Source organism: Lottia gigantea, assembly GCF_000327385.1.
Source record: "Lottia gigantea unplaced genomic scaffold LOTGIsca_2, whole genome shotgun sequence".
NCBI classification, from domain to species: Eukaryota; Metazoa; Mollusca; class Gastropoda; family Lottiidae; genus Lottia; species Lottia gigantea.
Window position 1 is genome coordinate 5,726,319 of NW_008708400.1, and position 72,089 is coordinate 5,798,407.

At 31.4% G+C, this 72,089-nt stretch overlaps 7 protein-coding genes across 7 annotated transcripts in view; 2 read left to right on the top strand and 5 right to left on the bottom strand.

The window, feature by feature from the left end:
- Nucleotides 1–50: 50 nt before the first annotated feature.
- Nucleotides 51–248, bottom strand: LOTGIDRAFT_103856 (hypothetical protein; the record flags this gene model as incomplete). The annotated part of the gene is made up of 1 exon (XM_009053483.1): nt 51–248. The coding sequence occupies one exon, from the start codon at nt 246–248 to the stop codon at nt 51–53; it is 198 nt and encodes a 65-aa protein (XP_009051731.1).
- Nucleotides 249–4,390: 4,142 nt separating this feature from the next.
- Nucleotides 4,391–17,401, bottom strand: LOTGIDRAFT_209088 (hypothetical protein). Its single transcript, XM_009053484.1, has 14 exons — nt 17,336–17,401; nt 16,068–16,224; nt 15,549–15,769; nt 15,149–15,228; nt 14,942–15,018; nt 14,620–14,717; nt 14,465–14,501; nt 13,980–14,135; nt 13,439–13,574; nt 7,525–7,571; nt 7,034–7,236; nt 6,542–6,701; nt 5,844–5,914; nt 4,391–5,706 (listed from the first exon to the last, which is right to left on the bottom strand). The coding sequence occupies exons 1-14, from the start codon at nt 17,338–17,340 to the stop codon at nt 5,694–5,696; spliced, it is 1,461 nt and encodes a 486-aa protein (XP_009051732.1). The 5' UTR covers nt 17,341–17,401; the 3' UTR covers nt 4,391–5,693.
- An 86-nt stretch (nt 17,402–17,487) lies between these two features.
- LOTGIDRAFT_228420 (hypothetical protein) lies at nt 17,488–22,463 on the top strand. Its single transcript, XM_009053485.1, has 6 exons — nt 17,488–17,847; nt 18,189–18,222; nt 18,405–18,591; nt 18,850–18,990; nt 19,285–21,447; nt 21,646–22,463. The coding sequence occupies exons 1-6, from the start codon at nt 17,587–17,589 to the stop codon at nt 22,418–22,420; spliced, it is 3,561 nt and encodes a 1,186-aa protein (XP_009051733.1). The 5' UTR covers nt 17,488–17,586; the 3' UTR covers nt 22,421–22,463.
- A 727-nt stretch (nt 22,464–23,190) lies between these two features.
- On the bottom strand, nt 23,191–35,486 carry LOTGIDRAFT_209091 (hypothetical protein). The gene is made up of 10 exons (XM_009053486.1): nt 35,393–35,486; nt 31,109–31,139; nt 29,886–30,085; nt 28,300–28,399; nt 27,969–28,046; nt 27,672–27,749; nt 27,286–27,366; nt 26,696–26,791; nt 26,252–26,374; nt 23,191–26,030 (listed from the first exon to the last, which is right to left on the bottom strand). Exons 1-10 carry the CDS (start codon nt 35,407–35,409, stop codon nt 25,986–25,988), a joined length of 849 nt encoding a protein of 282 aa, XP_009051734.1. The 5' UTR covers nt 35,410–35,486; the 3' UTR covers nt 23,191–25,985.
- A 1,664-nt stretch (nt 35,487–37,150) lies between these two features.
- Nucleotides 37,151–43,346, top strand: LOTGIDRAFT_209094 (hypothetical protein). Its single transcript, XM_009053487.1, has 12 exons — nt 37,151–37,250; nt 37,782–37,932; nt 38,144–38,268; nt 38,725–38,847; nt 39,108–39,211; nt 39,361–39,433; nt 39,662–39,723; nt 39,931–39,981; nt 40,611–42,027; nt 42,448–42,561; nt 42,742–42,845; nt 43,230–43,346. Exons 1-9 carry the CDS (start codon nt 37,172–37,174, stop codon nt 40,701–40,703), a joined length of 861 nt encoding a protein of 286 aa, XP_009051735.1. The 5' UTR covers nt 37,151–37,171; the 3' UTR covers nt 40,704–42,027; nt 42,448–42,561; nt 42,742–42,845; nt 43,230–43,346.
- A 7,334-nt stretch (nt 43,347–50,680) lies between these two features.
- On the bottom strand, nt 50,681–51,130 carry LOTGIDRAFT_104260 (hypothetical protein; the record flags this gene model as incomplete). Its single annotated transcript, XM_009053488.1, has 1 exon — nt 50,681–51,130. The coding sequence occupies one exon, from the start codon at nt 51,128–51,130 to the stop codon at nt 50,681–50,683; it is 450 nt and encodes a 149-aa protein (XP_009051736.1).
- A 6,055-nt stretch (nt 51,131–57,185) lies between these two features.
- Nucleotides 57,186–72,089, bottom strand: part of LOTGIDRAFT_228425 (hypothetical protein) — a gene marked incomplete at its 5' end in the record, with an annotated part of 22,783 nt that continues 7,879 nt past the window's right edge. The window contains 35 exons of the mRNA XM_009053489.1: nt 57,186–58,060; nt 58,358–58,465; nt 58,787–58,927; nt 59,138–59,209; nt 59,415–59,551; nt 59,807–59,938; nt 60,530–60,708; nt 61,080–61,194; nt 61,559–61,704; nt 62,079–62,263; nt 62,395–62,460; nt 62,779–62,868; nt 63,050–63,163; nt 63,528–63,701; nt 64,048–64,214; nt 64,547–64,625; nt 64,878–65,033; nt 65,314–65,487; nt 65,661–65,724; nt 65,878–65,933; nt 66,177–66,432; nt 66,593–66,684; nt 67,003–67,146; nt 67,389–67,482; nt 67,880–67,976; nt 68,158–68,424; nt 68,700–68,971; nt 69,308–69,518; nt 69,853–69,946; nt 70,171–70,230; nt 70,389–70,490; nt 70,772–70,841; nt 71,098–71,186; nt 71,397–71,508; nt 71,889–72,009. Of these exons, the coding sequence (XP_009051737.1) occupies nt 58,004–58,060; nt 58,358–58,465; nt 58,787–58,927; nt 59,138–59,209; nt 59,415–59,551; nt 59,807–59,938; nt 60,530–60,708; nt 61,080–61,194; nt 61,559–61,704; nt 62,079–62,263; nt 62,395–62,460; nt 62,779–62,868; nt 63,050–63,163; nt 63,528–63,701; nt 64,048–64,214; nt 64,547–64,625; nt 64,878–65,033; nt 65,314–65,487; nt 65,661–65,724; nt 65,878–65,933; nt 66,177–66,432; nt 66,593–66,684; nt 67,003–67,146; nt 67,389–67,482; nt 67,880–67,976; nt 68,158–68,424; nt 68,700–68,971; nt 69,308–69,518; nt 69,853–69,946; nt 70,171–70,230; nt 70,389–70,490; nt 70,772–70,841; nt 71,098–71,186; nt 71,397–71,508; nt 71,889–72,009 (4,493 nt within the window). The 3' untranslated portion in view covers nt 57,186–58,003. The remainder of the gene's footprint in view (nt 58,061–58,357; nt 58,466–58,786; nt 58,928–59,137; nt 59,210–59,414; nt 59,552–59,806; nt 59,939–60,529; nt 60,709–61,079; nt 61,195–61,558; nt 61,705–62,078; nt 62,264–62,394; nt 62,461–62,778; nt 62,869–63,049; nt 63,164–63,527; nt 63,702–64,047; nt 64,215–64,546; nt 64,626–64,877; nt 65,034–65,313; nt 65,488–65,660; nt 65,725–65,877; nt 65,934–66,176; nt 66,433–66,592; nt 66,685–67,002; nt 67,147–67,388; nt 67,483–67,879; nt 67,977–68,157; nt 68,425–68,699; nt 68,972–69,307; nt 69,519–69,852; nt 69,947–70,170; nt 70,231–70,388; nt 70,491–70,771; nt 70,842–71,097; nt 71,187–71,396; nt 71,509–71,888; nt 72,010–72,089) is intronic.

Sequence of the window (72,089 nt, forward strand, 5' to 3'; positions counted from 1 at the left end):
ACACTTGTCTTGGGCAGTATAACGTGTATATACACTGCTAAATAAACAGTTTATTGTCCTACCTGCATGATACGACCTTCGGCTCCAACAAGGGTTCCAGCCGGTGAAAAATAGCCGTACAACTGTTGGGAATTCGTCTTATAACCGCCATTCTCTGTCGTTTCATACAAAACGATCTCCAAAATAGCCGTATTCTTGCCCATAACAGAAAACAGGAGAGTACATACACCTATTAGAACAATTATCATCTTGTTACATTGTCTTTCCTTAGTCGAGGCATTATTCCCGATTTATTCCATGCGTTTCACAATACAAGTAATTTCCACACAACAAGAGAACAACATACGTGCCCCCTTAACACGGTTTAATACAAATGTGGCATGCATCAAAAGCTGAAAGCAGGTCACGTGTATTGAGGTTTCCCCGCCTACAATAACTAACCAATGAATAATGTATACAGACTTCTCATTCATTCTAACGGTATACCTCCAGTACTTGATATATGTCCAGTCGACAACAGAAGCAATGGCCGTGTTACATCACATCATGAGCAATACATTGATAATCATGTACTTTAAATAACTGTTGTTTGGTGCTCAAAGAAAATTATTCAATTTTTCATGTTGGATATATATGGAAATAAAATGCATTTACCGGTACCGGAGGAACAAAGTATATCAATAAAGCTCACAAATTCCTTACAGAATAAAATTTAAAAAATGAACAGAAAGAATGAATGGAATGAATGAACGAACGAACGCCCAAAGAATGAATGAAAATTGACAAAAAGTAAAAATATCTAGCAGTCAGATTGAATTATTTTGTTGAATTTTTTGTGATGGTTCGAACTTTTAAAATATCCGCAAAATTTTGTTTGGTTGTTTGAAAGAGGAAGGGATTGTAGAAGGTGTAGGAAGGGTACTGGTTTATTTTTACGTGTTTGTCCAAGCTTGCGTGGGAGCCTTTGGTCAATAATATAACTATGTGGTATTTACTAACCGTTCAAACCATGTACAGTACTCACAAATACAAATTTTAAATTTCCGTGAAATTGTTCGAACATCATCGTTGTTTTATATTAGCCAGATAGTTACAAGTTCATAAAAAGCCATAACTTAGAAAAAAAATCTTCTATTATAGACATGTGCTTAGAGCAATTTATAATAATTATATGAATTTCAATTAATTTCACTATGATTATATTGGGTTTAATGAAATTTTCAAAAGATTTGAAAGATCTTTTTATGAAAAATGATGAAGTGGAACGGGCTTATAAGGACGGGTAATACAACATTTTGTATGCTGGTCTCTTACTTGAAATACTGCAAGTAACATATTGGTATAAATTGTATCTATACAATAATTGACGTCGTGTCCCTTTAAATAACTCTAACTTGGAATCAGTGCAATATCAATATTAGAAGTATGAATTATAACTGATATACGCCTAGTCTCAATAGTATTAATATATCACTTCTCTTGTCATATATACAACTTAATCATCGCAGTTACAAAACAACGTATTCTTTATCAATAAGGACCATTTAAAGGGATTATAACATTTATCTTTTATGGCTTCTTGAAGTTTCTTTGTCAATCTTGGCAATTTATAACGTGTTCTCTTTGACTTGAGAATAGGCGAAATTCTCTTACAGTGAAAAGACTAAGGTATTTGTCAATAGATTTTTACCAAGACATTTTATATTAATACGGAGGAGGATTCCTGTACTGTATGTATGTGTGTCCGTGGCAGTTCAACACTTAAATAATCTTATTGCGTCATTCCAATTTTCTGTGGATCTTGTAAATTCAGAAAGACCTGACCATATGAAAACGTCACATCCGCAAGGCGAAGTTGTCTGTTGATATGGGGCCCCTTTCTGTCATCAAATGAGATCTGCAATCTACATAATTCGATTATTAGGTAATCTATCGAAATATTATGACAATTTGATAGGACTAATAGAGATTTAACAGCAGGGGCTTCCTTGGATTTATAGTGTTCATTAAGCACCATATCTACGAATCCAGTGATATAAATTGAAACGGGGCAGTTATTCCTGCCGATTAGAAATAATTTATAGCTCGGATGTCTTCCTGGTCAACCTTTTAGTAAAGAGAAAAACAGGCCCGTAGCCAGACTTGATTGTTTGGAGGGGCAAGAAACATATCCAATGTTGTATGGTACTGCAGTAATGTAATTGGTTGGTGATCGGTATTTTTTTTTTGCCCTCCTTAGGGCTACGGACCTGAGAACAATATACAGAATTTCATTCTTTTTTTTCTTTTTTTTTTTTTTTTTTTTTTTAATAATCTTGAAATGAGTTGGAATATAAAAATTCATGGACAATAACTCAAACCACTTCTTTCAATATCAAAGTTATGATTCATCTATTTGAACTCGTGACCGTCAAATCAAAAGAAACGGTTTATCAAATTCTGATCAAAGCTTGAATAAGTTGTTAAATTCAAAAATACAGTCCAAAAATATTGATACAGACAGGACAAAGGCATAGGATATTTTAGCTCAAGATGTTTGCATGTTTTAAATGTAAATCACCATTGTTACTCAATATTCTGACACACGGTAAAAATATCATGTGATGAAAGATTTATAGGAAAATGTGATTTACTGTCAAAATACCGAACATTCAAAATACTTAGATCGACTAGTAATATCTATAACAGATGACTTACTTTGATTCGAAAAATATCCATCCACACATCCAACGAGAATGTCCGTTGAAATCATCACGATTGGACTTTATATCGCAGAAAATATTACTTTTCAATATCAGGAAGAAGTGGGAACTTTACTTGCTAAAGGTTGTTTAGGGTTTTACTTTGGTTTGCAAGAAGTTTGATGCAAGGTTACGGTTATACTTGCTGACTCAACATAGCTTAAAAATCTCTGAACGGTTGACATTCGAGAAATTATGTGCATTTTGAAGGACCTTAATTTATATAACTTTAAACATTACGGGGATGACGTTTATTAAGAACAAAGCATAAAGCTTTTCTTCCGTCAAGGCTTTCGGAAGGTGTGAAAACCACATGTGGTACGTATAGGAGAATAATTTTGGATGATAAGGTTTTCCATAATAGATCTTAAAGGCTCTAATATTACCATGAATTCGAGAAGAGAAATATTACAGATGAAAGAATACCCCTATATATACCAATAATAGACAGGGTCATTGTTGACTCAGGTCAGTCTACGACGAAGAATAGGTATGTAATTATTGGCGGTGAGATCAAAGACTAATGCAAATATAGGTAAGTTTATTGGTGAATAGAGGGATTGTGCTTGAGTAAGTTTCACGCTAAATTAACTATGTTCTAACGGTAGATTGTCGACTATTTATCCACGGTTCTCACGAACATTCTAAATCATAGTTCAATATGAAAATAATATAAGGGATTTAATTTAGAGATAGTAATTTGAAAACTATATGAAGATATATCCTTCGACCTTCAATGAAGGTAATTGAATAGATAATAATATCATATAAATTTTGAGAAAACTGATCAGAAAACTCCAAAAAAATTTCACAATATCTCACGTAATCGTCCACAGAGGCAACACAATCATGGTTTTACAGACCTAAAACCTGTGAAAATGATCTCAAACGACGACACACAGTGATAAAAATCTCTAGATCAAACAGAGATACAGATCTCTAACAAGGTCAAACAGAGAAACAAATTTCAGCAAAGTCAAACAGAGAAACAGATCTCTTACAAGGTCTAACAGAGATACAGATGTCTAACAAGTTCAGAGATAAAAATCTCAAGCAAAGTCAAACAGAGATATAGATCTCTGACAAGGTCAAACAGAGATACAGATCGCTAAGAAGGTCAGACAGAAATACAGATCTTTAAGAAGGTCAAATAGAGATACAAACTCTAAGAAGGACAAAAAGAGATATAGATCTCTAACGAGGTCAAACAGAGAAACAGATCTCTAACAAGGACAAAAAGAGATACAGATCTCTTAACAAGACAAAACAGAGATACAGTCCGCTGACAAGGTCAAACAGAGAAACAGATCTCTAACAAGGTCAAACAGGGATACAGATTTCTAACAGTCACACAGTGAGATATAGATCTCTAACGAGGTCAAACAGAGAAACAGGTCTCTAACAAGGTCAAACAGAGATATAGATCTCAAACAAGATCAAACAGTGATACAGATCTCCAACAAGATCAAACTGGTATAGATCTCTAACAAGATCAAACAGAAAGAGCTCTGAGATAAAGTCAAACAGAGAAATAGATCATTCACAAAGTTTAAACAGATCTCTTACAAGGTCAATAGAGATATAGATCTTTAACAAAGTCAAACAGAGCTGCAAATCTTTAGAAATGTTCATAAGAAAAATTTGTTTTTATTAATGTATATTTCAAATAGATAAACAGGTGGATAAATATACAGGCTGTGGGAATTAGGCAAAAACATAACCACAAAGGTTGCATATGAATATATCAAAAAACCTTCTTCCAAAAAGAATTGGAACAGATGCATCATGTCCTTTTGCATTTCATGTTTTGAATAATGAACTGTGTAAATAAGGTAGGACAAAAAATACGGAATCAGACTAGAACTAATGGAAGTTTGTTCTTCAAAAAATTTGGTCTATATCAAATGCTGTTTGAAAGTTTTTGTTCCAAAACTTTAAAATTTCTTGAGAAACAAAAAAGGAAACAGGTGTTTTCCACTGAAAAATTGGATTCATTTTCAATTTGTATTCTGAATAAATAACTGTGTTGATAAAGTCAGACATGTAGACTAAGTAAAGTTAGAAAGAGACCCAGTGTGAGAACCAATGTTTGTAATCTCATCTCTTATTATCATATCACTTCTATCATAACATCATAACAATTTCTTTGTTGTCCAATTATTACTCTCACCTTTCTCAGATAAAGATATTCCCCTTGATCTTTATAAATAGATAAAGCAGGTTTATCAGATAATAAAATCTTTTTAAATTATTTTAATATTTCACTTATTTTAATTATTCTCTTGACTCATCATGTTTTCCTCATTATGTTTCTTATTACAAAGAAAAGGTTCATTAATATTTTTGGCTTTCCTGCTTTCATGTCTGCTTTTTTAACTCCTTTGTGAATTAGTCAAAATGTGTGAAAAATATACAAAATAAGCCATGAGCAATGGAGACTCTCTGTGATGGATGCTTAATTGACTTAACTCATTAACAGAGTATCAGGTCATTTCTAATAATACCAGCCAGAGGACTATTTCAGTAGAATTCAAATTTAATCATATCACAAAACATGAGAGTTCTTGACATTGACTCATTACACAAAATGGTTATTTGTACCCAAAATTTCCCACAATATGATCTAAAATGGTTCCATTTGATATTTAATATTCTTTGCTATGAAATGTACAGTCTTAAAGCTCACATTATCATTAATAAATCCTTATCTTTGACAAATTTAAGGCAACAGTCACAAGAAAAGTGAATATTATGACAAGGGAGGTAAATCTTGTTATCTACTTCAGACAACAATTACTATTACATTTTAACTTTATAATTTATTTCAGTGCTAGTTCATTAACAATAACAATGACTTTTCGACTTCATAGTTCTGTATAAAATTTATATATTCCACAGTACAATGTGTTCTTTAAAAACCTTTCAACCATAGCTTTTCTTTAAGTTGAGGAATTAAGATCGCCATCTACAATAATTAATAAACAGTTTATAAATTTTAGATTATCTATACATAGGAGCAAAATTATTGCATAAGGGGGTGAAATCAACCAAAATTGATGACTTTTTGGTGGGACAATTCACTACACTGTAGGCCCTACTTACATTTTAAGAACTTTATCTTTTCCACCACTGGCAACTCTTTGACCATCTGGACTCCAATCTACAGCATAAACCTACAATAAAATCAAACAATCAATGATATTAGAGAAATATTACTCTTAGAATGAACAGGAAAATTTAAGACTCAAACCTGGTCAATTTAAGTATACATTCATCAGTTTCAGCCTTCAAAATTACTTAAAATTTACTTATTGAAATTTTACTTAGTTTTATGGATTCGTGGGATTATAAAGGGATTCTGTAACACAAATTCTGTTGTGCAGCAGTGGCAGAGCCAAAGGGGCCCAAGAAAGAGTTTTTTGGAAAAAAAGTATGATAGAAATTCGGGCAATCTGATATTTCGCTCCCCTTCAGACGTAAACCTGGCTCCGCCACTGTTGTGTCGTTAATACACAAGGTAAGTCCACTGATAAAACAAACATTTAATTTGACTAAGTATAAAAATTTCAATTATTTGGTCATTCCCACAGGCAATATACCTTTTAAGGAATATAATAGTCAAATCATTCAAATCCTGATCATATTGGACCATCTTTTTAAAATGTTTTCGTTTCATATTTTTTGAGTGCCTCCGCTTGCCATCTATGATCTGATGAAATTATTATGTATATTATGTTCTGGGTCATATAATATTAATTCAATCAAATGGTCAGTGTGATTCTGGAACAATGTGAACATACCTCATCAGCATGGCCTGGTAAATCAAATAATAATTTCTTCTCTAAGATGTCCCAGACTTTCAGTGTAGAATCAGAACTTCCACTACATAATAATCTACTGTCAGCTGACCATGCTACTTGATAGACTCGATTAACATGACCTCTTAAACTGGCTAGAAATCTGGAAAAATAGATTCATGGAAAATCTCACTGAAAACTATTTTGCACAATATTTTGCATTAATCGCTTTTTCAAATACATATCTCTGCTTTTTTTACCTTCTTTTAAACAGTATTATAGAAACATCTAACAATGAATAGATAGACGGTGTTATTTTGATCAAATATCAAACTTAATCTTGAGATTGAGAATTCTCAAATTTGAAGACTAATGGGAGATAACTCAAGAAAAATGTGGAAAACTTAAAAACTGTTCTCTTCAAAATATCTTTTAAAAAAGGATTTTAAATTCTTTTACTTAGAAATTAGAGAAATAAAATCGACAACTACTTACTTTCCTGATCTTCCTTCCCATAATTTAACAGATTTATCAAAGGAAGCACTAGCTATAAGTCTGGTATCTGGTGAAAACTGAACTTCATTAATTAACTGTTGATGACCTGTCATCCTAGCAACAGATTTCTTCTCTGTTTCTGGTGTCCATAGAAACAAGGTAAAGTCATCAGAGCCTGATACCAACCGTTCCGGTTCGCTTCCCTGAAATAATAGTTACAGGTTAATATTTCTGCAATGGACATAAATAAACATAAGTTATAACTACAAAACAGAATCAACAAAATAGAATATTGAGAGTTCAATATGGCGATACACAAAGATGAAATCATTTCGTTTATAAAATTTGATTGAGAAACATTGTGGAAAAATAATTATCTTATTAAAACATGAAGTAGGCCTACAAGGTCTTTCTTTGGCACCTGACAAGTGACATGGATTGGAGAAGATTGTATAATATTCATGAGCTATCCTTATAAAAATAGTGTATACCTTGGCAGCATCATATCTGGCTTGAGCTTTCTTCCCTAACTCTTCAGCTGAAATTCAAAGTAAAATATTAATGATTGTTGATATCACAAGATTGTCATCTGTTTAGTAGGTTTTAACCCTAAATTCAATTGTATTCTGTATCAGGTAACAGGTTTAAAATCTATAATTTCAAGCTGATGGAAACCTTTTGCGATATATTCCATGTCATATATTATAATTGAAAGTGAAATAATTTGCTCAAATCTGCTATTCCGTAAAAATCATACTAATCTTTATACCCCTTGGACACATGCAGTGTGATGAATGAAAAGATATTTCTCTCAAAAAGATTATTTTATTTCAAATTCTATTTACTGGCAATACAATCAGAACAACATCCCTCCTTCATTCAAACCTTAATACAGTATACACTAAGGGCAAACAATTCACATCCTACTTCAAAATTTCAATAGGTTTGGTTGTCCAGTAAATAGATAAGGTCAATCTAGTCCTATATATTGAACTAAGCAAAAAGTAAATATAATCGCGAGGGATGTGTTTTGAAAAAACCATGTCAACGCAATCAGTATTTTTAGATTATAACACAGTATGATATATTGTACAATTGAAATTTAGGTAAACAGTCAACCATTTTGAAAATTTTGAGGGTTGTCATTGCAATTTAGTGTTTTGTTAAAGGATTTAAGGATATTTTGAAGTATACGAAAGGTAATATACATAATTTGTTGGTAACTTAGAGTAAAATTTGTTTATAACAGCAGCTTTAGACCTCTTAGATTTTAATTTCATAGGTTAAGGAGTCTAGCCTGCATATTATATGTTTCATTAAACAAGAAGACACTTTTTCCAATCAGACCTTTTAATTAATTTAATTTCCGAAGGTCTCATAAATAGGTTACCTTATGCTAGAGTCAAATCCTGAACCATACACCAAGTGCATGAAAACCTGAATTCCATCCATCTCATCTCCTGCCACGGTCAAATCCTAGACTTCTTATAGTTCTCAGTAAGTGAGAAAGTTTCAAAATAACTAAAAAATAGCGGCTCAAAAACATTGTCAGCAATATCACAAGTATGGTTAACAGACATTTTTTGGTACAATAGAAACATAAAAATGTTTGATAATTTCAAATCTGATATGACATATTGATCAACCTTGGTTTAAAGATTTGTGGTCTATATTCAAGATAAGGACAAGCTATAGGTTGTGTTTGAACTTCAGGGTGGAGCTTTATCTATTATCTCTATTCAGACCAATGACCTATATTTCATTTTTCTATAGTAAGTGCAAAATGTTGTCATTGAATAAGGGCTTTAGTACAAGTGTCTTCTCTATTCAATTGCTGTAAAAATCTAAAGAAAGTTAACAAGGACCTATCCAAGAAAGATTTGTGCATCTTGTGGTCTGTAGTAAGTATGATTGGGCAGGTCATCATTACACTTACTGATCACTGGTGATTTTCTTTAACATACACTATTTCTATTGTTTATTAAAGAGGTAAGACACAATTAATATAAGCGTTGAAAATAAATGTCTGATTAGATTGATCGCTATTAATATCTTTTTGTATCTAAATAGGAGATTTCATTTTTTTCCAGTATAGGTTTATGATTTACACACTGTCAGTACTGAAGTGTAACATTGACAACTTTTTAACCATTTTATAAAATATATCAACCAATTTGATTACATGAAATTGGGCTCGTCATATTTCTGATATACCAATTATCAAATGAATAGATTATTATTGAAATATCAGTTCAAAAGTTGATGTTGATAATGATGTTTAAAATAGTACATAATGTCATCATTTTGTTTACGAAATCAGCTATATAAATAAACAATTAGCGTTAACACAAACACCAACAAACTGAAACAATAATATAATAATATAAACAATAAGGATTTATAAGGGAGAACATTGTTATGTATGTATAGAGATTTTGGAGTATTTTCTCTACCAAATCGGCTAAATTATAAGGTAAGATCAGGAAAGGTGTCAAGTATGTAATAAATAAAGAGATTATCTATTATTTTTTTAAACCAAATCCACCAAATTTCATCCAATCCAAGCATGGACTTCCAACATTAATATTTCATATAAATTAGTCCTTAATCAGATTTCAACATACTTTTATGAAAAGATATATGATTACATATATTGGTGCTACAAAACCTGACAAAATATATCGTAAACTATTCAAAATATATATATCAATTGCTGTTTTGTCTGGATAAGCCCACCATAAAAAGAATTTCCATGTCATAACCATATTAACCTATATATGTGGACATAAAGGTATAATTTATACAGAAAACAAAGTTTAAGACAAGATTTGTAACAAGTAACAAGATTTCAAACAAGTATTTAACTACAAGTAAGTTTTCACTACTCATTATCATTTCTCCATTTTACAATAGCTATTACAATGGTCCTAATGTAAAGTACATATAGTAGAAATAAGTCTTATGGCAAAAAAAATATCAATGGTTAAACTAGGGGCCCCATTTCATGTCCTTATCATAATGCTGCTGTCCTGACAAAATTTCCCATTGCACAATGCATGGTATTGGCGTTCCTCGTAAACCCAATCAGGTGCAGAAAAGTAGTAATAAAACCATGATATCTTATCGTTTACAGCAAAAAAATTATAAAAAAAAGTCTACATTTGTATATCATTTAAACTACCTTGTATTTACTGTTATCAATAATATATTCAATATCTTTTATGTATTTAACCTACTTATAAATCAAATAAACTTCTCAATAGTGAATCATATCAATAATATAGGTTAGGGTACTTTACTGTCTTAGTGTTATTATCAACAAAAATTATACTGGAACAGTCAGGTGAGATTAGTCAATGGACAGGAATAAGGAATCTTGAATATAGACCACAAATCTTTAAACCAAGGTTGATCAATATGTCATATCAGATTTGAAATTATCAAACATTTTTATGATTCTATTGTACCAAAAAATGTCTGTTAACCACACTTATGATATTGCTGACAATATTTATGAGCCGCTATTTTTTAGTTATTTTGAAACTTTCTCACCTACTGAGAACTATGAGAAGTCTAGGATTTGACCACACTATCTGACATGTCAATTGTCTACCAGAAATCACAAGCTCAGTTGCAAAGAGGCATAAGGTGTTCTGGAGAGCTTCTATGTTGCGCTCAAATGAGCTCAAAGAAGCATCATGACCTCAAAGAATACACTTTATGCTAACTTGCTAAAGCCAAATGGCTTAAAAAGTTCGAAGTAATTACATCAAAATAGTAAACCATTTTTCCTTTTTATTTTCCAGGAAGTAAAAGAAAATGTCCAAAAGTATCCCAAGTACAATAGAGATGGAGAACCGCCATAAAGATGAAGGACTCTCAGAGGTTGATGGTGCCAAACTAAAAGCCATTAAAAACGAAGTCAAAATTTTGAGGAGGAATCGGATGTGTCAAGTTTTTATATTTCTTGTGATTTTTGCGTTGGATGTGGCAGATCTGCTGAGTGACTGGTTTCTCTATGTGGATGTGAGTTTAGCTAAGCCTGGATTAGTATATGGACCTCCAGATCAAGCATTAGTCAATGCCTTACTGGTTTTCTCAATCATTGGATCTATAACATTTATATTAGAGGCTATAAACATGGGAAAAGAAATCTTTACCTACGAGCCTTACATAGACTTAGATTTCGTATCAGCTTTGATCATTTGGATTGAGGATGTCCCTCAGATTGTGATTAACGTTTTAATTGCCTTATGTCGAGAAGATCCCATCAGTGTCTTTCAAACTATTAAAGCTGCAGTAATTTTAATAAGTATTGTTATTCGAATAATAACATCTATTATTCGGTATACTAATAAAAAGGCGTTGCGTCAGGCTAAAATGCATACAGCATACACCAACAGACATATATTCTATCATGTAATGATAATATTAGGTCTCTTAGTTAACGCAGCTTGTGCTATTGCTGTATTTATTTTCACCCAAACTACCAAAGATGCAAATGGTCATATTAATTTTGAAATCCCTGATTCTGTTTTTGAGGCTAAATATCATGATGAAAGATATTTCAAAAATGTCAGCATCTATTTTCATCATCCAACCTTCGACCTGATCAAACATATAGAGAATGACACAGAATACAAATGGATGCGATTAATGAAAATAAATACAATTCGGAATCAAAGGGATAAAAGAGCCATTTTCAATGTCCAGTTTGAGGAAAATTCCAATGTATTTAATATGGTTCTGTGGGAAAAGATTAACAACGGAAAATGGGATCCTGTAGAGTGTTATAGTGTTGATAAAACTACTAATATAATAACTAATGAAACTAACTGTGCCACATTTTTAACAGGAGAGACTACGTCTTATCTCTTCTTATTCTATTTTGTTTCACCAGATACGTTTTTTCACCAGCTAGTGTTCGGGGATATCAAATTCAATCTGAAGGTCAATAACTCTATTGGATGTATCGAAAATAATAAAATTGCGGAATCAATCAAAGAGGGTTTTGAAGAACAAATACCCATAATTCATTATTATCGTACACTATTGTCAGAAGACCATCATCTGCTGAATGATAATGGTGATGTCAGATTTTATGAAAATGTAAAAGATTTTGAAGATATAACGAAGGTTTGGGAAACAGGATGGTCTAAATGTGATACTACTGGGGTTTTAGCTCCTCATTATGATACAGAATTAGAAGCACCTTGTTATATGACACAGACATAATGATTACTATTGTTCAGAATTTACAAAAAGAAAGTTGAATGTCACAAAGACTGAACTATTATCTTTTTAAAATACATATCAAGATTACTTTGTTCTGTGTTTCTTCTGCAAGTACTGGCCTCACTATTTTTAAATGGTGTATGTATTCAGCACGTAAAAAAATACAATAAACTTGATCTGCATTGAATCAACATGACTTAAAACTGAACATTGGAAATTTTTTATTGTCACTCTCATTGGTGATATGTCATAAGACCCTAATTTATCTATTACCAAAAATAAACCTTTTTGTGAATATTAAATAATTAGCTCTTCTTAAACATTTGTTAAAAACTAAAACATGTCAGTTTATAATTTATTGGCTCAATATGCTTTAAGTGTATCTTATAGAGCTTAATTTGAAATATGACATCTAGTGAAGGAACTTTTATTGAAATCCTACCTATTAAGTTATATCTGTGATAGTGCTAAAAAATGTCCAAAGATACAAGGATTTTCATATATATATATTTTAATACAATTTATTTTTTGTAATCATCAGTAAATGCACCATATATCTTACAAGTGTCTCACATCATCAAGGGTAATTCTTTAATCTATAGGACGAGAAAAGAGGTTATTGCACAGCAATTTTTCCTGCATGTGATTGGGCAAAAGAAAAACACATAATGCCTTTTCACATGAGCACCATTTTACATATTGTGTTAGTAATAGTTAGGGCACACATTGGATGTTATATTTTTGTATGATAGTAGTAAATTTAAAAAATTTAGATTTTTGAACATTTTGGTCACTTCATTGTTTATTTTGTGATTGAAATCAGAAATCCAGAGATCTCAGGATAAAATGCTTTGTATAAAAGCAGTAAACCAATGATATTTCATAACATTAATTCATTATAATAAATGTATGTATTTGTATATTACCAAATAAAGTTATATTTATTCTCATGTTGTTTTATCACGATCACATGATGCCTACATTATGGCATGCAATGAACAGGAGTATTTATCTCTGCCATAGCTAATGTTCTCAGTCAATGCAATTCAAGGAGAATCACTGGCTATTCAATCTTGCCTTCATGGCAACTCATTCACTGTACCTAATCACTAAATTCACAATTTGTCAATAGATGTGATCCATAGTATAACTTGTAACTAACTTACTCACCGGAGTCTGTGATCAACTCTTTGACTATAGTAGCATTTTTAGGATCAAACCAGCCTGTTCTCATTGCATAATCTGTACTTAATGCCATTGTGTTCACCCAATGACCGTGACCTTGTAATGTCCGACATAACACACCCTAGAAGACACGAAATGTATAATACAGACATAACTATAGTTATTTCTACAAACTTTTTTCACATTTACGTATAGCTAGTAAGTTGGTTGTCCAAAAAATCAGACTATGTTTTCACCACTGCTAAAAGATGAACAACGGTTTTGGGGTATTTTGAATTATAAAGAAGGTAGTCATAGGAAAAATAACCAAACAGATAGAAAACGACACGGTTACTTGAATTGTTATGAGCTTTGGAAATTTGTTTGGTTTAATATAACATAATAGAGAAATAACCTTTTCCTAGCATTCAATTATCAAAATTGAGAGTTCTTAACACTATTTGAAAATATTCTGGAGTTTGAATCTAATACATTTTGCAGAAAAAAGCAATTGTTAACAACTACAATAGTATATAGCTTTACTTACATCTTCAGCTCTATAGACTTTAATAGTTCTATCTTGTGATGATGTATAAATTAAATTACTGCCTCCCCATTTGACACACGATATACATTGTAGATGTCCTGACAGTGTCAAGTGACATTCACTCTTTAATGTATCCCATATCCTTACTGTTGAATCCTATATCAGAGAAAAGAGAAACATATTTAAGGGATCTTCAAGGGATCAACAGGCTTCCAAAATTACTGGGCATGCCACTTGCCAAAACAAAGCTTTATTAAATTCAGTGTAGGAATCTATGACCCAACTTCCACCTAATGCTGGAGTGATGATTGTAATGATAAGCTAGTTTGAAATCCAAGTCAGTTGCAAGAAAACATCCGCATCAAATCAGTCTATATGGATTATGGAGATCCATCAAACCATAGCCTTCTCTATTAGCATACCAATAGACAGAAATAAACTCATACAAATATCTGAATGTAATATAAATCAAGGGCATAACTTACTTTTGAGGCACTAGCTAAATATCTACATTCTGGATCTCTGAAATCAAAAGAGAAACTATGTTATTTTGTAAGCTGTACAGAATATGAAACATGTAGAATGAAAATCCCCAAAGCAAGAAAAGTCTTAAGGCTACTGAAAAATGAATGATACTTACAAATGCAAAGGTTTCCATGCTAACCAAGTTATCCATTGTTTATGACCAATTAAAGATTTCCCAATCTGCTGCCCACTTTTTGGATCCCAAATACACACCTACAAATAATAGATGATATCAAAATGATAAATCTCAAAAATTCAACTTTACTTTGTAAATATATGTGGAGCTATGCTTTTCAAACCAATCATTCCTCATGTATATTGGACAATTCATACAATCATGCACAACACAGAGATTTTCATAATCATTTCATAAATCAATGCAAGTTTTCTTTGCAAACACTCTCTTAGTATAAAAAGACACTGAGGTGGGACTATACCTGACTATTTTTACAACCAGAAGCTAATTTTAACCCATCAGGTGACCAGGCTATACATAATATCCAATGTTTATGACCTGTAATTATAAAAAAAATTTACATTAAGAATAATTATCAAAGGATCTGGAAATATAACGTATGAGGGCCATAACCATACTTAGGGGAACATGAGAATTCTACAATACTATTGACAAAAGTTTCACTCACCTTTACAAGTAAACTGTGGTGTCTCTGTATTTACATCCCAAAATCTTACTGTTGTATCTCCTGAACCACTGGCTAAATATCTGATAAAATAAAAATTAATTCCGTTATTAATATAGTAGGATTAATCATTAGAATCTTTTCTGACACATATTTAAAAAGAAAACAAAATACAGAAGACAACCTCAGCCAACAAATGAGGTGATAAATGTGATACATAACACTTATCAATCTGAAGAATTCAAATGCTGTCACTTCTTCTGGAAACATCCATTCATTTATACATTTATTTCCTTTTCCAAATGTTTATCTGAGTATAATTGATATTTAACAAAAAAAAAAGGTTTGAAAAAAATAGTAATTTTTAAGAAGAAATGAAATCAGAAAATATCTTTATTCTTACCTGCCATCTGGACTAAAAGCAACTGAAATGACAGCATCAGCATGTCCCTCTATAGTACCAGTACATCTTGTTACAGCTCGTACTTTAAATACTGACTGTGGTTGATAGATAATATCTAATACTTTCTCAGTATTCTCTAGTTGATCTTTATCTAACGTCTTCTCTAAACTCTCAGTTATTTCTATATCATTTACAAAGAATGAATATGGTGTTGGTTCTTCCTAGAAAACAAATTGTAGGGTTCAAGGTTATTAAGTCAATGTCCAGTAGAAGCTGATATCCAGACAGATAAAAGGAATAAGTAAAGAGTGCCACTTTGCTAAACATGATTATTCTTGGACAAATTTTCAAAATTACTTTCAATCTAGACATACAAACAAATAAAACAATCAATATGCTATATTTCAATCTGCGAATTAGGAATATCTGTATCTGGAAATACAGCAAAACTTAGTGAAAATGTTCTCACATGAAATTTAGCAATTCACTTTAAATATAACAGAAAATTATATGTATTACCTTTTGTAATATAGCATTACAAATCAGTTCTAATTTGTGAACATTGATATTAACTGGAAGATCAAAAGGTGAACCAGTTACTTCCCCTGCTTCTGATTTAAACTGAACCAGTAACCTTTGACCCAATCCATCTTCACTCACACTGTCCCCATCACCACTGTAAAATAAAGTAAACTAACAGTTATTTGTTTCATGACATGAGTTCTCCTGAAGTGGCAGTGTGTGCATATATTTAAAAAAAAATGAAATAGCTCAAATGTTTTGATGTTTTCAGAAAGTGTACAAGCGAAGCGAATGAAGAACTCGTTTAAACAATTATGGAAATATAACAATCTCAACACAATCCCCTTATCGGGCTCCAATCAATGTTGTCGAGGTGATAATCTGGTATGAACACATACAGATGGATTTAATATCATAGTAAAAACCCTGTAAACTAACTGGGCTGGAGTGAAGTACATTATTAGTCCTTGGGATTTTAAACAAGAATGTCCAAACATGCAGAATATATTGAAAAATATATCTGGCGACACACTTAATCTACAGGTTTATTCAATACAATATTGAAGGAGATTCAAAACATTATCCTTAATATTCTTTACCTTCCAAAAGACTTGAAAATCTGTCCTTACAGTTTGAAAACTAGAACCTGACTGACAACAGGGTTGTCGGCCAAAACACTAATTAGCAGAGCTCAGGTTAAAATTAGAACCTCTGAAGTGATGAAAGTTCAGAGAAAGATTTTGAAAAGAAATAGAGGCAGTGAAATGTGACTTAAACTGGCTGTTAGTTTAAAACTGTGAATGTCTCTGACTGAAAATAACTAATTACAATTAAACACATTTAATTTCACTCTCAACATTATGTTACTGGTGCATAACAACATGAATTTCTGCTTTTAAAGTAAATTTAATTGAGGATAACATGAAAGACCTCATTGGCTTTGAGACCAAAATATTCAATGTAAATTTCATAAAATAAAGAAACACCAATCTTAAGCACATAATTATGACACATACCATGGGCATAATATGCAGATAAAAATTCTCATGGTTGATAATGCTAAGTCTGGTATTTTAGTATGAACTTATTTACTGCTGAATCCGATTTTTAGTGAATACGCTACAATGTGAAACCTTGGCAAAACAGAGACACCATGCTAAAACTTCTTCTAGTGGAAATTTTAAAGAGTTTGAATCCATTAATTTCTATCAAGACCTGCATCATCGAAAAATCAAGTCTTATGAAATATTAATGTTTTAAATTACCTCATTTTTGTTATGATCAAAATAATATTCAGCACAACAATATTTGTAAACAAACGCACGTGTGAATTTGACAGCGGAAGTGCAATTGAATTGCGTCCCTTCCTTGTGATCTTCAATGTCAGGAGATAGAAATGGTCCTAATAATTGTATACGAAGTCAACAAGTAAATTGAACATTCGCAATGAATCAAATATTTCGATTTCATTGATGTGTCAAAGACATCGACATTGATTACCTCTTAGCTTTTTGATATGTCTTCCCAGGAAATCGGCACTGCACTGAAATATGTGTCGAGTTCCTCTGAAAAACATATTTACAATGGACTAGTTTCCATTCGCAAGAAACTGATGAAAAGTAAATATGCAGAGAAACAGCTGAGAAATAAAGGCATCATCAGTAAATTGTTGCACATTCTCCATACTCAAGATCTAACACAGAAAGAGAACAAACTATTAGATATTACACTTAGTATATTGGGTAATTTCTGTATGGAAGAAGAGGCTCGATCTGATGTAAGTTTGAGGTCTAAGTTAGACCGCACAGTAAAAGTTAAACATTTGAATAGACAAGAGCTATGTTTCAGAGGCATGTAGTGGTTTCCTCCCTTTACACTAGGATGGAAATTGTAAAGGGGGGGAAACCAATATGGAAGGAACTTGTAGGGGGGAAACCACTGTAGGCCGTTACAGATACAACAAGTTAAGAGGCAATACTCCTTACAATGTCAACGAAACAAGAGCTAGCACTTTCATTATTATTATTCTTTTTGGATTAATTGCTATACCATAATTGTTTTTCATGATAGAACTATTTTAGAAAATGTTCATTCATAGAATTTTGTTTGTAATTTCAGGTCCTGAAAATCGGTTATGGAATAACATGCATTGGTAATATATATTGAACATTTTTTGAATAATATGATCTATCCTTTTATGGCTTTGAAATCACACAATGAGTTATTTCATCTTGGTATCCAAGATTTGGATGTTTATGAAAAATATAAATAAGAATGTCCAATGATATCAGAAAATATTTTTTTTCCATTGAGATGTATTTTTTATTTATACAGCTGATTGTGTGTTAGAGTCACCATGTAGCAGTATACAGAACAGAGCAGCTAGAACTCTGGCTAATCTAGCTTTAAGTCCACTGTCTATTAAACGTATTGTACAGTCTGAAGTTCTACCTCAACTAGTTAAATTATTATTAGAATGTAAAGTTAAAGAATCTCAACTTGTGTATTGTAGAACTCTAAGGTTTGTGTTTCTTATTGATTTTTATCTATTTATCACTTGAATTAATAAATTTCTATCAATTACTCTTTGATGTCCAAATCATTTCCATATTAACTGATTTAATACTGCTTTCTATGGAAGTGTTTGATATTTTAATACAACTTTGAAAGTTTTAGCTCATGGGCTCTACCACTGTGGTGTTAAGTTGACCAACAGAGTTTGATAAGTAAGCTTATAATGATAAGATCATTAATTGAAATAAATGTCTTATATTTTCAGATTGATAGGTAGTAATTTGTATGGTAAAGAGAAAGTATTAGATGAAAATGGATTATTTGCTGTAGCTAAGTTAATGTCTAGTGATGATGATGAGGTTGTAAAGAATAGTTTGAGAACTGTGGCTGATTTATCTGTATCAGGGTAAGATTGAGGGAATTATGTGCTACTGTTGAACCATGAAAATGAAATGCTGTATGCTATAAGATCCTCTTACCTCTGAAAACTATAGTTGATGAAACTAATGTTATCTTACTTCATGTGGTCAAAGTGTTCAAAGGCCTTAATCAATATATTGAGGCTAATAAGCACAGTTTGATATTGTTGATAATCTAAGATGGTTTTGTGTTTCCTCTACATGGCAAGAAACATTTTGATTAAAATAATAATTGCTCTGAAAAGTCAGTCCAGTATAAACTATTTTGTCATTTGTTTCAGATGTTCCTTCAAGTTTGCTCGTCAGATTTTGGCAGCAGGAATTGTTAATGTGATGACAGATAAAGTGATGAATGACAACAATACAGTATCCCATAATGCTTTATCAACTCTAATTCGATTGGCCGAATATGAATATATCCGTCCTGTGATTGGTTCAGCTGGGGGAATTCTTTTATTCATCAATTTACTGACTGATACTCGTCAACATGTAGACCATATTAAGATATTGAATGTCCTCTGTTTGTGTGGTAAGGAGTCTGTCAACAGAGTCAAAATTCGTGAAAATGGAGCTTTGGAGATTCTGTTGTCAGCTTTAGAGGGTGAGAAATATGCTCGAATACATGACAGAATTATCAGCTGTTTTCTAAGCTATTTATATGATGAATCAAGTCTGAATTTACTCCTGGACAATAAACTTATTAATATTTTACTCAAGCATTTACAGCGCTGCACAGAATTCAAATCCAGGACCATCACAATAACTTTTGATGAGAAAATGGCTGTCACTGAAGAAATGATTATGGAAACCAAATCTGACTTGATTTTAGCAAGACCAAAACAGATTCCTAAAAGATCAAAAACAAGAGGGAAAAGGAAATGTGAACTGGAAATCAATAAGGACAAACTATTGTCATCCCCAGTGTCTTCAAAGTCCCAAAATATGGAGGACAGTAGTAAGGGATTTGTGTCGATGCCAGTTCCAACTGCTGAGTTAATAAGTTCAACCATTACCATGAGACCAGAGGAGGCATCTTTTACTGTTACTGCCTCATCTGAGGTTGATTCAATGACTGATATTAGTGATATACCAAGCTCTAGCAGTATTTCTATTGAAATTCCCTCAACTAAAGACAATAGAGTATATAGTATAGATAGTCCCACTTATTGCAATCATTTATGGGAACCATCTCCATTAAGTAAAGGTGTAACTTGCAAGAGAAGCTTCTCTCCAGTTCCAAGTTCTTCAAGAGGTTCCTCTCCAACTGCAGTGTCTTCTAGAAGTGGCTCCTACAGTCCTTTAAGTAATGAATCGTACTATTCACCAGGTGTGTCATCTCCTTCTTACAGCATTCCCTCCCCAGATAGTCCTAATATGCCTTACTCCACTGTATGGAGTCAACCTTACCAGAGTGACAGTAGTGATGAGTTATCTTCCTTGGGTACTGGTGTTGCAGCTGCATCCTATTGGACTTTCTCTTCTTCAGAGGAAGAAGAAGCATCAAATGAAGACTCCAATGGTAGTGCAGCTGTTACTGCTGCTGAAGTAGAACTAAAATCCGAAGGTAATGATCAATTACTGGAAGAGACCATGGTAGAATCGGATCACTCTGATGAGATGTCCACATTTAGTGATGCATGTAGCTCTTTAAGTCTCAGTGAAAAGAAACCAGAAAGTCCCTGTGATACACAAGTTAAAAGATGTGGAAAACATAAAAGGACTTCAACATCTGATAATTCTGACACTAACCTAGAAACTAAACGATGCAAAACAACCTCTAAGAGATTACCAGCTTCTAAAATTACTGAATCGAACATATTAATCTTACTTTCCAGAGTCTCAGTTAAAAATGACCCCTCACCTTATTTGGCTCTGCCATCTGTTTTGTGCTGTATGTTAGATTATATTCGAGATGTTCCAAGTGCACAGTCAAGATGTGTGAGGACAATTTCTAGAATTTTACGCGATCCTATGTGTTTGGACAGCTTACTAAATATTGGAGCACCTGTTTTGATTTACCAGAAACTGGTGTTGAATGGCAAAGGAGTGGATTCTTCTGATGTGAGATCATTGCTCTCTAAATCTAAAGTCAGGTTATCAATAGACTCTAATTCCTCATGGACCAGCCCATTCTCATCCCCTCGACAAACCAGTAGCGACTTCTCTCCTGATCCCACAGGCAAACCTTGGAACTTCCCTACAGATCCTGGTTCACCAACTAGTCCTGGCTCCAGTTCAGATTATTCTGTAGCTAGTCCTCATTTTAAAAAGGAAGAAAAAGAAGAGCCTCCTATTGATTATGAACAAGCTGGTCTTGAATTACTACGAGACCTCAGTTTCACTGCAGAATCTCCTTTTGGACAAGGGGCAATAACTCATACATTACTGAGGAAATCTAAAGCTGAGAGATTGTCCTGTTGTTTATCACTACAGTTCCTCTGCTGGTAAGTTTCATTCCAATTATATGTGAGTTAACATCCATGAACTGTTTGGGGTCCATTTATTGTCTGTCAAAAATGGCTGCAAATCTGTTGAAACACTTTTCCTTTGAATTGTTTGTACCATCAACTAAGATCTATGGTTTGCAATTTCTACAAGATCAAATTTTATTGCTACTTATCGTTAAAATTGTATATTTTCAGGAGTTCTAGTATGCAGGATCATTTCTTGGTGAAACATTTCACACTGTCATCATTGTTAGAGGTGATCAAGGAAAAACATAACCACACCATGTTACCTTATATAGTCAGTGGACTCAATTTTCTCGCAAGGATTTCCAATATGAAGCGGAAACTAACAAAAGAGAGCCCAGTTAAATTTCCTAAGTTAGTAACTGATGGAGAAGAGAAGTGCTGGTATTGGAATTGTAATCATGATGTATTTTTTCAAGTCTGTGATGTTCAGCTTGGTGGAAATCGTGAAATTTTGGTCAAACAGTCACCCGTCTTTGCTGCGATGTTGGAAGGACATTATTGTGAATCCAACCAATCAGAGATTAGTATTCAAGACACATCCCATGATGCATTTCTATTTATTCTACATTATTTACACGGATGTGGCTTGGACTGTCCTATGCTAATGAAATATTACAATGATAGTCCAGATGTTGAATTCTGGGAAAATGCGCTCAGTCTGTGTGATCGTTATTTGTGCCAGTCGCTAACTAACTTCCTTATTTGGGTATTAGCCTCTCGATATTTAACCTTTGACCTTTTTTTCCATGTGTTTATGTATTCAGCCTTTCACGGGTTCCATCCTTTAACCAATGAATGTGTAAGGATGTTGTTCAGTGCTGAAAAGCCAGTCATATTAAAAGTGGGAATTTTTAAGAACATTGTTCAGAATAAAGGAGCTGATTTCTTATGTACTGCCATTAAATCTGTTTTCAGTGAATTTATCGGTAAAAATTTCAAGTGATATTATTAGTATTTATTTGTTATATGAAATAAATTATCTATTTAAATGTGTTTGAAGTTTCTTAAAAGGGCATCTTCCTGGGAAAGATAGCTTGCCAGGCAAGGTAATATACACCCACTGGCAGCTTTGATTTTAGATGAAAAATATTTGGCAGTACAGTAACAATTACCAGTATGAAATATTCAACCTTCAGTCTTACAGATCTTTTATACTTTTTGGTATAACATTACAAAGTTTCGTCAAAATCCGTCATATGGGCGTATAAAAAAGACGTTTTGATAACTAGGTCAGGAGTGAAGTTTCATGTTCCTGAACATCTTCCCTTTAAAGATGCATGTAAAAATCACAAGGGATGTCAAGTGGAAACAAATAGAAACATCCTTTTTGATTAGGGTTGCTAATAGCATTATCCTTACAATATTCTGTTGTAAAGAGATATTCTACTTTCTAGAATTCTATTTTAATCCAAGACAATCATAGCTTCCATTTGCACCATCCCCTTTTACTTACTGATCTGTCTTTATCAACTTCAGCCTTAAAGTGACGCATCATTGTTATTTCTTGGTTTATATCACAATGAAGGGACCTATATATGATTTCTAAAACTATTAAGCTCAACATGGCAGAACTAGTAAACTTAAAATTGTGTTATCTCAGATGAAATATTAAAGAGTAATGATTGATACACAAGGGTCTCAAGTGTTCAAAGGGAAGTCAGCAGCAGATCTGTTGTGTTGATGGAATAAACATTTATAAATAGAACACACTAATTTCATCTTAAGTATATTTTATGCATACATTATTACACAAAACAAATTTTTTACTTTACAAAGAAATTTGAACAACTTGATTTCTCCATTAAAAATGTTTCAGCTTTAAGAAATTTTGGGAATGTGAAATTATCAGCAAACAAAGAAGCTAGTTCTTGAAATCAAGCAAGATTAGAGAGGTTTTTTAATAGCAGCCCTGCTGCAGTTTCTAATATCCATGGCTTACATTTCTAAGCTGGATTAAATGTCATCTCAATAGTTGTCACTGTCATTTACAAAAATAATGGTGATTCTGAGTCTGAGGTAGGCATCATTTGATGATCATGGTTCCATAGGTCAATTCTGCATGACAAATATTAAGGCCCATGATTAATCAACTGGGTGGATCAACTTTTCAATGCTAAGAATCCACTAGAAGGTGCCAATCTCGTTTGAAACAACTAGACAAGTGATGACCTGGTTTTATAGAAATCTTAAGTTTTCATCACAAAACAGATTTCAAAAATTTCCATAATATGGCACCCAAGACCTTATTTTTTTATAACATAATGACAATACAACAATTCAGTTTTAAACAGTAGAGATGAAATGTTGATGCCAATACCAAGATTTAATCATACTAACAATCTAAAGTGATTACTCATTGAAATCTAATGGTGCATTAAGGAAAACAAAACTTATATTTTAGTCGATTCATTTTGGACAAATTCGCTTTCATGTTTTAAACATTAAGATTACATAATTTCTAATGCCCTTGTTCCTATTGCTGGAGATATTTGTCTAATTTTGTCCTTGACGTTTAAAACAAGCCACACATGAATTTGTATTAACAGTTATCATTAACTTACAACTAAAGCTATGTACAATTATAGTTGATGCAGGAAACATTCTACATTGTGTGATGTAAATGAAATATACTACAAACACCCTGCATCATGGTATCTTCAGCAATTACTTTACATATAATTCAAATCTCTTTACATTTTTGTATTCTTTTACTCATTTTGTGAGTCACATTAAACTATTTATCTTTTTAGCATTTGCTGATGTTCAATAAAAGCTTAATTTATACGGTAATTTAGATCCTAATTTGAAATCTTCTATTTATAGCTACAGCAGTTTTGTTGCATCAACATGAGATGATAATAGCGTTCTACTGTAATTATACCTTTATTGAATTGCAGAAGAACTACACTTCAAATTTTGTCATTCTTACAAATACTATGGATAGGATTAACCTTTATTAGCTGATAGACAAATAAATCCAATTAAAGACCTAAATCATGTTTGTTCCATGGTAACGTCAGTCTAACAGATCTCCTGAGAACCACACAGAAAATACACATCAAGAATATTCTAGGGTGGACGAAATTACTTTATCAAATTACTAGAATATACATAAAGAGCTCAATTATCAAAACTAAAGAAGAATTCTTCCAGTGCAATATAACAAGCAGTACTGATCTAAATGAATGAATATATTCACTGAGTAGGGGCAATGGAGGGGATATATAGTCATAATTTTGTCATGGAAAATCAGAACCGTGCACCAAGTTAAGTATTTTTGACCAGTGTACATCAAAGTCTATTCATTCAAGTGTATAACATATTAGGAAAGGGCAGACTATAAGAAAACCAAACATAGCAAATAATTAATGTTTAAATTAATAAATTTCAAATGGATAAGCTCTCATCTTTTTTTTAAAAGTGGGAATTCACAACTATTTGTTTTATAATATATATAAAGATTAGTATCCCATTAATAAATAGAAATAGCACTATTTCTTGCCATTCAAATCTTGGAGACAATTCTATCTAAATAGTCAACTATCTTTACATTCTTAAACGTTTTCTTCCATAATAAGTCAAAAATCACTACTATTAATCGAATTACATAAATAATAATGAATCACATTACCCTAATGTTCTTAAATATAATAGCTTCAACAAGGTATACATTATCATGTATACTTCTCTCAAATTACTTATTTCATTTATTTAAACTACAGGGTTAATCAATAATCAAATTTAACAAAACAAGACAGCAACACAAAATAGCTTCACAACAATAAGTTTCTATAAATTTCCTTCATGATTTGCATAAACAGAGAAGTATTACAGAAAGAACACATTACAAATGCCTGCGATTTCAAAGGGAGAGAACTGTTAAAATAAAAATATTATCACAGTAGCAAAACAAAATGAAAAGAGAGTGACCACATCACTGTTTCTTTCTCTTACAGATATAATGCAAATAAATATGGTCTGAAAGGCCAAACATACAACAAAAATTGTTTGTGTGAGGTATTTGCCTTATGCCATGTTATGTTGAGACTTTGATCCATGCAATAAATTGCAAATCTGAAGTTAAAAATCGACTTTGAATTTTACCAAATATTTTGCACGCGTCTGAGAGAAAGTAACAGGAGTGTCAAACTAAGACTTGAAGCAGTAACACAAAGATAATAAAGCTGTGATGAGGTCTATTTTCAAATCCAATTTGAGACACAACTAATCCAGTCAAATTTGACATTAATGGTGAAGAGCAACATCTACAAATTGCTTCAGAGACAAGTTAACAATATGGAAGCTTGATCCCACCAAAATACTGCATGTCTGATGTTAATGATAAGCTAATAAGAAAATATTTGGCAGGATTAGTTGTTCTTAGAATTGAATTTCAAGATTGTTTAGTATAAATATGCTATCAAACTAAAGCTAATGTTGTTGTCAGTCAGTCAAGATGAAATCTATTATAATATATAAATTACAGATATAAACCTAGTTCCTAGTCATCAATCCTTCACTACCATCCCTTTCACTTCACCATGTACACGAGCCTACAAAATACAAACATATTCAACCTGTAATTAATTGTCCTATGTTATGCTCTATCATCTATCAGTTTCCGAAAATCCCAAATTATGATAATTCTAATGTACAAGTCAACTGATTGGTCAATTACTAAAATCTATCTAAAAGCAAGCCAATGAAATTGATGCATATCCTTAATCTTATCTAAAATTTTGTGGAACAAGGCCCTAAGAGAACAGCAACCTACCTGATCTAATTCTTCTTTCGTTTTTTCTTCTAATTCCCGAATATCATTCATTGTCAATGGATACCATTTATCAGTCCAGCAGAAAACTTGACGATGGAAATTGGTAAACAAACGCTCCTCTTGCTGTAAATATAATGATCATTGTTTTAAATTAACAAAGCAATCAGAGATTGATCTATAAGAAGAAAATAATTAGGCAATTGAATGACCCACAAAGATATATAGCAGGGCAATTCAAATAAGTATTCTGACCAGTAGTATCGCCAATAATTGAACCAATGCTCTACTAAAGTAAACACTGAGAGGATAGCCAAGCAGGTTCTCCCTTCCAGATCCACATTAACCAAAATATGAACCTGGCAGTCCACACAGCTCAATCAACCAATATTTAGATTTTTTACTTTCCATTCCTGGTAATGATAAACGTTTCACTAAGTCACTTACCTTTTGTATTAATTTTTCTACTTTATTTTGGAGACCCCACCATTTAAAATGAACGCGAACTAATTTATAAGCACACATGACAGGTTTGACTGTATCCTTGAATATAAAATCATGATTAAATCACTCTAAAAGTCAGTATGTAGAAATATTGTGTTTTTATGCTAATTTTATATGCTATTAACAGTTTTATTATCCTCAAGAGTATGTCTTCATTCCATGGCTTATTTCTAGCATTGCATTCTTTTTCTATGTGAGAGATTATATCATTTTATTAATGAAGCACAGGCAAATAATATGGTTCTTTTTTAATAAACAGTAATTTATTTATAATACCAGTACTGAATAAGAATAAGGAACAGGCCTGTGCCTATATAAATCCACAAATAATACATCAATACGTCAAGATAATATCAGAAAGACATGAAAGGAGACAGACTACATATTTTGATAGCCTTACTTCCTTTCAATGCAACTTTTAGGCATGAAATTCAGTAACAATGCTCTAAATGAAATGGAATTTCTTTCATCCAAAATGAGAAAGCAACATACAAAATGTCACTATCAAATAAACAGTTGGCTAATTGGCTTACCTTCCAGTTGGGAGCATTTAAAGGACCACGACCTGTTAAAGAGGATTTATATAATTTAGGATCCCACTCCTCTTTATAATCCTACAAAAGGAAAATTAAAGCAATAAACATTTACATACTTTTACTTTCCATGCATGCTCAAAGTACAAAGCCACAAGTCAGTCAGTTGGCTCATTTGGTGTTTACTGTTTATTGTGCTTCAATACTCAAATTGTTAATCTTCATTCCAAATAACAAAAATAATCCAAGTTAGAAAACCAGTTTTTAAGATGACAAAAAGAATGTAATGTCGTGTTTGAGGTTACGGTCCTACATGTCTAACATCTGGAAACTTTTTTGATCAACAATTTGAATGTTAAATTGTTATACAATGTAAATGCTCTTACCGATCTGCTAACATCTGCTGCTATATCTATATTTACTACCTGACGTATTGCTAAATCTTTTTCACTTAGATTATGAACCTACAAATACAAGCCATTTTCAATATATTGTGTTATTAATTGTATATGACATAACAAGTAGGTCAATGGCTCTGCTGGTAGACAAGACTGTCATTAAGCTTAGCTCCTAACTCCAAAGTTGTAATATTAATCAAGAACTAAATAAAGGTCACAAAGAAAAAAGACAATGCAATAATTTCAACATGATATACTTGAACAGAGGGGAAATATCCTACTTACATTTTCTGAGTGACCATTATCTGCTATATGCATTGATTCAATGACAATATAGAAATTTTCTTTCATATACTCAGGATTCTGAAATATAGAAAAAAGATCTGACATGTTTGATATATAAATTATCTTTGAACTCATCATACAATGAAGATTTTTGTAAGCAATGCTTACTTTTCAGCATTAAAAACTTCTGATGCTACTTTGCAATGGTTTGGATTTCTGACACACCATTCAAAATCCACAAAGCCCATTCATATAAGCTTTATTTTGACATCATCTTTTACAAATTTTTTGTTAAATGTAACAATTAGCAAGGGAAGTAAAAGATACTCACACTAATTAAAGTTCTACAGTAAGGATAGGCATTCCATGCCTTCTCATTAATCTCAAGGGCACCTTTAGGAGCTAAAATTCTTATAAATCTTGGTACTTTACTGAAATCAAAGGTATGTAGGATTAGCATTACAAACAACAACTTTTTTTAATGAATTTTATTAAAGATTGTTCAAAAGCTCCCATTTTTCAAAATTAATATCATGGCTTACTCGAACAAAGATATTTCTGTTGGTACGGGGTCTGATTCAAAACATAAACACGAGCAGTTCACTATATTTTTAGGTAGAATAAATAGTAATAGATACTATACAGACTAGACTTTATTGATTTTCTTCTTAAAGGGACATTCCTCATTTTTTATAGGTCAAAATCTTTTTTTGTACAAATTTGTGAAAACTTTACATTAAAATCTAGAGAAATTTGTCCTTTAACGTATCTGAAAGTTTCAACTAAAAAAATCTAGCCGTTCATCTTTTAGCATGAAAACTATTTAAGATTACATATAAATAAATAAATAAATACATAAAGTATTGTAAGCATTTTGGAGCTGTTAAAAACTACTGTGCGAGTTTAAGTAAAATAAAGGCCTAATTGTAGAGAAATATGTCACCTACATATTTCAAAGGTTTCAACTAATAATATCGAGCCATTATCAAACCAGACACCAAAACTAGATCAAATTGCTTCATTAACAATTACTACTCTACGTTTTTAATTAACCTTTTTAAAACAAATTCAGTTTGATCAAGAAGATCAACAGACAAAGTATTAATTTGAGCAATGAGTCAAATTGGACAACTTCCACTTGAAGTTGGGGACCAATACTTCCGTTATTTCAGAATGGGTTTTGAAAGCATTTGATTTTTCAAATTTAAAATTTTGGCATCAAATCACCAAATTTAAAAATCAACTTCAAATATTTGCTCTAAACCTATTTCACATTAATGAACATTGCTTTAAACCTGTGCCCTGGTTCCCAACCTGAAGTGTATTCACCCGCTGGTGGTGTGTCAGGGCCAGGGGTATGACTAACTGGTGTAGGAGGAGAATTATTTTGAATTGAGTGAGCATCTCACATCATTACATGCTGGAAATGTGGATGAAACAATTTTTTTGGGGTGTGAAGGCTGAAAAAGGTTGAGAACCACTGAACTAGTGCCTTCTGTTGAATAACCTTTCAACCAACCTAACCCTTGTTTTACAATATTGGAATATAAGCTGATAATAATGATAGTAATGAAAATCTTATAGGCTCAAATCAATGGAGATTAGCTGTAATAGTCAGTAGGAGAAATCAATTGATGAACTATAATGAAACAAGACATATAAATCATATAGAGAAATGAAGCCTAGGGCTAGGCTGTACTAGTGTAATCAGACAAGAGCTTTATAATACCTCAGCATGATACCAGTACCACTCTTTCTTTGTAACTGAAGTGATAACTTCAAGACAGTAATGATAGCCTTGGACTTTATTGAACTTATATGGAATGTTTTTAACCCAATTGATTTCCAAGAGATAATTTTCAAGGTATATTTACCGCATATATTTAGATGATTGTGTGTCTTTAAAAGTCTACATACCTTGCTAAATGGTACGTTTTATTGGTAAATTGACCTGTTTTAAATGTCTTTCCAGCAGCACTTAAATCTTGATAAGCTTCATCCCCTTCTTTCAAACCAGTCATATCAAATGGTTCATTTTGCATCACTTCAATTCCTTCACCACCACCCGTCTCATTTTTACTGGCTTCTGCTACTGAATATAACTGAGCTCTTTGGTACTAAAACAGAAATAACCACAACAACATTATAAGCTTTGTGGTTTCAAAATTTAAGTTGATAATTTTCCTCCATGGTGTTCCTCAAGAAATCTGATTAAAATTTCTTGGTGTTTTTATGACAGTGACTCCAATTGCCATTCATGATCTGACAAAATTGTTAAGCATTTCATGTTCGAGGCATCAAGTGTTCATCCAATCAAATGTTCTGTTCCATGAAATATTTCATTACCATGACAGGATATGAAGAGACAACCATTACAAGAATAACAGCCCAAGTTCATGGGGGAAATTTTGCCAGGACAGCTGCATTAGTTTACTTTTTTTCTATATCTGACAGTCATGGAATTTTTTGACTTTTTCATTGTCAAACAATGACTTATACTAACTGCCCACTTTTTTGATTGCTTAATGTAACCTAACTTTTCCCAAATTTGAAGAAAACAACAGAGAATAATTTCAAAATAATAAATTATTTCCAGTCAGATCAGTTTATATCAGATGACTTTACTGATTATTGGCATTTTAATAAATAATTATAAATGCTCATTGTAGCATAGCATGTAGAAATTAGTAATTTTTATTCATGCTTATTACATAGTCATAATGCAAAAGATTTCCGCTCAATTTCTACATATTGTTTCAAATAACATAAATTCCACAATAATTTGACCTATTTGAACCAAGAAAAGTATGCCTGGCCTACACAAATAATTTATCAGCCTGCTTACCAATACAATACCTTAGTCTTAAACGGTCAAAATATATTTTTATTTTAATTTTCAGACAATGCAATAAAGAATCATGTCAATTCATAATATTCCATTCTCAATTCCAAGATAACTCCGTCTGAATTGAATTTTGAATTTCAAATTTGACCGATTTCATATCATTCAGAAATGATATATTTATACTTCTATAAAATTCAAGTGTTGTTCAATCTGAGATCATTTTTCAACTCATTGATTCACCTAGTTCAATGTTTATCTTATTTTGATCAAAGCAAATAAAACAAAGGTCACTCACCTCTTCTACTTCCATGGGCAGTACCACCCGACTGAAAAATAAAATTGATTAACATTATAATGCTATTTTCATTATTACAAAAGGAGTGTTTGATTGTTGTTTGCTAGGCTATGAGTTACAACCAGAGGGTAAGAACAACACTTTAACACTGATGCCAAGGCCAGTGCTCAGAATTATCCAGGTGCTGACCTTCAAATCTTTCCCTGTATACCACAATTCATAATTAATATGAATACATAAATATCTAATTACTTTGAAACAAAGTCAAAAGGTAAGGAGATCTTAAAGACAACTGATATTTTAAGTATTTCCAGTTGCAGTATCAGTAAAAGACTTTAAATTTTATGACATTTTTTTAACCTATGTTCTTGTATAAAGAAAACATTAATCTTTTGTCTGCTTCGTTTACATTCCATGTGTAGAGGAAACAATACACAACAGATTGATACTTACACATAATAACACATTTAGTCTCATATTGATTTTCATATTTCAGAGGCACAGTTTGACAGTGTCAATGGCTTACTAATTTGAATAATTACAAATTTATTAGCTCTTTAAGATATAACATCTTTAAATTTTGCCAAAATGAGTCTGTGTTTATCAGTGGACTTACAGTGGTGTCAAAACCATACGAATGAATCCCTTTATAATCCAAGAAATCCACAAAACTAAGTACTAAATCCATTAAAGTAATTTTGAAACATGCTTAGAAGTGTTTTTCAATAATCATTTAGTTTAATGGATATAATGTGTGATATATTTTATTCTTTAGTCATGGATTATGGTATGTCCAACTGATGATTATTGACTAAGTTGGAAATGAAATGGAGTTTTACGTCCTACTTTTCTGCTTGACTAAGTTGGAGACTTTGAATTTTATGTCCATTGTTATATTTCTTTAAAACATCCACATTTCAAATCTCATTAATTAAAATTTGGCTTATTCTGACCAAAAAATCATTCAGATCTCATTTTGTAGCTTTGAACCAGACATGATTGATTAATACAACCAAATCAACCATCAATGAATTAGGCCTTGAAGTGTTGAATTTTTCACAATTTGATTAATTCCACTGTTGAATGGAAAGCAATCAGTTTCAATCTTCCTAATGTTATTGCTTTAAATAATAAATAAAGCTAATGAATTGAGAATTATATAAGATATTTAGTGTGTATTTAGACAAAGATTGGTGATCAATATGGGCAAAATCAATAATAAATCTCATTTACTTCATCATTAAATACAATATCTTCTAGTAGATTGGTGGAGGGAAAAAGGAAACTTGTTTCATTAACTAGTGTGAATTGCTCTAGACAACTATACATGAAATTCCTATTTCTTCAGACAATGCATTTAAAATACAGATCTACATTGTCTGCTTTATAATTTAATATAATCATAAAGGTGAATCCTATCATAGCTATCTATGATCCGAGGAAATTATTACCACAGGATTGTTTCTAGGTCCTATTGTGTCCTATCAAAATAGTTATCCAATCAAATGCTCAAATAAGTAATGCTTTCCCTAAATATCATTTTGATCAACCTGGATTATTCTGAAAGGGGTTATTAAAAAAACTGAGTGTATTAATTGTAAGAGCAGTTTAACCTAGTTTTGGTGTTGGGCCTCATAACAGCTCAATATTTTAAGTTTCAGAAGAAGTAAGAAACTTTTCTACTGAGCATATTAAAATCTGGTGATATCAAAACATGCCATAAAATTCAGCCAATATATACTCTTTTTTAAAATAATTCAATTAACCAATTTCAATATAAGTATAATTGACAATAAATGTAGGTGTAATACAATTAAAACTCAGAATTTATTTACATATTTAGTCAATATAGTCTTACAGAACAAAAATCTCGCCTCCCACATAAATAAATTTATTTACAAGGTGACACAGGTTTAATACATTCTATTATTATTGACTATTTCTCACCTGAACTTCTACTGTTTATATTATTGATTTATATTCAAGTGCCTATAGCTACTTATTGCAAATATTGTGATGGTATCTACATTTACTGTTTCACAATCTTAATTCCAATTGCATCATGAATTGTTTGTTCCTTATCTATTTTCTATTTTTCAAGTAATTGCACTAAAAAGTATCAATTTTAATGTTATTCTAATTTCTATGTTTTAAAGTTTAAATTCAGTAAGATTATTTATGACATTTTATATGTTTATAGACTGAATAAAAAGACAAGTCAAGGACATTGTCAGTCACAATGAAATGGATTTTAATAGATTATTTATATTCATATTAAACTATAGCATGTTTATGAACTTGTTATGACCATATTTAGTATTTTATTCTTAGTCCATTCTCAACATTATTTACAATAAACTATCAAAATTCAAAAACAAACTTATTTTTTTTTGCAAGCAACTGCAAGCCATTCTGATCACAAATACTTTCATTATGCCAAATTAAGGTCCCTAAAGTTTTGAGCATAACAATAGTACGAAATAAACAATAGAAGCTATGTGATCTGTCCAAAAATGATGTTGAGCTCTTAAACCCAGTTGCAGAGTAAGCTTGCCCTGCTACCATAGTATCTTTTAAAGTTGAGCTAAAATTCTGTAAAGGTAGTTGACATGTAGAGAGGATCTTTTATCAACTTTATCATTTACGGGCTTTGCTATTTTAAAAATGAGCTTCTACAAAATTTTGTCCAATTGACTGCTAATAATTGTAATTTAATAGTTCATTGGTTTATATTGAAATTTATAAAAAAAAACATTGTGTTTGAGCTGTTTTTTACGGAGCCCCTAAGGCGCAATTGTAAACATATTTATTTATTATTTCGTTAAAACGAAATAATTATTTCGTTTAAACGAATCAATTATTTCATTTAAACGAAATAATTAATTCGTTTAAACGAAATATTATTTCGTTTAAACGAAATATATGATTTTATTTCGTTTAAACGAATTAATTATTTCGTTTAAACGAAATATATATTTATTTCGTTTAAATGAAATAATAAATAAATATGTTTACAATTGCGCCATAGGGGCTCCATAGTTTTTAGAATACTGGTATTGAGCAAAAAATTCACATTCTTTGAGAGTCTTTAGACAAAATAAGCCTGCTAATCTTATATTTCAGATCAATGGTTGATCATTACTATTGTTTCACTACTTACCGGTATTAGCCTGTTGACCAGTTTCATCAAGAAACAAAGTAAGAAAGACTCTGGTTGAGGCACTCTACTTATATTAACCATCAAATAAAGATCATTTGTGACAAAAGTCATATTTCAATTATTATTAAGCCTCGCAATCTTGCATTAAGAGTTATGGTACCGGTAGTGTATTTACTTATAATTGACAATGTCTTGGTCTTTGATTCGAACTACAGAATTATTGATTTTGTTTAATCAATAACCTTGAAAATAGCTACATTTACAATAGACACAACAAAAACATAAAACATGAGAATGTTTGATTCTAGTCATAGCTCAAAACTGACAGCATTGATGCCATTTCTCAACATTATTTTATTTTCTATTTTGATTTTAGCTTCCATGAAATTTGACAAATTAAATCATTTTTAAAACAATATGAAAGTCGTGTTTAGTTGATACCTGGTCTTGTTTGCTAGTAGGCTATGATGCTTATATCGTAGCCAAACCTTACAAACTCACAGGTCTTTACATTTTAACCACACTGAATATTTCACACTCTCACTCAAAAAGTTTCAAATGAATTATTGGAACACTAAAAATATATCTGTTGAATAACATGTGTCAGAAATAAATAAATGACACTAAAATACAATGGCCCCAGCATGTGAAATAGAGGTGACAGTGTCATCCAACAGTAACAATGTCGTACTGAGAAGGCGATAGCTGAATTACTCTCAATTTTAAAAAATACATAGATCTAGATAATACACATGCCCATAAGGATAATTTTTCAAACGACTCAGCACATTTTTATACGATAACTTCAAAAAGAATGGTAGGACTGAGTATGACTGAATATTGTGTCTTTAAAGCCACCATAAAAATAAGTTCTGAGGTCTCCCGACAAACTATACATTCCTTATGAATTGTCAGGTCAGTGACTCGATCTAAATCCTGAGCAATATAAGCTATCAAATGTAACTCTATGAGTCAATGACTTGAAAATAGTAGGGAAAATGTGTCTTGTATTTTGCTTGTTGATTTGATTTGATATCAAAACACGCCCTCTCTAGACTCTTCGTGAACCAATTTCTAAAATACACGTAAAATATTGAAGAACAGAAAATAAGAAATATCCTTACAATTCGTACAGTAGCATGTTGTCTTCTTAGAAACCAAAATAATATTTATTTCTTCTTTATTCACTTCCAACACGGGGAGGTAACGGAGGTATTAACCATGACGTCACACCGGCACGGTGCTCGTAACAAATCTTATTTCCGGCTAATAAAATTAACTAAAAAAATAGTTTTTGATACATCGATGTCAAAACACGATATAAAACTGTTGTAACAATCATTGAAATTATCATGAAATTGTTTTAAAATATTTTGGGAAAGATTTGATCAAACTGAGTTCAGCAGAAAAATTATAATTTATAAAAGAGTTGTCTCCCATAGACCATAAAATTATCTCTTGTGACAACCACAGGCGGTCGGAGGACTTAAACACGATCTAGTAATGGATAATTTGTCCAAACGTTGTCAAAAAAGAACTTCTACAAGAAATTGTCTGTTAAATAAAAATCCTGTACTTTTACAAAAATAAAGAAAATAGCACGAGATTAGATTCAAACGTAGCTTGTGGAACTTTCCACTTGTTAGTTGTTTTAGGACGGTTTTAACCAGAAAGTTGGTTGTTATAACGTTTCTGTTAAAAATAGTATCCCATTTTGGTATTTAAGAAAACGCGTAACTTTCCGGCTTTAATCAGCAACTTGGCAGTTATAACTAGGAACTTTTCTGTTTTAACCAGTAAGTTAATTGCTATAACGAGGAATTTTAATGTTTAAATGTTTAAAAACGAGGAACTTTCTAGTTTTAACCAGCAAGCTGGTTGTTATAACGAGGACTTTTACAGTTTGAACCCGTAAGTCAGATGCTATAAAGAAGAACTTGCCTATTTCGATCAGTCAGTCGGCTGTTATAACACAGAACCTGCCCGTTTTAACCAATAAGTCGGTTGTTCTTACACGGTATTACCCGTTTTAATCAGAAAGTTGGTTGTTATAACACAGAACTTGCCTGTTTTAACCAGTAAGTCGGTTGTTATCACAAAGGACTTTCCTGTTTTAATCAGTAAGTTGGTTGTTATAATAGAGAACTTTTCTGTTTTAACCAGTAAGTTGGTTGTTATCACAAAGAACTTTCCTGTTTTAATCAGTAAGTCGGTTGTTATAACTAAGTACTTTCCTGTTTTAACCAGTAAGTTGGTTGTTATCACAAAGGGCTTTCCTGTTTTAATCAGTAAGTTGGTTGTTATAATAGAGAACTTTCCTGTTTTAATCAGTAAGTCGGTTGTTATAACTCAGTACTTGCCTGTTTTAACCAGTAAGTTGGTTGTTATCACAAAGGGCTTTCCTGTTTTAATCAGTAAGTTGGTTGTTATAATAGAGAACTTTCCTGTTTTAATCAGTAAGTCGGTTGTTATAACTCAGTACTTGCCTGTTTTAACCAGTAAGTTGGTCTTTAAAACGAGATACTTTCCTAATGATGAGAGTTATTTGTTATTACTCGGATATTTTTTATATTTTTGCAACCTTGAACATTACAGATAATAAATTAAACTCTATAGAGAGGGAGGGGGAATTTTAAAGTTTAAAGTAGAGCTCAAAGCCATCCTAAGATCAGAGAGTAATAAGTATGAAGGCCTTTCATATTGCTAGTATACTAAAAGCGTATGTTTTAAATCGAAATTTTTCTCCAATAGTAAATTGTTGCTTTTTAATCACTCTTATCCTCAATGAACTTTAATCAAGATATCAAATTATTACGCGTGTATCGGACCTTTAACCTGACCTAAATTCATATTAGGATTATAACCAGGTCGCCACTGGGGTATAATATTGATATACTTTGAATATGGCGTGTGCATTCAGTTTCTCCAAACGTATTTTATTACGTAGATGTTCATATTCTGTTCTTTATCAGAATTGGCATGGTAAGTGCATTGACTTGGTTTGATGTTTACCATCTATATATACGCACGCACGTAGTCCGAAGCTCTTATCTATAGGAGAGTACAGTAGTTTAAGACATACATTTATAGACGATTGGAACTATTTAATAATACCTGAAAATATTTGTCTTTTATCTTCCACCACTACCCGAAAGATACGAAATCGAAATATATTCATTCTTTTGGTTTGTCCAGTTTAGGTGTATTTCATATGGATGTAGATGCATGAAGCCGAGAACGCATACGACCATTGGAAGGAAATCTGAATTTCACTTACAGTCTTGAAAATCTAATAAGCACGAATGATTGAATGTGAATTTTAACTTTCAGACGCGGATAATTATAGACGCACATGGATTTGAAAGCTCAAATTCACGATGAGCTGTGAATACTATTACTGGTTTAACTAAAAAAAAAGTTCCGTTTCTGAGACTAAGGTACGATTGGTCAAAAGGATGGCGAAGCTATCCCTTAAAACTACTGTGACCAATTTTCTTTTTCATTCCACAATAGGTCTTCATGGTAAGGTAGCTCTGGTAACTGGTTCAACAAGTGGTATTGGTAGAGGTATTGCTGAAGGATTAGCTAGTCGAGGATGTAACATTATTCTAAATGGATTTGGTGCTCCTAATGAGATTAAAGATTTAGAGGCAGATATCATAAAGTAAGTTTTGTGCTTACTGCTTACTATATATTTACTTTCTTTGATAGTTGAAGATTTTATAAAGACATTATTTTTGATATTTGAGCTTTTATCCCTTTTTAATTAAAAGCCAAATCAATACTTTTATCTCTGACAAACCTGTTATATAATTATTAAAACAGAACTTAAAATATTTTTATGTAACTATTCAAATAGATAATTGTAATTTCAGAAAATATGACACTAAAGTTCATCATTTCCAAGGAGACTTGTCTAGAAGTAATGATGTCCAACGATTGATAGATGATGCTTTTAAAATATACCCGGGTGGTGTTGATATACTTATTAATAATGCAGGTATGGTACATCATCTACACCGAAACTGGCGTTCTCTTGCCATTAGGGTAGTATATTTCACGGTTGTGCAAGGTTGTATGATGTGCACTGTAATGTAATTTGCCAATGTAAAGGTTTATTTTATGAAGACAAATGTTCTCTAAATATATTGAGAAAAACCTGTAACTCTCGTTAATTTGTAGTGTAGTTACAATACATTAAGTTTATTTTAATAACTCGCCCAGATCAAATATCGGATGATTCATATCCTTGCAATATATATAATGGTACAAAGGATGTTGATGCGAACTGGAAATGCGGCTGATATCCACGGATAGTGTCGACTCTTATATTACCTTTCTATACCTAAAATCACAGGAACGCATGATCTTGCGGGCATGACATGTTATTGATGATGGGAAACTAAAACTCTCCAAAGCTTTTGATGGAATATATCATGGTTCTGTTGTCTCATAGGTCTTCAATACGTGTCTCCCGTGGAATCATTCCCTGCTGAAAAATGGAATTTACTTCTCAGTATTATGTTAACAGCACCTTTCCTACTTACTCAAAGATGTATACCAACAATGAAATCTAAAGGTATTCCTTATTATATTTTGCAGTCTTTTATTCCTCAATTGGTACCTTCTCAAATGTTTGGCTGAACCCACATAATGATTTGTGCAGCCCACGTCGTTCTTTAATAAGTCTTAAAAGCTCTTAACCTCAGACAAAGCTGCTCCTTGCTTCTCATATATCTCATTGATGTCCTATCTTTCGTCTCGAAGCCCATTATCGTCTTGTAAAAATCCACATGTTAATAAGCGCACTAATTGTATCACTGTTAAATATCTTTTAAGGCTGGGGAAGAATCATCAACATATCTTCTGCTCACGGTTTAGTAGCATCACCATATAAGGCAGCTTACGTTTCGGCTAAACACGGAATAATGGGACTAACAAAGGTATCACTCTTTTTATCTGAATCTATCATACCGGTACTTATAAAATTTACGTCTGGTGAATCCGAGATTGGCCAGCATCAGGATACGAATTGATATCTGGGGAATCGATAAAGACATAATAGATATTATTAATACGATATTTTTCTCAGGTTGTTGCTCTGGAAATGGCTGGCAGTGGAATAACCTGTAATACAGTCTGTCCGGGTTATGTTGAAACACCACGTAAGTTTTTAAGTTAGATCAACATCCTGTGGACATTTGGTTATACATGTACTGGTTACATATTTTTGTGGCAACATCCCATATCTTCCACAAAAACGATATTAAGTATTAACTTTTCATGGATTTTGGGTGGCTGCACTTTTAATAGTGAATCAGCAAGATAAGTACACAATTTAAAAGCCATCTCTTAAATCATGAGCAGTTTTGTATTTTTGTCATCTATTTCAGTGTTTATCAATCAAGCAAAAGACAAGGCTGTTGAAAAGGGTATATCAGTGGATGATGCCAAGGTATAGACTTAGATTATTTGTGAAAATAGAGAATATTTTTTTTTTAATCACATGGAAAGGAGAGTTCAGTGGTTCACCAAACAGTCTCAAGGTTTAACTTTTCTACATTTGTGTAAATTCTTACCACCATTCTCAAATTTTAATTTGGGTCTTTCTTAAAGTTAGCAGAAACTATTTTGCCTGTACACATGTCTTTTTATTTTGCAGAAAGATATAGTCAAAGTCCATCCTTCTGGAGAACCAGTAAAAGTTGAAGAGGTAAGTGAATCTATTAAGAAGGTAAAAATTAAGAAGTAAAACTACAATAAGTGATGTATGTAGTAAATCATTTGGTAAAAATGGTATAGACATAAACCTATATCTAGTGATGTCTGTAATAAATCAATAAGTAAGAAGGATGTAGTAGTAAACCTATAATAATTGATGTATGTAGTTAATCATTTAGAAAAAATGATACAGAAATAAACCTATACCTAGTGATGTCTGTAGTAAATTAATTAATAAGTAAGAATGATATATAAGTTAACCTATAATTAGTGATGTCTGTAGTAAATCATAAAGTAAAACTGACATATAAGTAAAGCCATAATGTCAGATGTTTGTAGTAAATCAGAAAGTTACAATGATAACGAAATAAATGTATAAAAAGTGATGTCTGTAGTAAATCATAAAGTAAAACTGATATATAAGTAAAGCCATAATGTCTGATGTCTGTAGTAAATCAGAAAGTTATGATAAAGAAGTAAATGTATAATAAGTGATGTATGTAGTAAATCATTAAGTAAGTCTGATATACATGTAGAAGTAATTCTATATATTGTGATGTCTGTAATAAATCAATGCAGGAATGATATTTTTTCATATTCAAGTAACTTCGTGTTTTCCAGATCAGTGAAACAGTGTGTTTTCTGTGTTCATCATCAGCCAATCAAATCACAGGAACTAATATAACAATGGATGGAGGTTGGACAGCAAACTAGTCAACAAATTCATGTAGATTGTAAATGGTGACGATATGTGCAGCTTTTAAGTGAAACGTCTGAAAGTCATATTGATAGAAAGGATATCCATCATTCCTATGAAATGAAAAGTGCTTTGTACTAACAATAAAGATGATTGGAATACTAAACTTATCAAAAGTTATGTTTTCAGAAAACTGGCCCTAGACTACACTGCTGCAAGATAAAATATTTTGTATTGTACTTAATCCTTTAGCTACATAAGTGGAAGAGATCACATTAATGGAACACAATTTTATGATATACTACTCCTGAGATGAGATCAATGTAAATAGTTAAAGTGTCTGTACAGTAAAAGATTATTATATACCATAAACTTGCGTTCCATTATCTAATCCAATCTAAGACACATTTTCTTATGAATGATCCAGCGAAAGGGTGTATATAAATTATAGAAAACAATGTTTTATATTAAATGTTTGGAGCTATTTATAGATATTTTATAACTATATATGCATGATTAATATACAAAACGTAACAAAATATACAATAAATAAATGAACAGTAACAATAAGGACGGAGTTAATCTATTTTAAAGACCCAAAAATTAAGTCAATTTCTTGAATATCCTGCATCTAACTTTGAAGGAAGAAGGCACAATGTCAATCTTATTGTTATTGGATTTCTATTTAGGAGACACCATCGTATTGAAATCAGAAGTATATCACAGTATAGCAGAATGATCTTGTGGACTTGATTAACCATTCATCTTTATAACAATCTACGTAAAAATCTAACAACAGTGTCTAAAGACCTGGATAATATTTTCTACAGAATCGTTGGCTACAAATGTTATTAACCTCTCAAATAAGGAAGAAGACATCAATAATGGGCAACACCAGAAGATATCAAATTTGTAGATGGCATGAGACAGCCACTCAAATCACTGATGACCTTTAGGAAAATGGCACAGAAGATATTTTGCATATTTAAGTGATCCAATAACATCCCCTTCCAATCATATGTATAGTAATATATAACAGAATGAACACGTGCACTCTCCAAATTATTCATCTTTATCATATTTATAATTCTGATGATATGGATCTTCTATTTGGTCTAATTCTGTAAATTGTCGAAGGTGGAATTTAGTCACTTGATAATTCACCATGATTCTAATAGCAAAATATCCACAGATAACTTCAAACACTATAAATAATGCTTTAATGATATGTACTGCTCTCTCTAATGGCAGAATAATAGAATCCTCATTTAACAACAAGAAAAATATCAAAGGAAACTGTAATAATAATGTTAATAACCAAAATCCTGCTAACTCTGGAACCTGAAAAACATTAACACAACATTGGATTATTGAGGTTTATAACAAAGAAATTGGGTACACATAGCAATATGCCCAAATACTGTGAGTGTGATGATGAAAATGATAAATAGTCTGCACAAGAAAAGAGCAATATAATTGACACAACTTCGGAGTAAATGCTAGAAGATCATAACAATGTTAATGTTCTGTTGCCTATTGAGTGTAGGCTTAAACACTTAAAATCTTTGAAAAAGGACCAAGTTGTCTTGCCCAAAACTAATACTATTTGTCACACGTGCAATCACTTCTTCAATTCTATATTACAAATGAGGATTTTTTGAGAAAAAAATTTAAAATATTTACTGATTAACAAGGGTATAACAGTAGAAAAGTACAGTTTTCAACGTTTAATTCATAAAGATATTAGAATAAAATACATACCCTCTCCATAAGGTTACCCACATAACCTAAATATAACCTTATAACCTCTATAATTGTATATACACCATAGGTAGCTATTAATATTATCTTATATAAAATATCTAATGACTCAAACTGAAATTAGACAATATTCAATTTAATATCAATATAATATGATATTCTAAATTCACATATTTCCGAAAAAGGTTCAGTACAATAACTTTTAAATTACTGTGACAGAAGATTGCTAACAAGTTTCACCTTCATATTAATATTAGGTGAGCTATTAAAAAGTATTGTTGCTTGAATTTGTACCTTTGCTTCTAAAACTACCATACTTGTAATAAACCAAACAGGTGAGAAAAAAACATTAAAATATAAAGCCATTTGAAGTGGAAGATTCGTAACGTAATCATTTCCTGCAATAAATAGAACAGATCATGTTAGATGAGAGCATCAAATTCTCAATAAAAAATTCCACAGGCACTACAAATTTTTATCATTTTTATCGAATATCATAAGATTCTTTTAGGACACCGCCCTGGATCTGAACCGGCAGCCTATATGAACTGAAGTGAAAGATTTAATTCAGGGTTATTAAAAATATCATATAGTTCACTATGCTCAGTAAACTAGCGTTTTTTCCATATTCGACAATTGACTGTGTGTGAACTAGCAGGTATCTCTCCCTTCATTTTTTTAAATTTTGTTATTTTCATTTTTCACAAATAAGGAATGCTCAATTCGTTACACTCGAGCAATTCAAGTGAAAGATATCTCAGTGATTTGGATCGTGAGATTACCGGAATTCAGAATCTCCTGACGTTGTGGATCTTTGCCTGTTTTGTTCACTGGAAACAAGAGATCAGTGACAGATGTCATAGTTTTCCTAAAAGTTGCGTCCATCTTGTTTATTGACATCGACCGCCAAATGTCACGTGATGTAAACATGTCTCAGCTTGAAAATGTCAAAAAAGATAATAAATATATTTCGATTTTATCTTAATGATTAATCACATCTTTCAACATTATGAGCAAAGGCATGATCTAATTGAATTATTTGTAAAAAATATCCTCGGTGGAAAATCGAGTCTCTCCGACTCTCTTCCGAGAGTTCGACCAATCACTGTTAAGTTGACCTTCAAAATGGCGGTGGTAGAAGCTGAGCGGTGATTTCAAGAAAATGAATACAAGAAAATGATATGGTAAAAATTGTATATTTTTAATTCCATTGGTGCAAATGGGTCTTTCTTCGTTGGAGAGTCCGATGATATCAGAAGTCAAGCGAATCAATCAATTAAACTGCTGAAATTGACTAATTGTTTGGCTAGTAAAAACAAAGACAAAAATTTAAAATTTGTAAATATAGGTCAGAATGAAGTCACGCCCACTATCTCTTTGATTGACATCTCTAACCATAACATCCCACAGGCATTCGTATATATTTATACCACTACTTGTTACAGGTGATTATCTCAAACTATCAAATTATTGCTACTAGATAAAATTGTGAAATATCTTCTCCATGGCTTAAAATGTGTACAGAATAGAATTTTGCCAATCATTTTCATTGGAATAGAATTATATACGACAACAAAATACTACAGTGAGAGACTAATAATATGGCCTTTGGGTTGATGAAAATGCAACCGCTGGAAAAGTTATGAATGTACAGAGGGGAATTTTCAGTCTGAAAACTAATAAATTTTTATGTGAATTTGCTGGGTGGAAAGTACTATGTGTTAATTTCAAAAGTAAAATCATTGAAGCTTAATTCTTTCGATCCGAAGACAATGTAAGACAATATCTGAATATTTCAGTTGAGTTGAAAATTGAATTTATTGTCGCAGGGTATCAAATTTAGATTTATATTTTATATTTTCAGATTAAAAGAGTATAATAAGCTTATATTAGAAAGTTGATATTTAACAAAGATTTAAAATGGAAAGTATTCCATGTGATAAAGAAAATCTTCCCCTACTTTCAGGAAAGGTTGGTACCACCATCTTGACATCTTGTTAAATCTTGACAAACTAGACAATTTTCATGGTATCTATTTTATTTTCTGGGGATTTTAATTACACTTGGTGGATCACATCCACTACAGTATGCTTTATGCCACATAAAGCATTATGATAACCTATAATTATTTCATACAAGAGTTTCACTATGTAAAAACTAATCAAGCTAATGATATTGTGTTTAATTTTCAGTCTGATAAGTTAAAATTGAGTAAAAGTCCTGCTAAAACGCCCCTAGGTGATGTTAGTAGTAAATCTGGTAAGGTACCATTGTCAGCTCGGCGTGTTTTAGGAGATATAAATACTCCTCAAAAAGATAGTAAAAGGTAAGCATAAAAAATAAAGAACAAGCTTTTTTACATTTACATTATATTGACACAGCAACAACAGTACCTAGTTGAAGGGGATTGTAAAGATGTTTTTCTAAAAATGTTATGTGTATAGAGGACACTGCTAGCATCAATGTGCCCTAGTTCCTGTGATGAATTGGTTTTGTTATTTATTTCAGTGGATTTGGAAGAGTGAAAAAGGCAGACAGATTGTCTACTCCAATTAGACTCAGTACACCCAAATCATTGGTAGGTTGAGATTGTAGCTTTTAATGAAGACTTTCTACGTTAGAGGCTGCTTGATTTTCCATTAGGTATATTTGTTAATGTGTGTAAAGTTTCTGCTCCATAGTCCGTCACTTTTCTCTCAAAATATTACTATTTATCTGTACTTTAGTAGAAAAAGGTAAAATACTGTGTCAGTTCATAAGATATTGGTTGGGACTTTAAATAATCACCTATTACTATTCAGTTAATGGCATATTTCCTCTCTTCAAGCATCTCTGTTTAGTCCATGATTAATATTATATAAATTGTTTATGTTTTATGAATCTGTGATCATAATTTTGATTATTTCATCTATTTATTACTAGGTTTCATCTGGTGTGAAGAAAGCTCTTTTATCAAGAAGATCAGATGTGACTCCAAGAAAGTTTCCATTTTCTATCAGAACTGATAGTCCTGAGGAGAAGCCTGTAGCTGAATCAAATGTAGCTCCAAATGGAAATAAGAGCAGCAGTCTGCAAAATGAGGCTTGTTTGGAGAATTTGACATCTGAAAAATCATGTCAAGAAATGGAGAAAAAAGTTGAAGATGCAACCCTTGAAAATCAAATTTCGAAAGATTTGAAATTAGAAAATGAGCCTCATATAGATAGATTTGAAGAATTTCTTCAAAGAGGAGCTAAAGCTACCATCAAAAAATCAAACGTGGACTTGAAACAACCGACCATTACTAGAGCATTGCCACAGGAAGTTAAAGATAGTGCTATATCAGAATTTGTGGATGAAGTTTTAGAAAGATGTCTGCTGGAAGTCATTGAAAACAAGGTTAGAACATCAATTGTTTGTATGATACTATAGTCTGAAACTTGACATCCCCATTTACAAATTAGCTGTTTTAAGGATAAGGCTGGATATAACTGTCAAACTTTTCTACTCATATATACTATGTTGAATTGGAAAGCTCATTGATCAGTGAAATTTGTGATGTCTGTCAAGTTATATCTAGCATTGTGATGTTTTGACACATGTCAAATTGTCAATTTATGATGAAAATATTTTATGATTGATTTAGGAGATACTGAATTCAATGAAATTATGTTGCTTATTTTGTATCTTACTGATTTTTTTTACTTATGTTTTTATTTCAGACTCCCATCGAAGATGATGTGCCCTCTATTCACATTATTCCGCCTACTCCACTGGATGTCACTGTTACAGCAGCAGAAACTGTAAAATCTTTAACCTCTACACCAGCTCTCAATTTATCAAAAAGCAACACTATACACTCAGACCCTGATGATCCTGATATTTCAGCTGTAGAAACATCATCTAGACAATATTTTCAAACTCATCCTCAGTTTGATTTGAACAAGGATTGCCATGAAATATTCTGTGATACATGTCCAATGAGTGACTCACATCTTGAGGAAATCGGTGAACAACTTTCTGATACAAGTGCCTGTGATATTGTCATTTTAAATAATAATTCATTTGAGTGTGGGAACTATGATAAGGAGAACATTAGCCCTGACAAAATTACCTCCTTTAGCTCTTTACATGTTGACTGCAATGCTTCTTACACTCCAACAGACTCTGTAAATAATTCCAAGAAGGAAATTTCTAAAGAATTCAGTCCAAGCTCTGTTTGCTCCCCAATGTGTTACAAAAACTTCCAGTCTCAACCAAATAGAAAAGCATTAGCTCCCTTGCCTTTGCCTTTTGCTGATGAGGATGAATTGGGTAATTTCTCTGGACTGTCGTTTGGTGATGATTCAGAATATTCCAGTGTATTTATTGATAAAGATATCACTACTGTATTTGATGTGGAAAACACTGATGTTGTTACTACAGAGACTATAACCGTTTACAAAGACACCAAAATTTCAGGAGAATCAGTGGGCTTCCAGGTCTATTCTACTGAAACACCTCTTAAATGTGCAACACAAAATTCAGGATGTTCACCTATGCGTCTTATTCAAACATCCACAGAGACTAACACAGAACAACCAACTTATGCCAATGTTTCTTTGAACACAGAATCAGTGAGTACTAACAGTATAGCTTTGTCCCCATTAAAACCAAGCGCTAAAGACTGTGACATGATGACGGAATCAAGTGAAATGTTAAACAGATCAATGATGACAGAAGCAGTAGATGTTTTAGACCGTAGTATGATGACCACAGTATCAGAGTCTGTTGATAATAGTATGATGACAGACACCACAGTCACAAGTAGTGTTCATACTGATATGACACCATTAAAATTACTCAATAAAAGGGGAAAGAGGTAAGGATTAAAGCCCTTATGTATTGTATTCATTGATATTTTTGTTCCTTCACTAACTAAGGACTAGATTATCATGTTGGCAGTACTATTCAATTATAAATGACATCATCCAAGACATCAGATTAGTCTTTCTGCCCCTAATGAACCAACTGATATATATTTCGAAATATGTCGAAATAAGCTCATGCCGATTGGATGTGATCTGCAGAATGTAGACTTTTCCAGAATCATGGAATTTCTGATAAAATAAACTGTGCTAATTCCTTGTAGGTTTTCAGCAGAAGAAGTTAGAAAACAACATCCCAGAACAATAGCTAACTATGTCGATACTACTTTAGTTTCTAATGAAAAGTTACAAGCAGAAATTAAAACCATGAATAAAGAAAAGACGAAGTTACAGACCACAATTAAAGATTTAAAAACAAGTTTATCATCTGCTAATAAACACTTAGAAGATTATGATAAAACACAAAATACCAAAAAACAAGAATTAAAGGTAACTATGAATACAATCTTTATTTCTCCCCTCATTTATGTTGGCCTTTGTGATTCTATTATCAAGAGGCATCTGTAACAAAAAATCAAAATCAAATTGTCTCAATTTTTCTCATTGTACTGTGATAATGCACTGTTTTTTTTGAGTGACTCTGCTGGAAAAGTTCATATTTCCTTTCTATGTTACTAACTACATCACCACTTTGTTTCCAACTTAGTCTGAGTACAAAGAAGAAATAGACAAATTAAAAAATGAGATAAAAGATAAAGACAGAATTTTAATACAGAAAACGAAAGATTGTGAAGAGCTACAACAGAAATATGAGAAGATGGAAAAAGAGTCACAAGTCAATTCAGATATTTTAGAAAATCAACTTCAACAACAGAGTTTACACTATGAAAAACAGGTAAGCTGTTTCACAAAACCTGAACCACTTAGTTACTGCCCTTGTTCTTTGAAACAAGTGGGTTTTTTAGGTTTTAACATTCAACAAGGCAACTGTTTTTGTTTTTTTTTTTATAAAAACATAAATCATCAATTATCATCTAAGGAAGAGAGCCCTTTCGAAAATCAAAATTTCTGAAAGAAATGTATAACTAATGTTTTAATATTTCATGGTTCATGTTCTTATTCAATAAAAGATTTCAGTAGGTGTATTTTACTTTGCCTTGTAAGCTGTCTTTCTTATATGTCCAGTAAACATATTAAAATATTGAAAATATGTTTTATTTTTGAATTATAGATAGAAGATTTAAAGAAAACTATAACAACATCAGAATCCAACTATAAACAATCAGAATTATTATTAAAAGATCAAGAAGAACAGATTCAACTATTATCACATGTTGTAGAGGAAGGGGAGGTTTTAGTCACTAAACAGGTGGGGTTCAATAGCTCTCTATGTTTTTTGCTCTAACATTGGCAGTGGAATAGCTCATTCAAGCAATTAGAAGCTTGGGTTTAAAACCTCATGGTAAGAAAGATGTTAATGCCACAGACAGTGGTTTAGAGAATAATATAAAAAAAACTTATTTATTTTGAAATACTGCAAGACAAGTCTGAAGTAAACAAAGGCATGTAGTTTTATGTGATAGATACTGCAAACTAATCGTTCTTTGTTTTTTTTTTACAGAGTCAGCTAAAATCAACGTTAAACTATTTATTAAATAAAGTTAAGAGTATTGTTGAAGATAATTATAGTGCTAAACAACAAGTTCAACTACAGGTATGCTCTCCCTTGATGGCCAGTGTTATCTTTCTACATTCTACATGCTAAAACTCATTTTTCGGATAAATCTTACTTATATTTATAGGCTTTAACTGCAAGGACATGAGTAATCTTCCTTTTCAATGACAAATTCCCAAGTTGACTAGAATGATAATGAAAGATGACTAGGTTAGGTAGCTTCTGATATTGGTTGGGCTCAATTGGTCAGTTCTGAGTTGGTCAATTCTGGCCTCAATTGAACAGTATGAAACTGGATATGTCACATTCAAAATTTTCCCTTTTATTCCTTTCAAGCTATTTTGAATTTTGGTTACACCAACTACATTTTCAGCTCACGTTGAACACATTGTGAGCCTTGTTCTAACATGTTTTATGGAAGGTCTGGTTAATTCTACAAATCTTAAACATGCAGAATTCACCAATCGAGAACTCAGGATATCTGCACACTATATTTTTATACATATGAATTATATATTTTATTTTGACTGTTATATGTTTCAGTGGGACTATCTAGAAGATAAAAGAGGTCGTATTAATGTAGAAATAGAAGCCTGTAAAATGAATAATAAGTTATTATTAGAAGAATGTGAAGAACTAAAAGAATCACTGAATAATGCTGAATCTACTGTACAAGAGGTAGACTATGTTTAATTCATATTATTTGTTCACATGTAAATTTTTATTATCTGAAATTACATTTTGTTCACCTAATTAATGGTTTGTTTTGAGAAGCATATTGTGAAGATGTAAATTTACCAATGCCTTGTTTTTTTGAAATTTAGTGTAAATGTAATGAAATATGTATAAGTCAAGATGATAATAGTGATATTGTCCGTTTATATATTTATAGTTAGAAATGAAGTATCTGGATGCTGAGAAAGATTTGTTATCTGCTACATCTAAACTCGATATGGCAAAACGGGAATTAGACTTCTCTAGAACTAGTAAGTACTTCTTTATTTAGAAATCATGTAGTAATGTATGTATCCTCCATGGTTGAAATAATATTTCTTCTCAGTTATACATTTCTACCATAAAATATGTTTATTATTCAGCTATAGAAGAATTAGGAAGTTTAGAAGATGATTTATCTACAGCCTATACTGAGATACAGATGTTACAATCAACATTAAAACAAACAGAAGATACAGTTCAACATGAACAATATAGGTAATGTCTCTACGTATGCTTGTACCCATATTATAAAATCAATAGTAGATTGACAAATTGTCCAAAAATGAAAGAATGAAAGATATTCCGAAGACCTTCAATGTCAAGGAATTTGAATAATAGTTTAGCGAAGCTTGTTGTGAGGGTGTTCTTTTGCTAGCGCAAATAAATAGTTCTAAAAACTTTGTGCATTAGTTTTTTAAATGTTTTCAAATCTTATGTGATATCAGAGTGAATATGATTGAAAGTGGATCTATAACTTTATGTTCAGGTTTTCCAGTTTACAAGAAGAGTATACAGGGGTCAAAACAGATTTAGAGAATCAGTTAAAACAGTAAGTAATGATCACTTTATTTTCAATTATTCAAGACTTCAAGAAGCTGACTTATTATAAACATGTATCTTTTTAAAATGTGACTTATTAACGTGTATATCTTTTTAAAATGTGACTTATTATTAACATGTATCTTTTTAAAATGACTTATTAACATGTATCTTTTTAAAATGACTTATTATTAACATGTATCTTTTTAAAATGACTTATTATTGACATGTATCTTTTTAAAATGTGACTTATTATTAACATGTAACTTTCTAAAAACTGACTTATTATTAACATGTAACTTTTTAAAAGCTGACTTATTATTAACATGTATCTTTTTAAAAGCTGACTTATTATTAACATGTATCTTTTTAAAAGCTGACTTATTATTAACATGTAGCTTTTTAAAAGCTGACTTATTATTAACATGTATCTTTTTAAAATGTGACTTATTATTAACATGTAGCTTTTTAAAAGCTGACTTATTATTAACATGTAGCTTTTTAAAAGCTGACTTATTATTAACATGTATCTTTTTAAAAGCTGACTTATTATTAACATGTATCTTTTTAAAAGCTGACTTATTATTAACATGTATCTTTTTAAAAGCTGACTTATTATTAACATGTATATCTTTTTAAAAGCTGACTTATTATTAATATGTATCTTTTTAAAATGTGACTTACTATTAACGTGTATATCTTTTTAAAATGTGACTTATTATTAACATGTATCTTTTTAAAATGACTTATTATTAACATGTGTCTTTTTAAAAGCTGACTTATGTATCTGTTAAATCATATTTATAACATGTATCCTTATAAAATCTGTTTATTTCAGATCTGAGAGTTTAGTACTAAACTTACAGCGTACAGTAGATTTTAGAGAGACTGATATAGAGAAATTAGAACAGAAGTTACTAGCTAATTATAATTATATAGAACAACAGAAAGACACTCTAGAGAGTCTAGAAGAACAGTTGTTTACTTGTCAGGAACAGATGGAACAAAAAGATGTAGAAATTGCAACATTTAAGGTTGGTTAAGTTGTGATAGAGTATTAGATATTATATATCATATTAACAAATAATATAATTATCATGTATTTGCTGTACTGTTCAAGCAAATTCCATGTTCACAAAGTTAATTATTGATAGCCTTCTACCCCAAAATCTATTGTCTTTCCTTTAGTTATCTATTTATGACATGTTTAGTTCAGTAGAAAGTAACAAACGATACAAAGCCTTTTGAAACATTTTTCTTAATTTTATGCTTTTCAGATGGTCTAGAATGTTGATTTGACAAATGTTGTGTGTGTCTATATTTTTTTTCGGAGGCTTGTTGAGACAAAAACAAGGCTTTATGTTTGATCTCTCCTGTCATTGATACATATATGACTGATGAAAATTAAAACAACTATCTCTATATTTGACAGGAAAACGGAGATGTATTATTAGGAGAAAGAAACATCTGTTTACAATCAGCTTTAGAATTAGAAGAAAAAGTCAAAAATTTGGAATCTACTGCAGAAACATTAAATATTATCAAAACTGATCAGGAAGAAAAATATTCTAAACTTCAAGTTTCCTTTAAACAATTAGAGTAAGTATTTTTTACTTAATATGTTTGTCCTATGTCTTACGCAAACGACAAAGGTTGTTTCAAGGAAAATCTTTCTGAAAATCAATCTTCAATTCAGAAACATTTGTTCAGGAACAAATAGTAATGAAAAAGCATTTTTTATCACGCATTTTCTGTCTTCACGCAATCAACAATTTCATGTGACAAAGCAGTATAAATCATTTTTCTATTGAACTATGTCGGTCATTTGCAGCTAACAAAAACTTGAACACATGTTGTTATGACTGGATGGAAGTCTACAGTATATTTCATGGTAAATGAAGAGGACTGTTGGTGTATAACAATGTTGAGACTAGTAGATGTGTTCAATGGAAGCCTATATTTCGTTAAATGATTTTAAAAGCCTATGATCTACACTTGATAAAATTGAAGATTTAAATTTGATCTTTCAGACAAGATTATCTAGCCTCACGTCAAACATTAAAAGATAAAACTGATGAATATCAGTCAGTAATTCAAGATAAAACAGAGGAGATACAGAATACACAGGAAAGTCTTCAACAGTTTGATCACAAACTTACCAGTTACGTTCAGAAATTACATCGGCAATTTTCACAAAAGGTAAATATTTTATGAGAGAAATATTTTTTGTAAGATTTTATTCAAATAACTCAGTTACGTAAATAATGAGATAGTGATCTTGTATGACAAAAACAGTTAAGAGATTTTAACATATTTTGCTCATAACCTTTGAGTTTCCCAAGAATAATATATAACTCAGCCTTATCACAATTTTTTCACAACATCTATGTCTCTGGGGCCTTACTCTCGGTTATAATCCAGGTTATAAGAAATACAGTAATTTGATTGGATCATAAAACTATATTTAATTTTAATGATCTACCAATCAAATGATTGCATCACTAAAATCATCTAAAGTTGAGTTTTCCAGAATAAGACCCATGGTCATCTGAGAAGATTTTTTAAAGAAATGCGTAAACATGTTGGACATCATTAAATATTTAACACTTCTTTGTATTTTTAGGAATTTAGTAGATGTCAACAAGTTCTCAATGGATTATCAAGCTCATTAGAACAGCTAGATGGTGACCATATTGCCAGAAATAGTAGCAGTCTGGGTCCTAGTGCTAAAACCCATCGAGTAGTCTCAAATCAAATTACCATGAAATCAGCATTCCAGCCAATCAAATCAAGCCATTTGACATCGTCTGCTGTTGATTTGAAATCACAGACATCCACTCCAGCTAAAATGTCTTCACCTAATACTGAAAGTTACCTACAATCCTGTAAAAAGCTAAAAGCTTTTATGGATGGGGAAAGTGCTGATAATAGCCCTGCGGTAAAACATGGCCGGAAGTTAAATTTCAACCAGTCCTACACTGCTGGCAATATGTCTTTAGATCATGTCAAAGATTGTGCAGCTCTAGATCAGTCAATCAACATGTCACTTAGTAACTCTCTAGCTAGTCGTGATACCAGTCCCAGGTTTGAAAGTCTATCTGGTCTCTTGGTTAATATTGATAAAAATTTTGAAGAACTAATGAAATTGGTATTGATGTTCGAAAAATCATCTTTGAAGACCACAGAAGAGTTGATCTCTGACAAGTAAGCATGTTTTCTCTTATCATCAAGTCTCAATTGATGTGGACTGTATTTTTGACTGAGTATAAACTCGGATTAGTTTTTGTTTAAGACAAAAACCATATAAACCAGAAAGATTTCTGGACATTATTTAAGACCAGAATCACAATGAAGTTATGGATTTTAATTACTGATTCATGGAAAGAGAATCTGTATAATTTTAATTGAATTTTGTTACAGAGAAGAACTAGAGGGTATACGCTATAAACTTGAGAATCGTATCCATCAGTTAAAATCAGAACTAGCGAATAAAGCTGAAGCTATCAGTCAGGCTAATCAAGATATATGTAAATTAGAGAGAAAATTACAAGAGTTAAATAACTGTATGGTGAAATATTCTGATCAACAAGAACAAATAAAGGTGAGTTAAATAAAGGGCAAAATTGTTTATCTAACATGGTGGTAATGGAAAAGAAATAGGCACACAAAGGAATACAACAGAAATACATTCAATTCCCAACTGTTCAAATATGCATCACTTTCAAATTTTTTACATTTTTCAATTAATGAACTGCAATGTATTTAATATTCAATGTGAGCCAATTTATCTGAGCGCTGAATAATCCTTTTAAAAAATGTCAAGTATTGAAGGGATAAATATCCCACAACTAGCTATGTAGTTATCTATTCTGTCATGTATCAAAAGATTGATGTGCAACTGTTCTGTAAATTAAAGTATAGATTGTGTGTTTTCAAAGTATGTCCTCAATTCTGTTTATGGATCACCTGATAGATTGTTAAGACAATGGACATTACCGGTATTTATGGAGATCCCATTAAAGTGGTTGTGATGTGTTAAATTCATCATATCACAGCCAGCTTTGATGAGTTCTTTATAAACAAAATCAGCTAAGAAATGCAGAAGATGTATGGTACAAATGGATCTGTTGGAAATCCGCAATGAGTAATGCCATAATGTGTGTTCTGTCTATTTTTGATTGTGACATCAATTATGATTTATGCGCATATATTATTAATTCAAAATGGGGTAAGAGTTGTTTGATTGGTGGTGAACTTTTAGGTATGTAAATAAACAGTATTGAGTAATGCCATAGTGTGTATTCTCTCTATTATAATAATGATTATAATTTATGCGCATATTTTATTGATAATTATAGAGATATGTAAGAGAAAATAAGAAATTATCATCATCTATAGAGAATCAACAAGATGATATAAAATTATTAACTGAAGAACTAGAACTGTTGTTCAGTAGAACTAGTAAACTCAATGATACCGGTATAGATGATAGGCAAGAAGTCTTAGAATTAAAACGAAAGGTTTGTCAGCCATTTCACCATTTAAATCGTTTAAATTACATCCTGAATGCTGAGCCTTGTTTCTTGTACTCAAAGGGATTGTAAAGAATTTTTTGTAGTCTTGCATGAGCATTAATACAGAAACTACCATTTGCATCATTCCAGTATTGCTTTTGACGATTCAAGTCCTGGAATTCTTGAAAAATATGATGTAACTATCTCTAAAATGCTGTTTTGCTCAAATTGTATATACAAGATATTGATACAATAACGTAATTTTTCGTTGCCAAACCACAAAAAGTCAGAGGGGAAATCATCTTGGTGCAAATTGCAAATAGAAAACCTAATTTCGATCCTTAAATAAGTTTCAAACTAATTTAAAATAAGTATGATTGTGTGATTGATTGAAATAATTTATTTCACTGTCAATATTACAGAATCAACATTTACGTATGAAGATAATAGAAGATTATAATAGTTATTCTGAATCAGAGAATAAAACTAGAAACAAGGTTAGTGTCTTAATCTGTTTTAGTTATTATTTCTTATTGTTGAAGACTTATTGCACCAGAAGAAACTCAAGTTATTTTTGATATTTAGATTCAAGTTTCCTTTCCATATCTCAAGGATATATATAATAATCCTATGAATTTAAACAATATTTACTTTGTATTTACTAATTAGGGCAGGGGGATATAGAGGTGTTGAGATATATACCAGTTTAGGAACTTTTATCGTTAGTTAAATCGCCTGATTAAAAGATACTGAAATATGGCCATATCGTGATATATGGTAGTTATAATGGTATATCAGCAATTGTTTTTTATATCATGATATATTAATATATATATATATATATATTTTGTGATATCCACTATCCAATATCGCCCAGCCCTACCTAAAAGCTATCTTCATTAGCTCGATAAGGAATAGAATGAGCAGGTTGAGTTGCCTTCATCTAAAAGTAATATTAATTAACCAGGAAGTTGTTAAAATATAATTATTGTTTTGTTTATAGTTAAAGACAGCAGAAGACAATTTATTACAATCTAAAGCTGAAGTTTGTCATTACACAGAACTAGTTGATAGTATAAAAGAGGTAAAATTATACTTAATAGCTTTTCATTTCATTTCTTCAGTTCCATCATACAAACACTTCAGTTTACTATAGCCTCGCCGTATTGTCATGGTATCCAACTTAAAGAGTTGAAATGCAAAAGAACTTGTGCTGAATTATAATTCTGAGAAGTACCATACTATAGCGCCCAAATTTAAGGTATTGAAGCTATAAAAGCCAGCATATCAGCTTTTTAGTCCCACAAAAATGATATATATAACGAAATACCAATATTTATAGCTCATTATAAAATGTTCAAATGGAATGATAGTGAATTGTAAAGTAATATGTGGATTTATATTTTTAGACATTGGTAAAGAACAAGGGTAAATTGGAAGAAATCCCAGGGTTAAATAGATTATTAAATGTTATAAATGGTTCAGATGTTTATACTGCTACACCAGCAAAAAATAGTCTCCATTCCTTTTATGACACCTTTATTTTTTAATTAATTAATTCATGCGAAAGATGAAAATCAATTAATGTCTAAGAAATGCAGAAACTTTTGAATTTTTTTTATGCTTACATAAGGAAATGTGTGTACTAAGTTTTCAATTTGTCAAATAGGAAAGAAATTTCACAATTTTATTTAGTCGATATTTATTAATGATGATGACTTGCTTATTTGTGGTCTGTGCCTACTGAAACAATTATCATAGTGCCTTTGTATCCTTCAATGTAAAATAGCAAAACTATTTATGTGAAATTATTTATGTTTTGTACTTGCATGATAACATTCTGTATTTCATGTTAATAATAATCATTTATACACTGCCAAATTATCATTCATAAAGTTTTCATATTTATTTTCTTACAATTTATCATTAAATATATCAAAAAATTCAGAATTGTGTTCATTCAACATGTTACTTGTCACTATTAGGCCTTACTCTACAAGCTTAGCAGGGCAGCGGCATTAGTGTCTAGTTAGTTTGTAGACACCCTTAACTCTCCAAATGAGACATGTAGTTATCAATGCAGGAAAGATACACTGATTTCCAAACGGAACAATCAATGCAAAATATAGGCCTATAAGCACTCAAAAATCATAAACATTCACTTTTGAGGGACAAAGTTTATTGTATTAAAAATAAAATAAAATAATTTAATAATTAGTAATATAGTACATTATATCTTGGAAAACATTAACAAAACAAATATTTAGACAGGAAAATACAGAATCTAAAGTTTTAATCTCAAAGTAAAATATTCTGATCATACCACAGCATGCACATTAGGTGGAAATGGCAATTTGGTTTATTGAATGGATTGTAAAGAGGTTTCTAAATGTTATGTGTATGCGGACACTGATGTCAAAAATTTTCGCCATTACATTTTTCAACCAGACATCTGCAATTCCTCCAAAGGTAAGTGTTTGATGTCACGAAGGGCCTTAATCGCTAAGGGCCTTATGTGATAAAGCAAATTTTGCAATTAGTCATCAACACTTATTTTATGTTTAATTGCAGGAACCACAGACTGATTACAAATTGGAATAGAGCAACTTGATGTTATCAGTGTCCATGATACAGTATAAAACTTGGAAATCTCTTTGTAATCCCTTTAAGATAAATTTAAGTTCAATATATCAATTTAGATTTAAAATATTCAATAAAAGACTAAGCCACAAAGTTTTTTTTATTTTAGGTGAATTAATTCTATTAAGCATGCATCATTGCACATGGCACAGGTTTAAACCAACAATGTTGATTGACATATTATGACGAAAAAGTTGTTGAATTATGACTGGCTGGCTGCTTTACTAACATCCAGTTATAGATGAACATCACAATCTCACTTGTATATATCATAAATATTTGTGTTTGTGAAGACTCCTCACATTTGAATGTCGTTTGAATATCTGACTGGTATCACCTCTACTTCATTGTTTAGGTGATTTACTGAATAAACTTTTCTTGACAGGTTTATCTTGTCCAGCCTACAAAAATAGAAGAAATATTCAGCTACATTAGATGCCAAAATGCATATCTGATATATCTTCTAATACCCAGAATGGTGAGATTTATTCTTACAGGCATCTAATTTTGAAGATTTTCTGTCAAAAGTAAAGTTGTATATTCTCATTTTTTCAATAGTATTTTTGATATAATAAACACCATCGCTAATTGCAGATTCGACATACATGTAATTTCTTGTATATTAAGTATAAATTATCTATCGACATCTTTGAAGAGTTGATTAATTACTCTTGGTCGTAAAAGGAAGATTAACCTACCAATAATTTAGCACCAAGTAACATTTTAGCTTTATCTTCTTCTTGTTGAACATCTGTCAATGGTGGTTCTTCTGTTCTAGCTTTCATATGTAACTTTTGTTTGATAGCCTAATAAATCATACAATATCAAAAATTATTAAAGATGCCGTGTTTATTTTTAATGAACATTCCTTTTAATAATCAATGGGACACTGCAATAATGAGCTGATACACTCAGTTGCAGAATTGGATCGGGCATTTTCTGAAAGGTAAGTATGCCCTGCCTCAAAACCTTTGAATCTTCAAAATCAGAATTCAGAAATATTGACTGGCAAACCTGAAAAATCAAGGAATTTTGATCTATATTCGAAACTTGACTTCAAAATTAAGCTAAGCATGAACTTAATTTGAAAACAATTTGCTATTTTTTTTTGATAACATAAAACTGACCTGAGATAAAAGGGTTCGTTTACTGTGGTTTTTGGCAGCCATTAAAACATCAAACCAAGTCCAGATTCTATTATGGTGTTCCATGGTGGGTAAAACAAAACTAAAATCATGTACATCTTCTATATTCTTCTCTTTCATTCCCTTTAAAACATTTTAACAGACATAAAACATGGAATAAATTAGGGTTCCACATCATATCATTCAGTAATTCTTGGGGTAATATGGACAACATGAAATTCTTTACTAAGAAATTGTCATCAATTTTCTTTTCAACTTTCTCTCACTACATGTTTTCTTTTGTGGGTTCTCTGTATCTCAAGCAATTGACTAATAAGCAAACATCTCTTTTACCTTATAACTGACTTTAACAGATAATTCTGGTATTTTGATGTACAGAAATGAATTATTACTAGCTGCTCTCATCTGGAAGTAAAAATTACACACTTAGCACAATGATTGCATTAGATTAAGACAAAATTCCACTTTAAATTGTTATTGTAAACTTGAAGTCTTTGAACCTTACAACAAAATTTGCATGCCAAAAAAAATTTATTTGATATAAAACTTCTCTGATTTCTTTGAAATCTCTGACTTCTACAGTTTTCATATCATATAGAAATGATCAAACCTTCATAATATCTATTTTATCAGTGCTGGTAAATGATGGGCTTTTCTTCATGGCTGACTCTCTTTCTTTCCTCTCTTTTTCTTTCAGACTGTCTTTCTTCTTGTCAATCTTTCTCTTCTGACCTTCCATTTCATCTTCTACTTAGAATATAGGAATTGGAATTGAGAATTGGACAGACAGTAATATGAAAGGATGTTATAATAATGATGATAATGGATCCCATGGTAGAATTCCCTTAGTATGTATCTCTCCTGAAGTATCCAGACAAGTTAACTTCTGAGTTCAGTGAAATAATGAGAGGTAGTTTGGTTTGTTGAAGGATGCCAGATTTCCATCCACTGATCCAGATTTGAACTAAAATTACTTTTATCATTAAGAATATAAAGACAAACCTTGATCATCAGTTTCTATATTTTTGTCAGGAAAGAAGAACGCCATTACAGCTTTATAGAAATGATAAGTTAATTGTAACTGCATAGGAACAACATTGACTTCAAAATGTTCTTTAACAGCTATACCACCAACTGTAATCAAATATTACATATATATGTATGTACAGTGTACTCTGTGATATCCGATATCTAAGTATTCCCACATTCTGCGTAATCCGACATCATTTTCTAGTCCCGATTGATTTCCTTCTTAGGCTAGTTTAAAAAACTCTGAGTACTAAGACACTCTGTGTATTCCAAATTACAACACTATTCAGTGGTCCTAACACTCAGAAAAATCTGTATAATCCGACATCTACTCGTCTTAATCACTTATCGTCAATTAGATAATCCCTTATTTTATTGATAATCTGGATCAAATCACATTAAAACAAAAGATCGCTGACCTAAATGTTTATTTTTCTTTTAGGTCAAATGTCAATGCCTGCTGACTTTTGCTGTTAAATAATAGCGAATATTGTGTGCACCCATTTTTATTCTCTATTTAATCTTTCATGATGTAAATAATCAAATCTCATATGCTGATGTTTTCATCTATGTTAGTCAAATACATCACCAAAAAAGAGAGAAAAGTCAACGATTTGGTGGACAATAAGCTGAAAACTATCAGCACCCGGATCTAAACTTCTGAATGCAACAAAGATTTCCTATAATTAAGCTTACCTGGAGGTCTTTCACTACACAGTATTCTGATAGTCATCTGTCTGTTCTCTTTTTCTATAGGATCTCTAGGTATTAACACATCTTTATAAATAGAATTAGGTAGAAGGTTAGCCATCTTCACCCATCCTATCTCTAATAGATGAGTCCATGTATCATCATCTCTATTAACTTTCGTATAGCTGGAAAAAATATGTCAAAATCAACAATGGATAAGTCTGTCATAACTGCCTGTTGTAATCCATTTTGAGACATTTCTGAGAAGGTGATACTTTGAGGCCCTTATGTTAAATTCTTCCCTACCAATTTGTATCGAGAAGAGGCGCAATGTGTGCTTTCATTTCACATGTGGAAGTCATATCTTTGAACAAGCTATAACCTTTCCTGAACTAACCTGATTTTGTAGCATTACTTACTGCCAGGTTACCAAAAATTCCCAGATTGCTTTGATTGAAATTACATTAAGATTACTATAAATAGCAGCAAGTATTGAAAAGGCCTATTTTGATTATAAAAAATCTGACACTTGGATTATAATCTTAGAAGAACTTACACAAAATTTCTGAGAGTAATATCAGTTATTCCAAGTTGACCATCTTCTTCTGTTAATCTCCATTTAGCAAATTTAAAACATACTTCATTTCTTCTTACAACATCAACTTGTTGGGCTGTAATGGGTAAAAATACAAATTTCAGCTTTTCAGCTATAAAAACTTTGTATTAACTTTTCAATTCTTAAGGAGATTCCACATCCTACTGGTATGTGATGTTTCTTATATATTTTCATTATACTACAACAAATACTAATATTACTCACTTATAATGTGCATAGTAAAGAAAGAAGAGTTTTATAAGGATAACAACAAAAGTTAATGTGGATCCTGTCTACCAGCTGGTCATTGGCCAAACCTCTTGTCATTGATCTCCCTAGATTATCCATACCCATTTACAGCTAGGTCGACTGGATTAATGAGGCTTTCACACACTGATTGAGAATAAACAAGAGCTGAAAGAACTAAAACATTGACTAACCTTTTTCCATTTTCATTTGTTGTTTAACTTGAAGTTGACTTTCTTTGTAACAACTGATTCTTATTGATAATTCTTCATTTAGTTTATAGACATCTGATTTACAACTGTTTAACTGTTCCTGTAGATCTTTACCAAAATCTAACAATCTACAATACAATAATAAATAGATTACCCATCACACTCTTACTTTCTGAATAGGCTTTTTCTGATAATACTGGTGAAATTTAAATTGGTAATTTAGTGTTCTAGAACATCAAATTTTTTCCATTATTTGAGAGATGAGGGGTGTTCACTAAAAATCTATGTTCTGTTATAAAATGCATAGTTTTAGTTAAATTGCAAGACTTACTGACAGAAAATTTGACTGGTGCGATAAGATGATATCTGTGTCCTTGATACACAAAAAACCTCTTTACATCTTCTGTAAGGGCGAGAATGGTGGTAATAGCTTTCATACATATTATTTCCTAATAAAGTCAAATTCATATTAAAGTGCCAAAAAACAATTCTTTCTACTTACTGAAAGTCTGAAGCTGAATCATCTGAAATTTCTTTCTGTAATTTATGTAATTCTTTCTCATGTTTACGTAATTCAAGAGCTTTTGATCTGACCTTCTCTTGTAGTTGAAGAATTGGTGTTTTCTGATCTTCAACTCTGGAGAGTTCTAAACGGAATCTCATACTCTGCAAATTCTCTTTGGCTTCCTGGAAAGGAAGAAAATTTGAATAACATTGGAAAAAAGTTATTTCATTTTACATTTGGACCAATATTTGCACAATCACATTTTACTGCATTAAAATTTAACATTTTGTTCATTGTTAAAAACACTTCTTACCTTTTCCTTTGGTTCAACATACAACAACAAATTATTAACTATATCTAATATAATAGTGTATTGTAACTGAAACAACAAATCATAGCTTTAAAATGTATGTCTTTCAAATCATTCAGAATTCAAGAAATATTGAAATTTGTTCAGAATGTGAGGTACATTTACTACATAACTGGGTTCAATATTTAAAGGATGTCACAGACTTTAACCATAACCTTGTTAGTCAAGCCACTTTAATTAAATGAGCACATGTACGCACAATACAAATAAAGGTAACCAGTGGTTAATCAGTAATCAGTTTACAAAGATATAAACATATTTCATTAATATTGCCTTAACTCTTCCATAGTGACATTGAAGTCTTGTTGAGTGTACTAATCAACTTACTGGGTTAGAACACATATTTAAATCATGATGTAAAATCGTAAAGGCATCAATTCCTTCTTCCATTTCCATTACATCACTGTCTTCTGTTCTCTGTAAAATTTGAATCACCCATCAAATTAGTATATAATAAGGACTGTCAAACATTAAACATCATGTTTTTAAAGAAAATTCAGTAATCAGGTGAGAATTTGAATTCAGATAAATGTTCACACTGCTGACCCATCAAAATTGACAAATGTGTCTATTTCACTAGTACATCGAATGAACTTACAGGTAAAGGAACTTCTGGAAGTTGATTGGGTTTAACATCACCATAATTAGCATAGAAAAACTGACATTTACATCTTGATATGATACGTTGTAGTTGGATAGTTCCTGCTGATTTCTGAAATAATGACCAAAATTAAAACAGTACTGTGAAATCCACATTAGTTTTCATTATCTCATAAATCAATGACAACTCCTAATGTAGAATAAGGGTTTAAAACTGCGGGCTCTGTATTGATTACCAAATCTTTTAGGAAGTGGAAATGATGCCTACAGTACTTGGAAGATTCAACTAAGAAACCTTAAAAAAAACATATAAAATAACACATCTTTACTTAATTAGACTTCAAATCAGGCTATTGGCATTTAATATTAAAATCTACATACAATGATACACCAATTACATATTTTTATGATAATCATCTAACATCATCTTGATAGTTAGTTTTAAGATTAATTTTTGAAATAGTACAGTAACATACCTTATCTGAAGGTCCAACAGTATTACTAATAACACCACCAACACTATGGCCACTACCAACCATTTCTGGTACACCAGACAAATCAGGTTCAAATCTATCTTCTACATTTTCTTTAGATAACCAGGGTATATCATCATCTTCAAAATCATCTCCAGGATCTACTGTGGCATAGTACTAAAAATGAAAAGAAATGGTATTAACGTTCTGCACATTGTGAGAAATGAGGGCAATTTAGACCCTATTTAACTGTCTACTGATCTTGAATGTGAACCATCTGTAGCACATGGGGCCTCGCTTTAGTATCTCATCTGAACGACTTGATGCATTTTTATTTGAGCTGCTCAATATCAGCCTGTAATATCTAAAATACTTAAAAATAGTGGGAGTATTTTGTCCATAAAAGTAAGTAGTTTAACTAAAATAACCAAACATGAAATAGTATTTACTTAATGTCAAAAGATCTAAACCATATTATCGACCACCTTATCTAAAAATATGGATGAGCATATATTTCATATACCTGCATACATTCAACTGAACCAACCCAAGTAGTTTTACTTCGTAGTTGAGTGTTTCTCCACACTGGATGATGACGGCATGATAAAATCTGAGCTTTAGCAGCACTAACAATAACATAACCTGGTGTTTCACAACCTTTTAATATAATCTGACTATTGTCCAACTCAACTGAAATCAACATAATCAGAGAAATTGAACACAACATTTGGTGGAATTGATCATTACAATACCACAAAGCAAGTTTTTAATTCAAAAAAATTCTGAATTTCAAAATCACAAAACGTATTGTACAGATAAAAGCTGGATGAATAATTTCCAAGAAACAGTGTAATGAAATGAATAGAATTTTAACTCCTACTTTTCTGCACCATCAAGACACAGTCTAGAAGTTACTTGTTTCAGATGCTGTTTGTACTCATTTTGTTTTATTTTCATCACATACAAGTACATGAAGACAATATCAAGCCAATATATTAATATCAAGGAATATTAGAACTTACTGAGCCAATTTTTCTGAATGACATCATCCGTTTGACAAGCTCTAACACCATGTAACTGTTCCATATTAGAACTGGACGGCTGAAAGAGAACAAACAAATTAGAAATTATACAGCTGCTAGTTAACTAAGTACTTATATTCTTGTGTTCTGGTATCAACTAGGATGAGGGTGAAGAAATGAAGGGCTTAACTTTGGTAACTGTGATCGTTTCAAAATTCATTTCAAAATGATTGATTAGATGAGAACGTCTGTTGGATCAACCAACCTTACCCTCCAAATTTCTAGAGCCATGTCAGAAGTGTTTAAAGGATTCTACATGACCCTGACATACCTCTTCAGTAAAGGCAACAGATTTACTATCAGATTCTGATACCAGTTTCATTAACATTGATAAGGCATGGCCTGCTTGTAATTTAGATAGAGGACTAGTTGCTACTACAGGACTTCCTGGTGGTCCTGATACTAGAGATGACATTGATGTTGCTTTCTGAAAATATAATTCTTATTAACGCTGTCATTAATAATAAATTTGACAACCATTTTTGATATTCTGGCTTTTACATAACCTTCTCATGTTTACAAATATTCAATGTAAATCACACAGATCAATTTCAAAATCAGGCTTTAATATCTCACCTGATATATACAAAACAAATAATATCAGCCATATGAATTCTTTAAAAGAGATTGAGTAAGGGAAAGAGATATGGTGGAACATGTGAAATATGTGCTTGCTAATCAAAATAAAAATATTACTGACAACTTACATTGCCTTGATCTTTTCCCTCAACTTTAAATCCTTTCAGAGCCTCAGATGATAAGTTTCTTCTCAGTGACTGAGCCTTCTGATAACTATCATAAATACCAATCAACACCGTACGATTCTTTTTAGTCCATGATCCTCTCATTTCATTCACATGAACACTGTGAGTTGGTGTGATCTGAAACATATATACATTGAACATTTAATCAATGATAAAAATAATGAAAACACACTTGATGCCACTCTCGACTCGGTTACTCTTTTGGAGACTTTTCTCAGCTAATTTGTACATTGCATAAAAATGATTTATTACACATATTTTGAAGTCTAATTGATTGATTTGAGACTTACCTGGTCTCCTTCAGCTTCTTTAGTTTCATTTTTCTTTGATTTCTCTCCTCTTTTATATGACACACTGAAACACAATAAAATGTAATCTGAAAACTGTGTGTAATGCCCCAATGCCCAAACATATTTTAAACGAATTCCCTTCAGTATGTAAGCATCAACATATCAGAACTATAAAATACTATTGGAATATAAGAAATATCAAGAAAAATAAGCCTACCTGTTCACACTAAGGAAGAAACTTTTATCTGCAGGTACCCTTATAGACATGTTTAACTGAAAATAATAGAAACATAAAGAGCCACATATATAACACAGTACATAAAAAAATATTGTTTACAATCACAAGTAATACAACGGTACAGATATCTATGTACATGCAGACAGTCTATATTTTGTTTCATGATAATAATAAGAAAACTATTATCTCATTTCTCTTGGAACAACCTCTTTAATCTTAGACTATGTCAACAAAAATTTCTTCATGTTAAAGATTATCAGGTAAAAATAAGAAATTACCACATTATCTTCACCATCTTGAGGCATAGCTTGACACAACCATGTTTTAGTTTTACCCAGATTACAGATAAGATGATGAACATTCCAGTCAGATGCAGGTCGGTGTATCATTCCATCTTCTATTGGTACCAATGTTAATTTATTGCACATATTTAATGTAAAGGAGTCAGACAGGACTTCAAATCCATGTTGTTTAGCAAACGACATCCAATATCGAATCAAAAACTGATGATAATTTACTGACATCTTTATTTTTCTGTAAAACAACAATAATCATTTCATGAAATCAAAGATCTAACAACAAATCTAGAATCTAAAAAAGAAGGAGGAAATACAAGATCGAACTTGTTAGATCAACAGCTTTGAAAATTAAATCTAGTATTTATCCATTCATACTTATCTGTAATAAAACTTACTTGTAATGTCTACTAAGTTGAAGTTTACGTTTTGATGTTGTGTTAAAATATTTTCCACGTCTTATAGGTCTAGTGGTACTCAATAAACAATTCTGAAATAATAGATAGAAAGATATCAGTAGTTGACAATATAATATAATACAACCAATTCAAATAAACAATTGCTAGTCTTTAGTTAAAACACAAACTTGTTAAAAGGTCAGGCCTTAATTTCACTCTAATAAAGATTAATTATTAAACATGTCAGCTGAATTCACTCCATTTACATATTACCATGAACATATTAAAAATAATTTAGAAATTGAAGCCAACATTATTTTGTGTTTAGGTTGAGTGTGAAGTTAAACAGTAACATATACTAACGCAATTCCAACACTGACTACATGAAATTACAACAAATTACACCATACCTTTATTTTCTCCATAAATCTTAAAGTACTGGCATAAAAATAACAACTGGGAATATTTTCAGGATTTTCCTTTGATTTCTGTGTTTCTAAACTAATATCTAGATTCAATTTCTCAGATCTAAAGGCTCGGAATGAATCATGTGCCTGTAATAAAAACAAATCTTGGTGTTATTTCACTGACAAAGAAATAAGTTTAAAACTAAAACCATTTGATTGCAGTTTCTAAATTTTTTGAATAATTTGACTGAGAATAAAGCTTCCCCTTACACCTAGCCTTGCCAATGGTTGTTATTGCAAATAGAAGTGGTTTAGGTCAATATAATACTTATTTCATAGTCTTCAATTGTTTTGTTACAATTGGTAAATGACAAATCTAGTAGCTTTACCTCCATGGAATAATCAGGAACTTTATCAGGAGCACAAGGCATCACGGAATGATGATCATTAGGATTACCTGGACACAACCATTCCAATCTGACACTAAAATATACAGTTTGCCATTAATGCCAAAATATTCATTAGGTTATCAAATGAAATGAAATGAAGACAGATAAATTAATCAAGAAATAAATCGTAGAAAAGGTAGTAATGTACTATAACGTGATTCAATAAGCATTGAGACAGACACTTTAAGCCATACTAGTCCAATAAAGTTTGTCATGCATAATTTCATCTTTGTCAATCCAAGTCGTTGATGTGCACCAAAAGCAAAATCAAATAAGATTCTGTGTAGATTACAAAAGAACAACCCCATAAAACATGTAGACATTTGATAAAACAACAAAATTAAATGACACTATAATCTAACACTGATATGATTAAATTTTCTTCTTTTGATCTCAAATTTGGATTTTGGCAATTAACTATGAAAACTTACCAAAACCTAAGATTAGGTAAATGAAACATTTTACAATCATCATATTTAGATTCCGTTTTAGCAGAAATATCTAAGTCACCCTTTAACAAAAATTTACCTGCAAAAGATGAACATAGATTGCATGAACAATGTCCAATAAAAATAATTTCATTCAATGAAAATAACCCATTTTTTTGTATGGAATGATGTCTTGAGATTTTAATGTTCTTTGTTTCTTTATATAAATAATAAGGATTTTTAATTACAATTATCAATTATAAGAAGTTACAAAAGCATACCATTTGTCCAATCTAAAACCACATTAGTCCACGTCCATTCCATTAATTCATTTTTATTGAAAGGATCTAATTGGGCATGATATAACCAGTTCATTTTTCCAATGGACATGGTCCACCGTCCATGAAATAGGAGCCTTATTTTATCCCAGAATGGTAAAGGTTGACTAGGATCTATGGATGGTTTATTCACCATGTCTAAACATATATTATACTGGGCAAACGCTGCCTCCCAACACACACCATATGCCATCGTCCAACTCTTCATATCTGCAACAAATATTCATAGTTCATGTACTTCAATTCTGGTCTATGTATAGAACAATTCAAAGTGGCGAAAAGAAAGAAGGGAACAACTAGGATCTTTCTACCAGTTGGTCCTTGGCAAAAAGAATGGAAATATGCCAAGTAGTGATCTGATAAAGGAAAAGTGCACCCTCAAACACGTTTGTGAAGGAGATACTTATATTTCAAGATTTTGTATCGGAAACGTGTGCAATTCCTCCAAACTAAACTGATTGATATTGAAGTCTGATTTTTCTTACCACAGCTAAAATCATGAAAAAATTTCAGAGGAGGTAAACTTCTTTCAACTTTCATATCACCCCATGGTTTATTGACCTCCACCACACAAGTTCTTTTGGCACGTTTTGTGGCTTCTTGTTCAGCACCAATAAATCTACCCCAAACATGCATATTCTGTACATTTAACATCGGTAAGGGATAGTCTCTTAATCTCACAGTCCATAATTTAACACTAAAACTTACAGATCTACACCATAGAGTTGAGAATTCTAATCCTTCAGCAGGGTATGGACTGCAATTATAATTTATCAAAAATTTAACACAAAAAAGTTCAATTTGAAACACGGTACTGACAGGATAGACAAAATAACTATTAAAAAAAAATGTGTTTAAAAAAGGAAATATAAATGTTAATCTAATTCAATTAAATTTCAATATTATTCAAATAAATACAACTCTTATAAGGAAATACCAGAGTAAAAGCATTAGCTCTGTAGATACATAGGATTACTAAGTTGACCAACCCAGCTGCAGATCGACAACAAATTTTCTGGGAGGGACAGTATACTCTGCATGCAAGGGGAACTTGCTAAAAGATTTCTTGCAACCAATTTTAATCAGTTCTTACCTATCAGAGTCTATCTCTTTCATATGTTTAACAACATTGTCTTTACCATGAAATGAGAGGTCAGCTAGAGCTGTTATGTCCACCTCTTCCATAGTCCATGTAAATAACTTGGTACGTATTGAAGCTGTATTGTAATATTGTTTTGATCTCTGTACGTATATATCAGCACTCTTTCTAGATAGTGATGTATATAGATCTTCTACTCTACTGGCTACAACATAAATAAAATAAAGTAAACAGATAATTTAGGAAAGCTCAATATCGTGTGGATTTTCCGTGGACCGCAGGTAGAAAGGAATCTGGTGAAACTACATTGTTACCCTGGAAAAAATTGTTGTTTATTTGTTCCACCCTTAAGTACTAACACTTAAAACTTGTGTTTATCCAGTAAGATTGTGTGACTTACTACTAACTCATAGTCCTCTCTCGTATCCAAATAATTTGTAGAGATAATAATTTTTTAGTTTAAACTTAGGGGTTAGGGCACATTTTCTTCCAAAATGTACTTAACCTGAAAGCAGACATGGAGAAACTATGTATCTTACCTGGTATGCGGCCATGTTGTCTTTGTAATTCAGCAATTTTACCATCTAATACATCTTTTCTATTGATACTTTCATAATATTCATCTTTTAACAACTATAAAATGAAATTAAGTTTGTTCTTATGTTATTATATTAATTCAAAAAGGATTGGACTGGGGAAGAGAGCAAAAACCGCCTTACAGCCCTGAATATCCTGAAGAGCACCAGCTCATGGATTATTATCCAAATTATCAAAGGTGATCATCAAGCTGAAAATAACAAGGAACTTTCAATGGTAATCTGCATTTAAACCTTAAAAAAAAAAAACTTACTACTTACTTCAAAATTATCACCAAGTTTAACCTCAAATGGATCATCTGATAACTGAACACAAAATAACTAGAAAAATAATTTAGATATTACCATCTTGGAATATACTATTCTAAATACTAATACTTCATCTAGGTACTGATTGTTAATTCTTTATTCAGTCCATTTTCAAGAGAAATAATTCTGTTGTTACATAATTCAAATTATTAATATATGAAGTGTCTTACCTTGACTAATATACGTAGATCAGGAGGTAATTTACTATCCACTGTAAAGGGCTTCCTCTGTATTTTATGTACAAGTTTCAACCATTTAAATGTATTTACAACCTGAAATGTAACAATATAAGCATTATATACATTTGAAGATTGTAAGGTGTTTTGTACCTAATAAGAAAATAAAGTGTCTACATCAATTCTTTACCTAATCCAAAAGTTTATCAATACTATTGAAATGGAATCTTGGAGGAAAAACTTTATTTTCAAAAAAGTAAGAAAAGATAATACTTGCTATTGGATAAGCTAATTATGTGCATTTGCCAAATCAATCAGGCTAAATAATGGTAAGAAAAGTTAAATTATTTTAGACTATTTTATTAAAAACATCTTACCTCTTCAAAACAAGCTGCAAAGTCATAATCGTAGGGAAAAATTATACTAAAGTTTTCTATAGAAATTCCCCTACAAAAAAAATATAGATCTGAATTACATCTTTGAACATTTTTAATGATGAAAATATATGAAAATTTAGTTCTATGCTTTATGAGTGTGCAATGTTTGAGCAACACACTAGAATAAGGACAATTTGCAAAGAATTGCTTGTTCTCTCCTTTATTATCTAACAGTTATACTTTTTTGCAAGTCAACTTTGGAGAACAGGTTTGTTCAGAAATATGAAGACACTAAGACAAAACTATTTTTACAAGAAGAAACATACCATGTTCTATTTGTTGGTAGTTGTAGATTACCTACAGCTTGTCTTTCTCGTTGTAAAATACTAGGAGATAGAGTTTCAAATACCAGATTCTGAAATTAAGGTCAAATTTAAATGGTAAAGATAATGCATATTGTGTGTACTATTTAGATTAAGGTCTAATAAAACTTGATGGTTCTTTTCTTACACTTGCTTTTGTAAGCTGATTGCTAAAGCAAATCTTAAAATGCTTTGGTCCTGGTAAGGGTCAATGGAAATATATACATCAAGTAAGACAAATATACCCAATATAGACAACTTACTTTCAATTTGAATATTTCATTAGTATCAAAAGATACAGTCAGATGGTTTATTTCCATCAAACAACTTGGTAATTTACCAGTTAATAATAGACTATTAGTGTGTAGAGTTACTCTGAAATATATTACATACTTTTTATCAAGGGATAAAAATACATTCAACTTCTCCTCTTCAATGTGTCCTTGTTATACACAAAAATAATTAAAGATGTAGATTTTGCATAGATTAAATGAATTTTACTAACTAACTGTAAGAAGTATATGCATGACCATGGATAACATGTAGAAGCATAAGTTTATTATCTACCACACTGATTAACAATTAGGTTGACCTTAGAGGTGGATATTGGCAAATAAACATGCAGTTTTGTACATACAGGGCCATCTTAAAGAAAGAGGGTAATTTAAACAGAAATATTCAATTCTGGATTATCAATGGTCCCAAGCGCAACGGTCAGTTCAAACATATTTAAAGATAAAAGAAATATAACTTACTGATGTTGTTTAGAAAGTTTAGCTGTAAGATTTATATCAGCATGTATCAATATATTTAATTGAAGTTTTCTGGGTGCTTTGTTACTGACTTTCACTTCTGATACATCTTTATGCGCAAATCCTAATAAAGAAAAAAAAATACCAATACATACTATTAAGTACATGACAATATCTAATAAATAACTATGGTTAGGTCGAAGA

What these genes read in the sequence shown, in the direction of transcription:
- LOTGIDRAFT_209088 (XM_009053484.1), bottom strand. An exon ending in GTAATGCTATATTACAAAAG is followed by an intron (nt 15,770 to 16,067) that starts GTAATACATATA and finishes TTTGTTTTCTAG; the next exon opens with GAAGAACCAACACCATATTC. An exon ending in TACCAGGCCATGCTGATGAG is followed by an intron (nt 5,915 to 6,541) that starts GTATGTTCACAT and finishes ATTTTATTGTAG; the next exon opens with GTTTATGCTGTAGATTGGAG.
- LOTGIDRAFT_209091 (XM_009053486.1), bottom strand. An exon ending in ACTGTAGAACTTTAATTAGT is followed by an intron (nt 28,047 to 28,299) that starts GTGAGTATCTTT and finishes TCTATATTTCAG; the next exon opens with AATCCTGAGTATATGAAAGA. An exon ending in ATAATGGTCACTCAGAAAAT is followed by an intron (nt 27,750 to 27,968) that starts GTAAGTAGGATA and finishes TTGTATTTGTAG; the next exon opens with GTTCATAATCTAAGTGAAAA.
- LOTGIDRAFT_228420 (XM_009053485.1), top strand. Translation starts at nt 17,587, where the DNA reads ATGTCTTCCCAGGAAATCGGCACTGCACTGAAATATGTGTCGAGTTCC. An exon ending in AAGAAGAGGCTCGATCTGAT is followed by an intron (nt 17,848 to 18,188) that starts GTAAGTTTGAGG and finishes TTGTAATTTCAG; the next exon opens with GTCCTGAAAATCGGTTATGG. An exon ending in TTATGGAATAACATGCATTG is followed by an intron (nt 18,223 to 18,404) that starts GTAATATATATT and finishes TTATTTATACAG; the next exon opens with CTGATTGTGTGTTAGAGTCA.
- LOTGIDRAFT_209094 (XM_009053487.1), top strand. Translation starts at nt 37,172, where the DNA reads ATGGCGTGTGCATTCAGTTTCTCCAAACGTATTTTATTACGTAGATGT. An exon ending in TTAGAGGCAGATATCATAAA is followed by an intron (nt 37,933 to 38,143) that starts GTAAGTTTTGTG and finishes TTGTAATTTCAG; the next exon opens with AAAATATGACACTAAAGTTC. An exon ending in ACCAACAATGAAATCTAAAG is followed by an intron (nt 38,848 to 39,107) that starts GTATTCCTTATT and finishes ATATCTTTTAAG; the next exon opens with GCTGGGGAAGAATCATCAAC.